Raw genomic sequence first — 65438 nt, 5'->3', positions numbered from 1 at the left:
AAACATTAAGACTGTGGTTGAATAGCCATCCTATGTATTCTCCTCAATCACTTTTTCTTAACCAACAACAACTGTGGTGTTTAGAGAAATGTACTGGGCGATTTATTTGTAATGCAGCGGATGTATGTCTGCTGTGGAAAGAATACTACTACTACTGCTACTGTTACTACTACTACTACTACTACTACTACTACTAATAATTTTCTGTGGATGGACTACTCTAAGTAAATCTAGAATGCGTTCCTCTGATGTTGTTTCATGCTGGCTTTATAAACTTAGACAACAGTGAAAATGATATATCTTCCTTACCATGGTTTGGATTAAAATAAGTGAAACTATACATGGTTGCTCGCGACCCTATCTTTCCTGTAAACTAAAATTAATTCACATGAATCCCAATTAGTAGGATTGTATGTAACTATTTGAATAAATAATACTATATATTCACAACTTGTTAGGTCTAGACATCACAGTATCACAGTACATTCAAACAGGTTGAATTAAAAAAAAAATAACATGATAAACACCATCCAACTCAGTAACATTTTAAATTGTTGACTTTATTTGATCGTTCTAAAGCTATCTTTGTAAGGTTCATTGTTCACATTTAGTTTTAACATATTGATGAAAGTTAAAAAAATATAAGCATGTTCAATGAACATGCATCGCAACAAGTAATCACACAAAAAATCACTGTAACTTATAAGATTGGTGATTGTCTGCTTGACGATCGGTTGTTTCTGTAGACGGCGCAATAGCAAATATTGCAACCGCACGTAAATGTGGGACAGCATTATTTCCTCCCTTTCGTAAAGGATGGTCCAGTGTATTCTATGTTAGGGAGATCATAAAAGGAGGTATTCAAGCTGCTGTCCTATCATGATGTGGAGAATTCAAACAGCCTATATCATGCAGAACATCAGGGCTATGAACTTTCCTAAGCAAAAAAAGGCTATTCGACCGTAACCATGGTGTTCCAAAACATTCTATGGGGAAGAATTCATCCTTTCCTACAATGAATTGGAGTAAACAAAGCAACATGTCTAGGTGTAGGCTATGATTTACTTTGAGTTTCAGATATAAAAAAAAGAGAATCTTAATTTGGCAGTTTAAAAAATATCGCAGTTAATTCACTATGAGTTCTAAATTTGAGGTATAAGCAAAGTCTCCCACTGCACTGCCAGTTCCAGTGACTTATAACCTGCCTAAAAATATCTCAACAGGGAATTGTGATTTATTGGTATGGAGCCATTTTTGTCATTTACCCAATACAAACAGATACAACTACAGGTTCCTGATGGCATCTTAGGCGCTTTCACACCGGAGTACTTTTCCCAGTATAGTTCCGATATAGTTCCAAAAATGTGCGTTCACACCAAAAAATTCCGGAACTAGAACTTAGTTCATGAGAACCTTTTCACCCCCTTTTCAGTCCCTGCCAGAGAGCAGGTACTCTCATGGGAGAAAAAGGTTCCGAATTTCTGATTGGCTGGGCGGATTGTAAACCACGCCCCGTAAAACTCCCCAAAAGTTTTGTGAAGCCGCATTTTTATTTTCCTCGCATTAGCATTATTAGCATTAGCCCAGCGCACATACAGAGAGAGACTAATTCATGGCAACACAAAAGAAAACATGGGAGCGGTGGAGATGAGGAGGTGTCGGCGTTTCTGGCGATTTACTCGGAAGGCTTCAGAAGCCAGTCCCCATCTCCGGGGACTTCCGCCCGAGGACTTCGGGTGGCAGTATATGCCGCGAAGTTGTTTGCGGCCTGCCAGTAAACCCGAAGAAGAAGAAGAAGAAGAAGAAGAAGAAGAAGAAGAAGAAGAAGAAGAAGAAGAAGTGATGTCAGCGGCTTCATTTGCCTAATCCTCCCTCAGGGACTTCTTCCGGTGTGAACGTGATCTGCTCTTTAGTTCATCAGATAAGTTCTGATGAACTAAGTACGGCAAAGTACTTGGTGTGAAAGCGCCTATTGAGTCCACAACAATTGAAAAAATATAAAGATATGGTCACCAAGTAAACTAGTTTAATTATTGCATATTTTCTAGCATTCAATGCTAGTGTCAGGAAATCAACATGTTCCTACTATACGTATATGAACTAAATTAATTTATATTCTTAAGCTTTTTATTGAAGTACAATCTAAAATAATCTGTATCTAATCTCTATAACACATATAGCGAGCAGATAAATATTTTCTTGATAAACCAGACTTCAAATACTGTCTGAATCCACAAATGTAATTTTTTATTAATTGAGCAAATGTGTTAAATAATGGGGGGCATTGGGGGGCATGGCATCAGTAGTGGATGAAGCATTGAGATATTTTTCTTGAGTATTAACTTGAGCAACACCACTTCAGCCGACGGCCAAGTAGAATGTACGCACTGCGCATACGTGAGTGGCAATAACTCTCCTTACCAGCAGGCGGCGGTAGTGTTTATTCGTCATTCAAAAAAGAGGCAACCAGAAGACAGACTGCGTGATATATACAAACTTCAGCTCTCTGAAGCAGAAAGAAACGATTTAAGCATTGTGGCTGGCAACCTTAAAGTACTGCTGCTACCACATTCCATGCATCAGTAATATACAACATAACACTGACAGGCAAATGATGTATCATGTACATCTGTATCTTCTGACTTTTATTGTAGGAGAGCTAATTGTATCCTCGTTCTAATGTTGTGTTATCTAATGGCTGTAGTATGAAGGTATGAAATAAAGTTTAGTATTTTGCAGTAGCGGAAAAAAAGATTTATTATCAAATGTAGAATTGCACAATGTAAACAATAGACTAAAATACAATAAGATAAAAATAGTAAGTAATAGGCCTACAATAAAAAAAAAAGCCACATCGTCCAGGGTCCTGTCAGTTAAATACTTGAAGAAGCTATTGTCCACCTAACGCAGGAAGTGTGGTAGCAAATTACGTGGCAACTGAGTTGGTCTTCGGTTTCTTCATTCCAGATCGCCATGATGTAAAATAAATTCTTGCGTCCAGGTGAGATGAAAATGAAAAATAAAAGCCGTCTGTGTGGGCCTTCTTCACTTCCGTTTCGCTCCCCGATTTGACATGTTGAATCCGAGTAGGGCGACAGGACACTCATCGACGGCCAGACATCTATCGACGGCCGAAATTGGCTTGGTGTGTCAGGGCCTTTAATCAGGGTTGCCAACTCTCACGCATCTGGTGTGTGACACACGCTTTCACTCTCAATCTCACGCTCCCCAAACTATTCTCACGCCAAAAGAAAGATGAACCGGCGATCGTTTTTGGTTGGTTATTTACAATGTTGAGTTGACAGCTGCTCAAGCTGTCGATCCACTCCGTCCCTGCCCCAACCACTCTTAACAACGTTAAAAGACAGAGCAGTGGGAGCCTGTTATGAACTCAGGATGTAGGACCCAATTGCACGACCCGGGAGACAGAGGTAAAGTATTGGTAAGATACTTTATTCTCCAAAAAACAGCAAGATGAACAAAAAATGGTCACTATCGAATATCTAGCTGAGATGACAAAAAATTAGAACAAAATTAAATCGCTCACGTAGTGAGGAACAAAACTTTTCAAGAGCACAAAGAGAGCATAGACCTGACCATGGCAAGAGACAAGACGAACTGACACTGAACACTGGGAGACAGGGGAATTTAAACACATGACAACAAGACACAGGTGAAAACAATCAGGGGCGGGGCTGGTGATGATGAGCACAGGAGACACACAAGGGGTACAGGTGAACACAATCAGACCATTAGACACACCAGGGAAACTAACGACAGGGAGGAAAACACAGGGAGAAGGACCAGACAATATACAAGGAGGAAAACATGACAGGGAGAACAGAACAGCAAAAACCCATTACCAGACACACCAAACTAAAACCGTGACATGACAAGAGTATATGAGAGTGAGAGTGTGTTAATTAATATATTTGGCAGTTTGGAGTAAGTCTGTAGATTTGTTTGGGTGTGTTTCATGTATAGGCCTCTCACGATAATTAATTTTGTTGGAAAAAAGTTCCTTGAAATTATTGCGATAAACGATAATATTGTCGGCACCGTTGTATGACCATTTTAGACCACTGACATAATGATAATATAAAATAATAATTCAAGTACATCCTTTCAAACTGCTAGTCACATCCTCGTGTGGATGGCAATTTATCGAGTTCATTTGTATTTATCGTACAATAAGTCAATGAATTGCTTATCGCAACAGGCACACAATAAAACAGTGGAAACAAACATGTGTTTGACTTTCATTAGTGAATGAAACGTTGTGCCCTTTATAGTCTTTGTCCAATATTGTGTATTTGTATATATTTAATATATATCCTATATATACTGTATGCTAAGGTCCCGCTGCTGACAAGATAGCAGTCATTTAGTGCGCACATGTGTAATTAAACCCATGATATCAAAATCTCACTCCAGCCAGGTACCCAAAGTTAGCAACCCTGCTTTAATACGACATTTGTAAAACCAAAGAGGAACAGCATTCACATGCAGGCTGTGGGAGTTCCTCTTTACTGATGCAAAGACATTGAACTTAGACTGAAGTACAATACATATAATAGTAGCTTGGTAACCCTGCAATCTACACTCTCAAAAATTGTTCACTAAACAACACTAAAGTTTTCACAATCCATAGTGAACCACAATGTAAATCCGTTACAGGATAATGTATTCCTAAAATGTAAGTAAATGTTGGTTATGTTAAAAAGTTTGTGATTTTAATGTTAATTTAAAGTGGACCTATAATGCTATATTTGAATAATATATTGTAGGACCATACCTATATAATACAGATGTAGCACTGAATTTCGGACTCCAGCTTACAGCTTCCTGCCTACGGCCTGCCAAAGACCAGTATAGAGGAATGTTAAGCCCTCCCACTATTTTCCAAGAGGGCGTTGCCAGATTTTCAATTTCAGGTTTTAACCAGAAGATGGCGCTTCATTCACAAATACAGAAAGACAAGTTTCATGGACTTTCAGTTGTGTTTTGAAGAGCATTTGAACACATCAATATTTTAGATCAACTAAAGCAGGGGTGCTCACACTTTTTCAGCATGAGAGCTACTTATAAAATGATCAAGTCAAAATGATCTACCTACTACAAAAAATGCAAAACATATATTTATTTATAAATATATTGAGGATTCTTTATATCGCATGAGCCAATATTGCACAACACAACACAATTAACTATGTACATTTTTTGTCATTACCCGAGTTTACTCTGATGACTTGCACTGAATTGAATCAGCCAGGGATGCATAGTCCGGACGGTAACTGCTGACAGCCAGCCTCAAGCACACTTCCAAATGTTCATCAGTCATGGTGGAACGGTACTTGGACTTGATGATCTTCATGTGGGAAAAGGCTGACTCACATAAATAAGTGGAGCCGAATAATGCTGTCAAGGAGGTAGCACATTTCCTCATGTTGGGGTACTTTACCTCTGTGAGTAAGTTCCAGAACTGTCCATGAGCTCTGGACTTCAGCTCAATGTCAGCTTGTAGTGTCAAAATCTCATCTTCCACTACAGAAGAGTTCAGGTGAAACAGTGTTGCAATTTTTGATGCGAGTGAATCAACCTCAGCATCTTCCCGAAAAGGATAGCACATGAATGGAGCGACTGGCTCGAGCAAAGAAAAGTCTTGAAAGCGTTTGTCAAACTCTGACAGACATTTGTCAATCTGCTCTGTGTAGCGTGCAGTGTCAAGTTGCACACAGGCCTTCCTTTGCATCTCCAGCTCTGACGCCAGGTTCTGGAAGTTTGCCAAATCATGGCGCTGCAGCTTTGAGGAGAGATGTTGCATCTTTCGTTTGAAAGCATTAACCGAGCTGATCATATTGATCACTGTTTTGTCTTTTCCTTGCAGCTGTAGATTAAGGTCATTCAACATGTTGGTCAGATCGGTTAAAAATGCCAAGTCTAACAGCCACTGACCGTCATTTAGTTGCGTGTATTCTGCATGTCCAGCTACACGGAAAAACTCCTTAATCTCCGGACAGAGCTCTCGAAATCTTTGCAGGAATTTCCCTCGACTAAGCCATCTCACGTCAGTGTGTAGCAACAACTCAGAGTGGTCGCAGTCAGCATTCTCCAGATGTGCACGGAATAGCCTTCTTTGAAGAGATCTGGCGCGAATAGAACAGGCGATCTTCGTTGCAACATCCATGATCTCTTTCATGTTGAGCATTTTAGCGCATAACGCTTGTTGGTGGATTATGCAATGGTAATTTAGGAAGTCCGGGAAAGCATCGTCCTGCCTGCACTTTGCAATAAATCCATTCAAGCGGCCAACCATTGCGGGTGCTCCATCCGTGGTGATAGACATCAATTTGTACACTGGGAGCTGAGTTTTCGCGATAAAGTTTTTAAACGACTGAAATATGTCCTCTCCTCGCGTCTGTTCTTTCATGGGCAGTACTGTTAATAGCTCTTCTTTTGTAGTGATATCACTAAACACCATACGAATGAAAATGCACATCTGGGCTGTGTCACTCACGTCCGTTGATTCGTCCAACTGCAGTGAGAAACACTCGCAATCTCCAATGTCCTTCCAAAGTTGCTGGGTTAAATCCTCTGCCATGGCTTCACAGCGCCGTGTAACTGTGCTTCTTGACAGCTGGAGAGCTTTGATCGAAGATAATATTTCTGCCTTATTTTTAAAGTCTCGGAACAATGAGTCAGCTGCTTCAACGAATGCCTCTTTTACCATCTCTCCGTCTTGGAAGGACTTCTTGTTATTGACGATGATGTGACTCACCCGGAACGATGCTTCGGTGGCGGCTTTCGCTTTTGAAGTTTGTTGCGTGAAAAATGACTGCTGTCCGGACAACTGGGATTTCAGTTCCTTCACTTTTCTCTTTCTCAGCTCGCTTTTCGGCGGGAAGTCGGTGTCGTATTTTCCATGAACAGTCCGAAAATGCCGCTCCACATTCCCCTTCTTTGGTATTGCTATGGTAGACTGGCAGATGAGGCAAACGCACTTGGAAAATGTCATCGTGAAAAAAAAGTCCTCCTCCCATTCCGTATGAAAGTTATACGTTTTTTTCTTCTTACTTGGTCCAGCTACCTCACTCATTTTTATACCCTTTCATAGGTTTGAGAGAAAAAACCAAAGGCTGAAAACTGGCCGTAACTCGCTGACAAGCTTGCTAGTTAGTTAGCACTTAGCGCAGTTGTTTGCTCATGCGCAGTGACCTAAGTGTCAGACAAAATTCAGATGTCATCTGACTGGCTGCCCTGTATATCAATCAAAAGACGGGATGGATGATAGGTTGACGTCAATTTTTTTAATGTCACGCGATCTACCAATAATACCTTTGGGATCGACTGGTAGATCGCGATCGACGTATTGAGCACCCCTGAACTAAAGTATATCTAATCTTGTAATTCAATAATATATCCATCCATCTTCTCCCGCTTATCCGTGGTCGGGTCGCGGAGGTAGCAATAATATATAGTCTTTATATATTAAATAATCATAATTATAATGTAAATGTTTACATTACACTTCTTTATTTGTTATGCTCATACTTTAACCTTTACAATCGTTTGCTTTAATATGCAGTATATTTTTGTGTTTGCTTCCTCCTGCTCCCTTTCGGTCACATACTGTATGATTTATTATTATTATTAATATGAAGATTTTATTAAGATAAGATAAGATGTTACTTTATTGATTGAACATTTTAGTTTAGAATGTGCTGTCCCACGGTAATTCAGAAGGATCACAGGTCACATTCCGACCATTATTTAAAACAATAGGTGCTTTCACACCGTCTACAGTTTGATTTGTATAGAGGGAGCTCTGTCAGTTTTCGAATTACCCATTTGCTTTCGGGGAGCCCTATTTTTCAGAGCACATCCTGCTACTAAATATGTCACACGCACGCTCTGTTGACTGGCGCAGCAGCGCGGATGCGATCAATTGCTATAAAAACACTCTTCTACTAATACAGACGGTGTCACTATGCCGGCGGATGTGGCCGTTGTTGAAGCCTCTTCAGGCTCCGCATCGGCAGGCCTCTCCCTCGGTGTGGAGCTGTCAAACTCGACCCTAACGCCGCTTACAGCCGGCCAACTAAAAGTTGTTTTCCGTTCACGTTGTCATTTTTAGACTCCTTCGCTTCTTTGCTTGTGAATCCAAAAGCTGTGACGCTTGTCTGTTTTCGTTTTGCCATATTTTTTTATTACACAGCCAGATTAAAAAAAATATCAATATGAACATTTCAAATACCGCGCCGGCATCACCGCCATAACCATAGCAACGTAAGTAAGAATGCAGCGCCGCCACGTACAGATGGCAACACCCAGACATATTCACAAATATAAAACAAATATTCAGAAACTGTAATGAACAATAACTATTATTTATTTCAAGAACTGTTATTTACAGAAACTCAACATTTCTAATCTGTGTGACACAAATATGCACGATTGTTTTGGGCTCCCCCTATTTATCTCAAAGTCAGCCATCAAGGGAGCTCCCTCCCTCTTCGGGGGAGCCAAGCTCCCCCTAGCTCCCCCCCATTTCGAACAGTGTCTGTGGCTGAATGGCCAGCGATTAGGTGCGGCGCATTTATCATAGGTGATCAGAGCTAACTGCCTGCCGTCAGATTTCATTTAAAAAACAGATCTGATTTTAAGACTATTTCTGCGCTCATAGAGAATGATAAGAATAAGAATAATGCGTATTGAACTGGTTTAATTAATTAGTGAGTTTATTTAACACTAGAACCGCCAATCGGGTCAATTTGTGTGATGTGTGTTGTGTGTGTGCAATGTAACTTTTTTTCAATAAAATATTAAAGTCTCCCAGTCCGTGACTTTTACTGAAAGTGTGTTATGTAGCACCCTATGTTGTTATAAATTGCATTCTAATAGCGGGATTTGACGGGTTTAGGTAGGCCTATACAAAAAACTCTGGCGGTTCTAGTGTTAAGGTAATTAGGTACAGTAGAAGCCCTTTTTTATCAGTAACGAATTTAGAAGTTGAACATAAAAGTCAACTAACTGAGGCTCACTTGCAATGACAGTGTTGTGTCTAACTGTAAGCTTGTCACTCAGAGTAACCTACCGTTAATTTAGCTGCTGGAGAAGAAAGATCAAGGGGGGAGGGGGGGAGAGAGCTGTGGTTGATGGGCCATTAGTTGTGTAAATACACAGCTGAGAGCTGCCGTTTCATTCAGACTGTTTAAAAAACTGTAACAACGGACTATTTTTCTTAGCGGATGCATGTCAATTTAAATCAATACATACAACTATTTTTTAAATCAATACATACAACTATTTTTTAAATCAATAAAAACATTTTCTAAATCCATAAAAGCATTTCAATTAATATTGGGAGTCATGTCGTTACTTTGTTGAGAATGTGGCCGTGTAATAAGCGGGATAATTTGCAGTGACTTTTTCCTTATGGGGAAAATAACACCCGTCATGTGTGTGTAGAGGTGTGTGTGGTTAAAACACTTTCATGAAGTGAAGGAATTTCCTTCTATAAAACAGCTGTGGGCAGCAGTGAGTGTCACGGACATGAATTCATAGATCAAGGCAGACTGGTGCACACTCTCCTGTCCTGCCAGGCGACACGCCCGTTCTAAGCCGTGTCCCTCACTCCTCACATCCCAAGCATCCCCACAAGTGTATTATGTTGTTACATCGTTTCAGATGTTGTTTCAGTTGTGCTCTGTCTATGTTCAGTGATGCAAACTTGTCACCTTTCGGCGAAATTCGCCGTTTTGAATCCAAAATAAGTCGTTTGTGTGATTCATGTAGATCTGCAATACAAATATTTTTGGGGTATGGGGGGGGCTGGGACCCGGAGTAATATGCGGCCGTGAGCTGTTATGTGCCATCATGACACGCATGGTGTTCTTTTTTTATATTTTATAATGAAGTACGAGCTGTGTGCTCGAGTCTTCCTGCCTGTCGGCTCTGCTCATGGATGTATAATAAGACTCTGCTGCTCCGAGATGATGGTCTAGCTTCAGCAGCTACATTACCTACGGGTGCGTTCGTTAATATTAACTGTGCGTCCGGAGTCACTGTGGCACAGACTGGACCGCTGGTGAACAGCTGTTAGAACGGGCTGTTCAGGTGTTCAGAGCAGAGCTCCCTGTCGGAGCGGCAGAGCGTGATGTGAACTGAAACGTTTTTCTGTGGCAATATTATTTAAGGAATCGTTGAGCTAGCTAGCTAGCATACATTGTCACTATCTGCTAACGTTAGCTTTAGCCTTCTATTTCTAATCGTTTTTTTCATAGGCTATAAACAGAGGTGGTATAAGTATATATATATTGTACTTGAATAAAAGTAGAAGTATTCAGATCTTGTACTTGAGTAAACGTAGAAGCACACAGATCTTGTACTAGAGTAAAAGTAGAAGTACTCAAATCTTGTACTTGAGTAAAAGTAGAAGCACACAGATCTTGTACTAGAGTAAAAGTAGAAGTACTCAGGTCTTATACTTGAGTAAAAGTAATAGTCCCAGATTGTAGGAATACTATGTTACAGTAAAAGTCCTGCATTCAAAATGTTCCTCAAGTAAAAGTAGAAAAGTATTATCATCAAAATATAGTGAAAGTAGCGACAGTAAAAGTAGTCATTGTGCAGATTGGTCCATTTCAGAATAATAGATATGATATGTTTTATAATGATTGATCATGAAAGTGTTCTCAAAGCTGGTAAAGGTGCAGCTAGTTTAAATGACTTTGTATACTGCAGGGTAGCTTGTGGATTTACTCCAGGTGTAACTAAAGTCTGATTTAACACTTGATTATATTTCACATCATTCATCCACATCTGTAAAGTAACTAAAGGTATTAAATACATGGAGTGGAGGAAAAGTACAGCATGTAACTCTGAACTGTAGTGGAGTAGAAGAACAAAGTAGCAAAACATTGAAATACTTAAATAAAGTACAAGTATCTCAAAATTGTGCCCAAGTATAGTACTTGTTGAGTTTATGAACTTAGTTACTTTACACCATCTGGCTATAAAGATAAAAAGACTTAAGCCTTGCACAGAGGCATGAAAATACATTTTCAAAATGCTCAACAGTGCTGCCAAAATTATAAACTGACTGCTCCACAATTTAAAATAAATGCTTTTATATATTTCTATTAGATGTGACTCTTTGGCGTTTCTGTTATTATTAACACTGCTGCTTTAGTTGTTCTGACTGCTAAAATCCTCTGTCATTCCGTGGGGTGGGGGAGCCGGGGGCTCGGATCCTTGTCACCTTTTTCATACCTGATGAGTTTGCATCCCTGTATGTTAAAAAGCCACAGTCACCTTAATTCATGTAATAAAAACATCTCAGGTCAGTAACACTCAAAGCTAAATGTGCAATACCATGTTCAGCTATGTTACTATTTATAATGTTATTGTTGTTACATCAGAAGATGTACATATTGAAATGATTTCTTAACTTACAGTAGGCTATTTTTTACAATGTGTGTTGGAAGGATTTATTCAATTACAATTAACTTTTTTAAGTTTAAGGCTTTTAGAGAAGGGTGAACTATAAGCCTGAATTACATAACATTTTATACCTAAAAACATAAAAGCCACAATAAATAAATCACAATTATTCTAGTTATTTTTACCTCCCGTATTGCTTTCAACCCACCAGCTTTTATGGTGTTGTTACGTCACTAACTGTAAGCTTGTCACATACAGTCTATGGTCACTCAGAGTAACCTCCTGTTAATTTAGCTGCTGGAGAAGAAAGATCAGGGGGGGGGGGGGAGAGAGCTGTGGTTGATGGGCCATTAGTTGTGTAAATAAACAGCTGAGAGCTGCCGTTTCATTCAGACTGTTTAAAAAACGGTAACAACGGACTATTTTTCTTAGCGGATGCATGTCAATTTAAATAAATACATACAAATATTTTTTAAATCAATAAAAACATTTTCTAAATCCATAAAAGCATTTCAATTAATATTGGGAGTCATGTCGTTACTTTGTTGAGAATGTGGCCATGTAATAAGCGGGATAATTTGCAGCGACTTGTTCCTTATGGGGAAAGTAACACCCTTCATCCAGATGAGGATCCCTCCGCTACACTTTGGGATCCTGATCGACCGACGAAGCTCCATTAAAATATACATATTTTTGGTGAATTACTGAGTTTAGGCACGTTAATAACGTTTTAATGAAGTTGAATACAGTATATTCATATGTGTCAGTGATTTCATGTCAATTCGGCGAACATAAACATAAATGATCGTGGTGAAGATGATGATTAAATTAGGATTACAAATCGAGAGCCGGGCTGCATTTCCTCCTGTTCGTTTTTTTCGAATAACAAAATTATTTTGTTAAATAACAACATGGTGATGTTTTGTAAATGATTACATGTCTCTTATTTAGCACAGTAGTATGATATCCGTGACATATGGATCTTAACAAAGTTCCGCTGTACATCCAGCATACTGTATCTCACTTTATTTCACATGAGCTCCAGTGTGGAACCTCACTGCACCCCCTGGTGGATCAATGATCCATTGCAGCTGGCTTCATAATAAATTACATTTATCTATCACGGGGGCAGTCTCAAGTCAAGCTGGAGGTTTTCCCTTGAGCGAGGGCAGATCACGTACCAATCACGGCCCTCGCGTTTCAAACTGTCTGAAATGAATCGCTACATCTGTAGGGCTGCAAGATATTGAAAAAAACTGACATCGCGATTTTTTTCCCCCCCTGCGGTATATATTGCGTTTTTTTTAACTATATTTAACCGGATAAAGGTATTGTCTCCACAGATTATTTAAGTATAGTATCTAAGCGATCCGATCTCGCGACAGGGGAAGCAAACACAGACATCACAACACGTACCTTTACGGAGCTTTTACGGGAGATCGTCTCACTGTAGCTGTCAATCTGATAAAAAGACGTGTTCAATGGCATTAAAACGAGTAAAAACGCGGCTGAATCGGTTAATCCATAGGATGATAATGTGTCTGTGTAATAATTTCTTTCATTTATAATCCATAATTCAATTTTTATGTAAAAATCGGAGAGGAAAAGTTAGCTGCTAATGGGAGCCACCAGAGTTATCGCAGCTTCCGGTCTTTGCTATGCGGCAGTCTAACACACACACACATTACCAAATAAGGACTATGTGGGAGTTCCCCTCGATTCCATTGGCTCTGACGGTTAGAAAGAGATGACGATGTGGAGTGACGCGTAGCCAAAACCGGAAGCTGCATACGCTCTGGTGGCTACCATTAGCAGCTAACTTGTGTGCTCCGATTTTTACATAAAAATTGAATTATAGATTATAAACAATTGCTTCAAAGCCACAGATACATTATTAACCTATGGATCAACCGATTCAGCCGCGTTTTTTCTCGTTTTAATGCCATTGAACACGTCTTTTGATCAGATTGACAGCTACGGTGAGACGATCTCCCGTAAAATCTCCGTAAAGGTACGTGTTGTGATGTCTGTGTTTGCTTCCCCTGTCGCGAGATCGGATCGCTTAGATACTATACTTAAATAATCTGTGGAGATCTCAGCTTTAATCGGATATATTGTATATGCAGTTTCGATAAGTAATAAGGGTATCTTTATTTTGAATTCTTTGCTAAAGTGCGTTAACATTTTTAAAAAAAAGAATAAAACCGCACGTCCCTGCGGTGTGAATATCGCGCATGCGCATATCGCGGTTATCGCCATGAGACGGTATATCGTTCAGCCCTACTATATAAGGCTTATTTATACTTTTTATTTTTCAAAATACCAAACAGATCATGTATTTTATCCATTCCTCATTTCGCTCAATTTAACACTGCCTTTCATGCTCGGATTCAGTGAGAACAGCACCATCTGGTGGCCTGAAATATGTACTACAGCGTCTCCAGTGCTTTCGAACGGCAATGTCCGTGGCTGTCTCCTCCTGATTGGTGCAGTTGGCCCAATAGCCGTAGCGCAACTTTGGTGACGACATAAAAGTGTTCAAATCTGGATCAGTCTGTATCAGATCCGTTGCAGCCCCTTTTTTAGAGATTTGGGTATGGATGAAAATAGAGAGGGTTGTGTTTTCTGACACTTGGTGAGTTCCCTGGAACACCGGGGACACATATTCATGTATAAAAGACGTACAAAAGTGCATTTTGCATGATAGGTCCCCTTTAAGCATTGTGGAGCAGGCTGCACAATGAATCAACATTTTATAGAAATTGAAATATGGCTAGCGCAATATTCAAATCGCAAGCGCATCATTTGGTAAATGATAAATGTGTCGTTCCGAATTAAGTGCTGTAGTGCTGGCAAGATATCCCTACCGACAAACTGTTTCTTACAGACTTCATAAAGAAATCCTTCTTTGTTACAGTCCTCAAAATCACACTATGATCATTTTAATATATATTCCGCTCTAATATCGCAAATCATATAGCAATCAGTCAAAAATAATCTCAATAGTTAATTTTTGCAAAACGTGCAACCCTGTTGTGGAGCACACTTTTTGTTTTGTGATATTAAAAAGGGACATACTACAGCCATTTTCAGATTCCTTTTTGGGGTTTCTAATAAATCATGTTTACACGCTTTAAAGGGGCCCTATTATGCCTTTTTGGGCTCCCCTTTCCTGTAGTGGGTTATATAGGTTTGTGTGAATGTAAATGGTCTGCAAAGGCTACAATCCCTGTGTTCCCTACAGAGGGAGTTTCTCTCCCACACACTCCCCCCCCATAATCCACAACATAGTGACATCACTACGTAACAGTCAAACACTTTTATAGGGCTAGAGCTCCAACACATTGTACGTAATAGGCTAAGGGGCGTGACATCTCTAAGCGGTTGACAAATCACAACAGAGCCGGCCAGCTAACCAATCAGAGCAGACTGGGCTCTGGTTTTAGACAGAGGGTGAGAAGAGGTGCTGCAGCACAGGCAGTATGAGGAAAATAAAGAGCTTTTTGAACATTAAAGCATGGAGATATGTCACAGTAGAAACACAAAATACAAATATGAACATGAAAATAAGCTTTAACACACAGTATTTGTATGATATTGTCTGTGTGGATATACCTTTATTCAAATATCAAAGGTAGTTCTCAAATAGTTAATTGAGATTTTCAAATGTGGGGTTGGTATATTTTAATGAGCATGCCTGTCACTTAGGAAGGAGAGCCACATTCGAATAGCTTGAATCATTATTTCAGAGCAAAGCAACCCATGAAAAACTGACCGGTTTGTTTTATTTCAGTTTGACGGTTGGTAGGCAATCCAGATCCCCAAATGCTAAATATTGCTACAGAAATCCTAAACCAAGCTGCTATAACTTCATGTCCAGGAGAGTCAAGGACTTAGGTAACTCCACACCCTGTTCCTCTCTGACTCAAACTTCTACATCCCACTATCTCTCTGGCTCAGTTTCAGAAATCTAACTAACAATGTATAGCCTGCGAGTTGTTCAGTAAACACTGAATGAATGAGGAGGGAGTTAAGTGACTAATTGCCAGCCTTCATCTTTTTTTCTGTTGATCCAGGAGTGCTTGTGTACACTCTTCAGGCCTGGGCTGAGAGAATGGTTGGTATGCCTGTGCTGTTGACATAACTCTCACCTTATGCAACCCATTGTCATGTCAAGAATGACGACAATTAACATCAATTGACTGTGAAGTAATACTTAGATCTTTCATTATATGCTCCAGCTTACATTATACATTTAACAACATGAATTCACAAAAAGCATCTTAAACCTTCAATAATCATTTTCCTATCTTTATAAAAGCCAAACTCTAATGACATCATTCCTCCTTTGTCCATTATATTTGCTGTTCAGGTAGATTATTAGCTAGTTATTATCTAAAATGTCCATTTATAAAATATGTAACTACATGACAAAGGAGTATGGTATTAAGGGTATTGGCAGGTTACTATGTTTCTGAATATCACAATTAAATGTAACAATTCACATTAAGAAAAGGATTCAGAAACGTCTTGTTATGAGAGGGCACAGGGACCAACTCATCTTAATTAACTAAAGAGATCAGTGCCAAGGAGATAAACATAAGGAGGACTCTATATCAGTAAGAGGAAATGCATAAAATAATCAGATACAAGGAGATGTCCATCCTTTGACCATCGAGGAGGAGTAGGAGGGTGGATGTTTAAAAGGAATGCAGTGAAGAGGAATAAAATGTGATTTAATAGGGATCTGCGTGTGGTTATGATTATAATAATAGGAAATGTCTCTCTTATATAACCATCTTAAACAATTAACAACACACAAAGAATACACTTAATTTTTAATTGGCATCAGTTTGACCAGATTTCAATTTGTTACACTTGTTTGTTGTGAAAACAAAGTTAAAGGGGCCGTATTATGCAAATGTTCAGGTAAATAATTTGGTATTTATATTTAACCTTTTTTTCTCATACTGCCTGTGCTGCAGCACCTCTTTTCACCCTGTGCCTGAAACCAAAGCACAGTCTGCTCTGATTTACCCTTTAGCCTATCACGTGCAATGTGATGAAAAGCTAGCCCAGCAACACCTTTTCTGTTATCAGCTGTTGTCTAACCTTCCAAACATTTAACATTATTTTATTATTTTTAAAGATAATTTGCCTGATTTTGAGCTTTGAGAAGAAAAAATAAACATGAATTGAAATAAAAACTGTGATCCTTATCACTGTGCTTTTATGACTCGTGATAGAAAGAGCGTTAGGACTAAAACCTGAAGGGGTTATCTGTAGGACAAGGCTGAGTTGGCGTTGCCCACTGGGCCGCCTCTATGTAAGCACACTTGGTCATGGTTGTTTTGTGAATTGTGGATTTTGAGATCAGACGATGACGACAGTGGCACATGGGCTGCACTCTGAATCGAGGCAGTTGCTTAACCCTGGTCTTTATTTCCCTAAAATTAAAGAATAATTTTGATAACAAAAGAACTCTCAGATACTGCATAGTTCGACATTTAGCATAGCCCAATGGCCCAACGGCAAAAAAGTGTACCCTGGATGCCCAGAGCGTTTCTTTGATAGTCCAAACTAATTCCTTTACCATCTCTGTGCAACTGGACACCATTAGGCTGGAGCCCCCATGTATTTATTGTACATGAGATACTTTAGAAAAAAAACTTTAACATCATAACAACAGCTAATATTATCAGAAGGAGGTTCTGTGCGAGGTTTAGATGCGTTCTAGACCTATTTGTGAAAATGTGTATTGGCAGAAAGAAAATGATCTGACATGTTGCTAACAAAAGGAAAATAGACTGTAGTCATTTTAGTGTTTGCACTGAGAGAACTTTGATAGAACAAAGAAGTAGAGTTTTTAATTTGTTCAATATCCTTTAATGATGTCCAATAATCTGCTAATGTCCAATTATTTAAGTGGTAGAATTATGTAAGGCTGTGCTACATTGTAAAAAATTGCCTTTGTTTATTGTTTTTATATAAGATTATTTTTAAGGCCTTGTATTGTATTGTATATCCCTTCCTCAAGGTAACATTATCCATCTACTTTCCCCAAAGAATGTGTGCCAACTGTGTTCCTAAACCTGAATTTCTGGTTAATCTCTACTGGTAAGTAACATGACTCCTGGCTACTTTTTATTAATAAAGACCAACAGAAGTTGATCATCCCTCCTGCGTTCTAGTAAATAGGTAACAGCAAAGATATACCAAAGCATCAAAGGCAGTAGCTTTTCAGGTGACCTTAGTGCTTTCATAACTTGTGGTTTCCGGTTACATAGATGAGAAGGGTCAATAAGTCAGTAAACATGTGGAGGCTGAGGATCTTTATCACTTCTACGATGATACAACACTTTTGTAAGAAGAACATGGGTAACACCTAACACCCAGAACAATTGGTCTCTAACACTCCTTGTCCTTTCATTATTTAGGGTCAGGTATCCCCAACGTGTGCAATCATAAAGTCGACTCTGGCTTGAGGTACACTTATTCATAGTTTCTTATGTGCTGCCCTTGTTTAATGTTTGGTTGGCTCAAAGCAAATTGTGCCAAAAATATTCTTTGTTGACTGGGTTGTAAAACCTGGATATAGCTGAAATGTTTTGCCTGAAACAAACAAAAATTCGAATTTTCACTATGCACCCTGGGCGTTGTATGTGTTTTTGTCTGATGGTGTGTCAACAGCAGTTAGTAAGAGGCATGTTGAAAGATAGGGTTAAAGTTCAGTAACAATGTGTAGAGTTCGATAACACTGAATACTTGAGTGGTACATCGATCAGTCACATATATTACACCAAGTATATCCAACAGTAGGGAATAACCAGTCCTTTATAAATGTTACACACAATAAAATCCTTAAAACCATGTCTCAATAAACAAGAGTTCTTCAATATATCATTAAGGTTTTAGATATGGAAATGGGAATTGTAGGATTCAAATCCTTTTTTATCGTCACACACATGTAGATACAGTGAAATGTAGTACCTGCATTTATCCCATTTGAGTATTAGGGGCATTGGACAGCTACTACTGTATGAAGTACCCAGGACCCTCGCTCAACAGGAGGTGACTGAATATATTTCCCTCCCCTCTCTCTGGTCGTTACAACGGGGAAATTAAATTATGGACAAACACTTGTATTTACAATTATTCAAAATAACCAGTGGAAACCAAACCAACTGAGATCAGTCCAGCCGTGCGCCATGCCTCTTTTAAACATCACTGTTGCCGTAGTTACATTCCCGGAGGATACATCAGTGTATCCTCAGTCTAGCTCCTCCAGAGAGCCCACTCAATGCTCGATCCTCGATCTGCATTGAGAGAAATTAGATATCTTTCAGGAAGGCGCACTGACATCGATTTTTGGATCACTACCGAGGAAGCGAAAAATTTGAGAACTGAGAAAGCCTGGAGTGCAGGCACTCATTCTGAAGCTTTCCAAATGCGTTTGGTAGAAACAACAAATGTATCTCTGGCTCATTCTTCTCCAAATCGCTCGGTTGTGGTTTCTCTGCGTTCTACAATTCCTGTGCTAACATTTTACATTGCCACATTTTTGTCCAATAACAAAGACTCCTGCAAGTGCATTTCCTGCCCTGCTCCTTTGACGACGCCAAACATAATTCCTTTTTTTTCTGCTTTAATTGATGCACTGTGAAACAGAGCCAGACAAAACAAACCCAAAAGTATCAAATTCTCTCTGATTTGGACTAGCCAAACGGATACTGACCAGGGTTTGAGTTATGTGGGAGCCGAGGAGGGGTCTGAGCTCCTGTGAAAGCAGTGAAATCCTACATCTGTGGGGGTCGCTAATACATTACTAACAACCATTATTTTAATCACAAATAATGCATGTTTCAATGTAATGAGTATTAATTACGTTTACGAGGTAAATAGGCTAAAAGAAAACATGTTTTCCAAAAGAACTATGCATCCTATTCTCTCTTGAATGACAATATGCCTGCACTTTACCTCCAAGGTGCGCAATAAAGTGTGTGTGTGTGTGTGTGTGTGTGTGTGTGTGTGTGTGTGTGTGTGTGTGTGTGTGTGTGTGTGTGTGTGTGTGTGTGTGTGTGTGTGTGTGTGTGTGTGTGTGTGTCTTACTAACACATCACTCTTCTCCCTCGAACTAAAAGAAACCTGAATTACCAGGACTCAAGATTCCATCCGCACGTGCCTTTCTCTGTGTGTGTGTGTGTGTGTGTGTGTGTGTGTGTGTGTGTGTGTGTGTGTGTGTGTGTGTGTGTGTGTGTGTGTGTGTGTGTGTGTGTGCGTGTGTGTGTGTGTGTGTGTGTGTGTGTGTGTGTGTGTGTGTGTGTGTGTGTGTGTGTGTGTGTGTGTGTGTGTGTGTGTGTGTGTGTGTGTGAACAGAGGTTCATTTTTAAATGTGTGTTTTGTGTTCCTCCCCTCTGGACTGTAGGTCAAATAGTCTCTTCTACAAATATTGTACACAAACAGCCCCACCCAGGCCTACCTGCTGCACAGAGCACTTTTATATCATTATGTAATGTTGAAGTGATAAACAGGTTCATAATGGGACAAGAAAAAAGGTGGGGCGGAGGAAACAAATGAAAAGCTGGAAGATATAGACGAAGCGATTGTACAGCGTCCTCAAATAGCCTACTTTATTTTCACCAGAAACTGTTGAAAGAGAGAGTTACAACACACCTTGATCTTGACGCAACTCGATCAAATTTCAAATTTTTGGTGAATATTAACACAAGATTTTCACTCATTACAGCTCTGACTTCACCTGTTATCTATATATATATTTATAAAAAACGGACAAGTAAAATCAGGCAATCTGATTGGTTCTTAGCCGTGATATGCTGAGCATATACCACGGGTAGAATTGTAGTTACTCTTCACAACAAGTCAGTATCCCTCCGCGTCTGAGAAAAACTGTATACAGTTGGGCTGGGACAAGAAATCAGCGGAGAAGTAACGGGGCAGAAACCCTCCTTTTTTCGCAGTGGTCCAGACATAGACATCTAACGGCAAAACATATTCAGTGTGCAGTTCCTTTGGCATTAGGGCAGGGATATCTAGATATTTTCCAAGGTTTGACATAATTAATTGTGCTACTTTTAAAGCAAGCAACAATGTTTTCAAATATGTAATCAAAAAGGTCCACAAAAACGCTATCGACCAATCAGATTGCTTGATTTGTCTTGTCCGTTTTATAAATATATTTACATTTCTTCCATGACGAAACAAACTTGCAAAGCATAAGATGGAAACATTTACAGTAAGATTAACTTCGACCTCCGGGGGGGTCTTACTATGGAGGAGTGGATTGAGGAGTGATTGAGAAGCAAAAATGCAGTCCCATTGTAACACATTCTCTTCTGCCCTTTCCATTATGTCCACAAACAGCAGGGTATTATTATCGATATTATCATACCTGTCAAGCCAATGAGATTATCCCATGGGGTCGCAACAGACAAATGAGAAGTGACACTACAATTGGGAAAATTACTCATTATTAAAAAAGTTACAACTTTAGGAGTGGTTGAGTGCAAACTATGAGAAAAGGGTAATGGCAGGTCTCAGTACCACTCCTGTGAGACAATTGCCCAAATCAATTACACATTTCAGGCATATGTTCACCTCCGTCCCTTCTGAATGTCCATCCAGTTCTTCCCTCGGTCTCAATCTCTTATCCAAGTGTTACCGTAGCGATGAGGGGAGCCACATGAGGCTTGCACCTGAGGGCTAATTGCCGTGTCTGCAGTTTCTATGGTAGCAAAGGTAAACAATGTATACCGGGTAATGTATCACCGTGGTGATAAACTCAGAGCAGCTTTTAAGAGTTGTAAAAGAGGTAGTTTAACAGCATGTTGGGGGAAAACTGAGGACATGGACGCTAGAATACAGAACAAGTGGTCGGAATCCTTCATGTGCTATTAATTACGTTGATATGATTGGTTTATAGTGAATGTCTGCATGAACAGATTCTTTCACAAACTCGAGATCATCTTGTGGTGAGATCACATCAGCCATGGGGCCAGATTGCTCTTAAAGTAGGGGGGAAATGGTCCCTTCCCCACTTTCTCTTATATCCAAACTTGTCCTAAACTCTGTCTTTCATTTAATCTAAACTGCTTTAAAGTCTTGTGACACCAAATCAGGCCATGGCATAGAGTTAAGTAAAAAGGCCAATGACCCAATCAGACTCCTTTCTCGGACCACGCCCATCTTTGAACTGGACCTTAATTTGAATCTCAACACATGTGTGAAGTTTTCTGTACGGTTACAGTGGTCCACATCAAGACAAACACTTGGAATATTACTCAAAAGGACTTCTGTGGTTCATCCTTCCCCAGGAGCAGATTTTTCTATGATGACACACAGACTCACAAGATGTAACAAATATCAGTGGTTCTGTCCCTGCTGGTAATACCCACAACATAGGGTTAGGCCGGGGTTATTACTCTAGGATGCAGCCAAAGACAAATTGTACCATTATTTGGCATTTAGCAGGTGTTAATATGGATTTGAATGGTAATATTCAACCAAGTCCCCCCCTAACCCCCTCAATCTCCCCCTCCTCTGCTGGCATTCTAATGAAAGACAATCACATCATTGAGCAGAAAAAGATCCATGCATATGAAGGTCTGCATTCCAGGACTCCAGCAAGCAGACCCGCTCACCCTCCAACATTCCATCCACAAAACCTGTCAACATCCACCAGCACGACCTTGACAATCAACATGAGACTCCAAGTAATTACATTATTATTACTCCCTCTTATTCTCCTGTATTCACTATGTCTGTTCTATTTTTCATCTGTGCTTGGTTTCATTTTCACATGCTATTGGCATTTCCTCTCAGAGTTTTTCTCAACTATTCTATTCAATTTGACTCACTTCCTGTCTCATTTTCGACATATGCTGACGGTGTGCTGAGCTTTTCTATAGAGTCTCCGTTGTTCATTCATTTAAATTCTCATTTGCGATTCCACTTATTAAATGATAAGCATACTATCCCCCCAAATGCATGACTACAGAGATACATTCTCCTGTACGCAAAAATACGACGTCTACCCTGTTCAATTTGTTGACATTTCAAATCCACATAAATAAATGGTAAAAACATTTAACAAAATGTTCCATGGGCTACTTAGTGTAGAATGTCCACATCCTGGTCAGAGGTATACAGGCCTTGCTGGTTCAATTCCTTTAAGACAAAGGGACAGGAGAACAGCAAGCAAAGGTGCACCTATGACTGACACACAGATTAAGGGGATAAGCAATTTGGTATTTGCTCAACCTGCACTGAGAAATTCACACAATTTAACATAGGGCTGCTCAATTAATCGTATTTTAATCGCAATTACGATGTTGGCTTGCAACGAAATAAAACGATTCTTTTTTTTATTTATTATTATTTTAAAAAACTTTTTTTATTGGTTTTTCAGTTGAATTATACTTAAAGTTCAAAGGTAGTAAACTATTAAAAACATATTGTTCACATTTAGTTTTTCAATAAATGGATGTTTTCAAAGTAAATGGATAATCGTTTTTAATAATCGTGATATCAATTATTCACCCAAATAATCGAGATTATGATTTTTGCCATAATCGAGCAGCCCTAATTTAACATACCACTTCCCTGGCTGCTACAGATATTTATACTTTGGGTCCATCTTGCCAAAACACCTTAAATAGCTCAGATACGGTACTGAGTTTTAGAGACAACAAAAATAGGGATATATTTTGAGCCAGAATTGCCTTTTCTGTTCTTCTTCTTCTAGTGTTTGGGTTTATGCTTCTTCACTTGTACTCTTCGCAGCCGGTGTGGATGTAAAGACAACTAAATACAGTTTATGGAGGCGGGCCCCCGTTCATCCCATAAAAGTAGCTCAGTGGAGTAAAAAGAGCAAATGGCAAACTTGGGTTGTCCTTTATTATTATCCACATTTTACAACCTTAAGGACCTACTGAGTTCAATCAGTGGTATTCAAGTATTTGTACTGGGTAGTTGATTAACCTGAAGAAAAATGTATCCGCTGATTTACAGAGGTCTCTTTCCTAATGTAAGTCAATGGGAAAAGGTCTTTCTGGGCCCAATGATACGGATGTTGTAGTACCACCGTTTGGTCACCACAAAGATGTGCTTCAACGCCTACTCACCTCAATGGGGCTTGGCAGCCGTTGTCTGTACTCAAATATTGTTAGAAGCATCGCTCTGTAACACCAACGTGTAATCATGGGTGGACTTAGTGATTATGTAGTCCTAACAGAGGGACACAGATTCTGAATGGGAGCAATCGGTATCTAATACAAACCAGTTTAAATTTTTGACATATAAACAGCACCTCTGTTTGATTGTAAACCTAGCTGGCTAAGGCAGGCAGACAGGCAGACAAACACACACACACACACGCACACACACACACACACACACACACACACACACACACACACACACACACACACACACACACACACACACACACACACACACACACACACACACACACACACACACACACACACACACACACACACACACAGGGTCATCATTACAGAATACACTTAAAGGTGGGGTAGGTAAGTTTGAGAAACCGGCTTGAGATACACTTTTTGTTATATTCCATGGAATGCTCTTAACATCCTGATAGCAATGAATATCTGAAGTGCTTTGACAAAAAATCCATTAAAAAATGTCATCTGTGGAAGCCGTGTCGCTGTAAAAAGCACGACCAATCATTTTAGCCGGCCCGGCTAAAATAACTGGATGGCCTACCTGTCTGTCAGCCTTCCATCTGTGCACAAACTTATCTCGTGCCCTCATTGGTCATGTGCTCCTTCGTGTGTGTTGGATGAGGGGCTCTGTAAGGAAGTAGCAAATTTCTTCCGGCTGTGTATTTTCAAATTCTAGCGCACTCGAGCTGGTTCCTCCAAAATTACCTACCCCACCTTTAACATCTGCTGCCTCAAAAAGCACACATCAGAAGACTAAGGAAATGATTTGTTGAGTGAATTAACACTGATGTATAGTGCAGTGAATCTCAAGGTAACACAGAATAAGACAGAACAGCCCATTATAACATTGGCATATAATTCTGCAATAAATGTAACTAAAGAGGAAAAAATAGTGTGAAACTCCCTCTGGAGGAAGCTTTGGGATTTGGAACACATTACAGGAAAGGTAAAAATAATAGGGCCCCTTTAAAACACACTAATGATGACATTATTTATTGATGTGTTTGTTTTATCGACAGAAATCATTGGCAACTATTTGGATAATATAACAATATGCCGACACATAGACATTTCAAGACACATGCTTGGGTTAACAATTAACACATTCAACAATTTTATTTTTTATAGAATCACAATTCATCAATGATTGCCAGTGTCACGATGATATCTCAAAACAAACCTTTCCACGGAAGGCAAATCTGCATTATTTCAACAACATTTAACGTAACCTCGAAGGACTTTTCGTTTTCAAAGCAATCCAAGCACAATTAAAACCTCTTTAAAGTCACACTAGGTTACCGAAAGTTGATACATTAGGTTTTTGCACTACTATTTACGCTGCTTGGTGGAAATACCATTTACTGCCAGGCCATAAGGCATCATTAAAGAACTTGTGGTGCAGGTTTATCATTTGCAGTTCAACCAAGGTCTCTAAGTGACTTTAAAAAGGAGACAAAGTAAGAACCATTTGTTTTGTAGCCATACATGGAGGACAAATTAAGTAAGGGTTATATTTTATTCACAACTGGAATGTCCTTGTGACTCTTGAGACTTCAATTGTCACATTTCAGCAGTCATGTGACTTTAGAATTTTAATGTCATTTCTTTCAACATATTTTCCCCTCGAGGCTCAAACCTTGAGTTAGACTTCTGCAAAACACTAACCATGCTGAATCATGCCGCCTAAACAAGTCGTAGTTATAATTGAAAATAAATGAAAATGTGTGATGACCTTTGCATTTTGTGGAGGATATTGTGATGCTAGCAGTTAACAAAGGAAAACCACTAACGACTGAAACTTTGAACAGCCAGTGTGAATGTGTGAAAATGTGTCTGGCTGTTGTAAGGGTCTAACTACATATATAACTTTCACACCTGCCAACATGTCAGACACCACATGTGCAGAATGCTATCTAAGTACAATATCTGAAAGACAAAAAAAGTCTGAAAGTCCATATTTTGTATGACTTATATCAGTGACTGAAGCCCTATAGATGTGAAAGAAGAACAGAAAAATGCAATTGTGTAAACTTTGAATACTGATATACACCCACACACAATGCATGAGAGGGTAAGCCATGGAAATGTGAAATATGTCGGCATGAGATTTATGCAAACTTGCTGTTGTCTCCCTCCTCACACACAGGGAAACACACAGAGACAGAGAGAGCTCAATTAGATGGGGATTCACCTTACAACAAATGATGGGAAGCTTCTGTTTTCAAATCTGCACTCTTTTTTGAGCTCTCAATCCTTGGGATAAAACAGTCTCGCTCTCTCTCTCTCACTCTCACACACACACACACACACACACACACACACACACACACACACACACACACACACACACACACACACACACACACACACACACACACACACACACACACACACACACACATCCTACATGCTAATCCCACTGGTATCACCTGAACGCCCCTCCCTGCTATGCTCCTTTCCTCCAGATTTACACAGGCACGGAGCCAGACCCCTCCCTGTGTGTCTCTTTCCGCTCCGGGAGGAGGAGGAGGGGGAGGGGAGCTGGGAGTTATTTTTTCCCCAGTAAAGTCAAGTGAGAGACCATTATACACCTGTTACTAACAGAGCCTCTCAACTTCAAAAAACATCCAATGCAGCCAATTTAAATGACTTGTTCGCAGCACGTCATGGCTGTCAACATAATGGCTCCCCAGGCAAGGTTTATAGGCTAGGGGACATTTTCCTCTGGTTTCGCTATTTAAGGGGCATTAATAGAGCCGCTTACATTTTAAAACAGGTGCAACTGCTTTTCAAATTATGAGTGTAGGGCAGTATGCTAAAGGAACTAAGTAAATGTACTCAAGTACTGCACTTACAATTTTGACTTGTACTTTACTTGATTGGATACATTTTTTGCTCATTTGTTCTTCTACCCGATTAAAATTCAGAGGTAAATGGTGTACTTTTATTCCACTACATGTATTTCATATATGTAGTTACTTTACAGATCTTGATTATTAATGTGAAATATAAACAAAACTTAAAAAGGACTTTAGTTACACATGGAGTAAAATGCACAAGCTACCCTGCAGTATACAACGTCATTAAAACTAGCAGCACCTTTACCAGCTTTGAGAACACTCTAATCATGCATCAATAATTATAATCAAATCATATAATATATTGGAACCAGTACTGGAATGGGCCAATCTGCACTTTTACATTTGGTACTCGAAGTATATTTTTCATGCTAATACTTTTCTTCTTTTACTTGAGTGACATTTTGAATGCAGGACTTTACGTGTAACAGAGTATTCCTACACTCTGGTAGTTCTACTCTTACAAGATACTTCTTCCACCTCTGGTGCGGGGCTACAGCCTTGACTTGACGCCATATTCGTGGTAGAAAGACCTTGATGTTTTTACAAAATGTGTCATTTTGTAAAAACATTAAGCCACCTGTCAGTTTCTTACACACCCTGACGACCCTCCTGTTAACAGGTATTTTCTCTATGTCATATGTCTCTGGTCAGACCCTACCTGTGCCTCCTCGGTGCCACTGTCCCTGTCCAGCTCCCCGATATAGTACTGCTCCATCCATCGCCGTGCGTTCTCCGAGTGCCGGTGTGGGGGTCCTTCCATCTCCTCGCTTACGTCCTTCCCTGACCTCCGGAGTATCAGCGCCTCCCCGCCCGGGTGCATCCGCAAGAAAGAGGTCACGTCGTAGACCCTGGTCCCCAGACGCACCCAGCAGGAGTCCTTGGAGCAGTGGCGGGCCACCTCCCTCTCCGTGAAGAACCGTGGGGACGTGGAGGGAGACATATTGATAACAAATAAAATGCAGAAAAGTGAATACAGGGAGGAGAGCAGAAATACCTCCTCGGGGGACCGTGAACCTGACTGCTGACTGAGAGTTCAACTTCACCGCTGACATCCAGGGGCAGTAAACTCTTAACTATTCTCCATAGGACAGCAGCGAGAGGCGGGGACTCTGAGGCGTTCAAATAAATACTCGGTAAACAGCCTAGATTTAGTAATAATCGCAGCAGCCTACAGGTTTCAAAACTTGAAACGCCTCCCTGGGGGTGGTTTTTGTTGCTTATACAAGCTTTAGACAACGGTTTGTTGTCTCCTAGCACCAGTTCTATGTAAGACTACCACAATTACCGATTCTTACAAGTTCCCTGAAGGCATCCAGACGCACCTGTTGCTCTGAAAACACTCTTCGCGCGACAATAAAGATAACTTCTCAAGGCTGATGTGTAAAGCAAACATAAAACTATTTTATTTTTTAATCACATTTTATTTTAAATACTTTAACGTAGGTTATTTCAAATAAAGATCATTATGGACCTCAAATAAACAGTGACATAACATGTCATATAATCCGTCATCACTTCCTAATCGATAACATGGTCCATGACCATAATGAGTTTACCTAGCTACTATGAGGCATTAAATGTCTAAAATATAAGCCCAGATACATCTAAATAACGACTGCACCTAACGTAAATCTGTCACTGTGTTCTCTACTGCAGTTTCTCAATATAGAGACAGAATTATATTTCACCAAATCTAAAAAAACGGGTTCATGTATCATCTCCAAAAAAGGTCAATTAAAATAAAGATTGTCGATAAAATGTTAATGTTTTTTGTCTCCTTTTATTTATTCCTTAAACAGAGGGGGTTTGTTTACAGAGGATGTGTCTTTGTTTACACATCTGTGCCGTGCGTTATCTTCCGAACAGATGAGCTCTGGTGCCTTCACGTAGTGTCGGAAAAAATCCATAAAGAAAAATATTTTTCTAATTTACTAACATGTGTTGTCTAAGGGGCAGAGCGTGAATGCAGCTGGGTCATTCCTAGCATTCGGTGCCATTTAGGTCCCCACCACATTATATCATATATTTTGTATTTAAAAGGTCTAATCCTTATTTTTTAAAAGCTTGGTTTTAAATGTTTATACCCTCTACCATAAAACAACAATGTTATTTAGCCAGGATATTAAAAATTCTAATTAATGACTCTGATTTTAGCACAAGTAGGCTAAATTGCTGTGTCCCCAATCATGTTTGCTCAACTTCTGTAACAGATATACATAAGGAAATCAAACAAATGTATGACCCTTTTGCTAATATTCCTCACCAAATTGAAATTGTTGTTATTAATTAATTTGTATTGAAAATAAAGTGTGTGTCCCCTGTTTGAATGTCCCCCCTGTTACTCTGATTTGAATCCCTCTGGACACGCCCCTTTACTGTATGACTCAAGAAGAAGATGGATACATTTTGAGTGGGAAATAATCTTCAAGAAGCAGAGTGATTGCGTTCTTCCTGCAACGTTTTTCTAATGTTTTAAAGAACTTAACTATTGCGGTAAAGCATAAAATGTCCACCCTGTTATGCTCATTTTTTAGTGGAACTGATCATTTGTTTTACATTTAGAAAATATGGTGAATATATATCTATCAAATATATGTTTCTGTTGTCACCAAGTGCTAGCTTGATTATCATCACACATGTAGCAATAGCCAAGTTTAGCATAAAATGTCCACCCTGTTACCGTCCACCCTGTTACTATTTTTCACAGTAACAGGGTGCACACACAGTAACTGCGGATGGTAAAAAAAAAATATGTAAGCATAATATCCTGAGCTTGACCAAAATATTTTACTTATACTTTAACAAGCCATCATTCAGATTAAATTAAAAAAAAACATGGAAAATTATGTTTTTTATTTTTGAATACCCTAGCTGAAATGGCACCGAATGCTAGGAATGACCCAGCTAAGGTATAAGGCTTTTTGTTTTAATTTTTAGTACAATTTACTTAAATAAGCTATTTAATAGAACTGACGTTTGCTATAAACCCACTGTTGAAAGGTCTGCAAACAAAATTCAATGGTTGCCGATGAAAAACCCATTCTTCTGTGTAACATGTGACATTTAGGACCTAATTCGAGAATTTCGGGAAAGTTACTGATAGTCATAAATGCAGCGTGGGAACATGCAGTACTAATGTCAACACTTTAAGTAGCTACAATACTTAATTATGCATATTTGAATTCAGCATTCACGACGATTCACATTAATAATAAAGACCATATAGCTTAACTACGCTCACAATAATGAATACTTAACCCCTGAGGTAGAGCGGTCTGGAAAACAGCAGGGGGCGCAATACAGCTTACATAGTAAATGGGTGAGGGTGAGGTGTTGACATGAAGACAGCAGTCTTCAGATAGTTGGTGAAACATCACCTGAAAAAATTACATAATCTCATTCCTTAGGTTTTAGGAAGGATAGGGAACAGCATTTTAGTATAACACACATCATGTTATATCAGAATTAAAAAAAATCATCTCTTGTTATATTGTTATGCTGACCCATTTTTCTCTTTGCATGTCAAGGCAGAAATAACATTAAAACAAGCTCCTTGACTTTTTGTTGGAATCTCAGATGCTAGTACAAAATAATTCACCTTCCCTTACAGAATTAACCCTCCTGTTGTGTTCGGGTTGAATTGAATTTTGGATGATTTAGTCAACTTTGTAGACCATGGTCTAAAGAAATAAAACATACTTGTGATAAAACACACACACTAGATGTGTCCCCTCCCCCCCCTTATGTGTCCATCCCCCCCATGTGAATCACACCTGGCACACACAAACAAACACACACACACAGAACAATTTGACACATTTCGCGCTCTTATGTGCCCATCCCCCCGACATGGATCACACCTGGCACACGCAATACATGTTCAGTGTCTGTTCTTTGTATATTTACTGCAGTTTTTTTATGTATACCAGTAGTCTGATACAATATTTACAGTTTGAAATAAGCTTGTATTGTTACCAGTAGGCTTTCTTTGATTTATTAACACACATTTTCTTGATATTTGGCAATATTTCAAAAATAAATGTTAAACTTGAAGTTTACAAGATGAATAAAGAAAATAATCCTTTGCATAATGTGTTTAAACAACATGTCTACAGTGACCCTTATTAATCTGGGATGAGGGACCACAAGTAAACACTGCTTTGTACCAAAGAGGCTCTATTATGTTTTTAGGGTTTTCCCTTTCCTGTAGTTTGTTTTATAGGTTTTTGTGCCTGTACATTTCATAGGTTTGTGTGCATGTAAATGTTCTGCAAATCCTAATGTTCCCTCCAGACGGAGTTTCTCTCCCACACACCAGAATAAATCGTATAATTAAAATTGTGCATGCCTGCATATCGTTTGGTATCTTTGGCAACTTAAATGTTCAGTTTATTTGCTGAGACAATGAGTTTGAATGACGGTTAAAAGAGACGCGTTGACTTTTCAACCCTTCTCCTGTTTCGTTTCTATACAAACTAGAAAACACATCATAGTGTGTCACATATTTATTGTCTCTTCCCATCATCGATGTGTAATAATGTACTGATTGAAATGGACACGCACCAATACTTCACATTGTTCAGACACATCAACTTACACTGTGTGACGCCTGTCTACTACCTATTGTTGTCCACCTGGTTTCCCCCTTCATCACTCTTTTTTCTTCTCTCCTCGCCCATTCTATCAGCTCTCCCTTCTCTGTTGACATCAGTCTGTCCTTTAAGTCTTCTTTGAATTATCATGCTCCACTATTTTCTCTCTTTATTCCCAGATTTACAGCTGCTTCTAAATATACCCTGGATAACAAAAGACTCCTCAATAATAGACTGCGTATCAGTGTCTTTGTAACCTGAAGCAACAAGCTTGTGGATGTGGGATCTTACCGTGGTAATGTCAGAAGTAGGCGGGGTTATTTTGTCCTCTGAAGATGATTGGCCTATAATCTGGCCTGGTCATGTCAGCATCTATAAGAAGGCAACTATTCTCATTCTGCATGCAATTTCTTTACCAGAGAGCATCAACCCTCGACCATGGCTACCGTCGTTCCTGTAAGTACCAATATGGCTTGTTGTGTGTGTGTGTGTGTGTGTGTGTGTGTGTGTGTGTGTGTGTGTGTGTGTGTGTGTACATGTGTTTCTACCTTGTGAGGACATTTTAGCTAGTTTTTGGGCGCAGAACTAGATTTAAGGGCTACAATAAGGTTAAGGAAAGTGCAAGGGTTGTTGTTTAGCATTTGTTGTGATGGATTAAGGTTGGAGTAAGGAGTAAGGGAATGCATTATTTCAGTAAGTGTCCTCACAAGTAGAGATCCGGTGTGATTACTGCTTGTGTTCCTCACGCTTTAAAAAGTGAACTCTGTTATTGAGTTTTGTATCTTGTGCACGAAAAATATCTATAAGTTGGACATGTGAAAGGGAGGGGGAAGACGCACACTAAGGGAAAGAGAATAGAAAAGAAAATAAGAAATATTAATAATAAAAATAAATGATAATGATAATATATTAAATAAAAAAAACATTAAATGCACAAAAACTAGCATGATAAAACATTATCATTATAATTGTGACCTGAGGTGATAGTTATCAGAATCAGAATACTTTATTTATCCCGAGGGGAAATTAGATTATGTGACAGTTTCCAAAAAGAAAAATACACATTTATTTATGAGAAGTTGAATTAAAAATGTGTAATATAAGTCCATGTAGCTGCTGGAACATGGCATCTTAAATCCAAAAATTTACTTTTTTGTTTAAAAATGTATATCTAGGAATTTTGTCAAATAAAATAGCAATACTGTTATTGCAGGAATTGGATATGATACATGTTTGCTTTACATGTCAATGTTTAGATACTGTAGCAGGTCAACATGTGTGTGTGTGTCTGTTTGCGTGCGTGTGTGTGTGTGTGTGTGTGTGTGTGTGTGTGTGTGTGTGTGTGTGTGTGTGTGTGTGTGTGTGTGTGTGTGTGTGTGTGTGTGTGTGTGTGTGTGTGTGTGTGTGTGTGTGTGTGTGTGTGTGTGTGTGTCAGAGTGTAACATTTGAAGTGTGAATGACAGCGGCACACGGCTGAGACTGTGGCTGTTCACATAGCCTCATTCTGCCTGAGCTACAGTATCCAGCTTCCCATTCTGTTATGCTCCGGTAGATTATCATGTTGGGAGGCCAACAATAGCAATTGGTAATTAGATATTGATCGGTATTTCCCATGATGCATCAGTGGTCAAATGATTTCCTAAGTGTGCAAAGTTAAAAACAGAACTTTGCATTTCGTACATTAGGGGTAAAAGCACATTAATCACTTTACACATTTAGGGTTTATCACTCATTTTGTTCACTTAGGCAATAACAAATACATTCAGTTCGTCTAGTGTGCTATAGGCTAATCCATATTTCAATGTACTGACATTGAATTGTTCAATTATTTGTCTTCTAGTTGTTATTTAATCTTAGATTCAAACGCAAATCGTCAGGTAAATAACACAAGTACCTTCATTTCATTTCAATCTTTATTTTCGAACAGATTAAAAAATAACAAAATAACAAATAACAAATGTGAAAAACAGAATACCGTATTGTTAAAATACAGTATTTATCCAAATTAAAATGTAAATTATGAGTCCTCCACAGACATTTCTCTATTACTAAACTACCATAAAGATAACTAATTATTACATGAATCACTTTATGGACACATTGAATGCATAAATGAATGCTACTTTTAGGTTGTTAGTTTCTTTAAGGCCACACGATAAAATGAATTCAGCATCCTGATTTTATGATTTGGGAAGTTAAAATTTGTATTCAAATATCATAAATGTAAATCTTTACTCAGAATATATAGATTTATATCAAAATGAATACAGTTCAAATGGCATAACCCTATTTTTGTTTCCAAATTAGTCTTTGGAATAAAATTGAAAAGCTTACAGAAACAACATCCACTCGTATGTATGTCAATCCTCTCACCTTTCCCCCACTTCTCAATTTCTTCCAGTTTGCCTCCTGCTATGGCAGTTTGCAGCCTCTACAGCTGTTTGGAAAAGGACCAAGTGCTAACTACATGTCTCTCTTTGTGTACCGGGGCCCTCGCTGTGCACCGCGGCCCCGCCTGGTTGGCCACGCTCCAAAAATGACCCTAAGACAGATCTGTCGCATGCTGAAGGTGATGAAGCAGGTCAGAAACAGAGAGGCTGCTGCTGCTGCTGCCAGGTGAGGAACAACTCAGGTAAAGTCATTAGTTTACATCCTTTGGTTATGCTTCATAAAGATGATAACATATTTCACTGGATAAGTCAACAGTTTGATCTGCTGGTTCTGACATAGGCAAAGTCAGGGTGTCACCAAATGCATTAGGGTTCATCCTCTAGGGACCATGAATATGTCTAACAAATTAATACATTAAAAAAAGTTGTCGAGGTATTTAACTCTGGACCAAACCCCCAAGAAATGAGCTTGGTGGTTATTCAAATATGTGTAATGGCCAAACAGTTCTACTATACTTCAGTGTTAGTTTGTAATAACTTCTGGGCCCGAAAATATTTTTTCCATTGACTTACAGAAACGTCTGTAAATCAGCGCATAATTCAACTTCACAATACAAAAACTTGAATATCCCTTGTTTAAATCATTGTGTCCTAAAATTGGTTAAATATGTTAAATGCTGGGTCTAGAGTTTTTTTCCCCTACATTCATTTGATTGAGGCGAGACTGGTTGTGATGGAGCAAATTGAAGTCTGGACTTAAGGAAAATGCAATTATGGAAGATCGCTAAAAAGCCAGGGCGAACCAGGCTATTTTCTTTCACGGGAGTCGGGCCATTTGGCTTCATGCGCCAAATGAACAACTTTTATAGAAATGAACGTAGACTCACACTAACACTGTATCCAGTTTTCTTTAAACATAGCCTATGTTCTGGACCAAGGTCTAGAACAATGTTGTGGACCAAACAATGAATCAAATTACCAATCATATGCTAACACGGGTAAAAATATATAATATGAAAAGAATGGATGATGTTTGGTTGACTCAAGTCATATTAATCAGCACAAAAATAAAATATAAGTCGGAAAAAGGTGATTTATTGTAGGACACTAATATTTAGGGGAAATTTTTTTTTTAAATCTGTTACTTGGTAGTTTTCTGCCGGTAAATAGCACAAAAAAAAAGTAATAGTAAAAGTAAAACATATCAAATTAAAGTTATTTTACCAATGTTTTTCTCATTTGAGAAACTATCGCTATTTTTAAAAGTATTGATTCTTCAGGGGTAATGACACGCTATAGAGTTTTGTATCCATCTATGAATCCATCAAGCTGATAGCTGTTTTTCAATTATTGATGCATTGATGGAGAATAATAACAACCCTGTGTGTGCTGGATATGGCCGCCCTACAACACTGGTTCTATTGAGCCACAGGAGTCTGCTGTTAATAATTCAATATTCTCGTGTGACCGCCGGAACAAACACACAATCACACTTCCTGCTCACATTTATTTTCTTCTGTCTCTGGTTTCTCTCTCACAGGAAGCAAGTGTCTGCAGCTCCGGCCCCTGCGTTGCCCGGCACCAAATCGGAGAAGAAATGCATCCCAAACGGTCTCAGACACAAACGCAGTATAAAACGTGTCGGCTTACATTATGAGACATGGCAGGCCGCTAACTATCCACCAAGTTTCAACTCTCAGAGCAACATGGGAGATCATCCGCCCTCCAATGGAAAAGTTCTTCCAGATTATTCTGATTTGGACAGAAGGCCATGTGCCTGAGGATGTTGGAGGACGGAGTTCGGTTGAATTGCGGCCCGTCAAATAACGATGACATATTCTGAGGTTACCTACTGTAACCCCAGCTTCTATGAGTAAATGGCGCAGCCCTCTAAGGCTATCGCTATTGGGTAATCCCCCTGCGCCCCCGCGCAGCACTGAAACACTTGTAGTCCACGCCCACCCGCAAGGTGGGCCCCGCCCTCGGGCCTCCTGCCGGTATAAATAGGAAGGAGGCCCAGCAATCTGCTCCCATACAAAATAACTTTTCTTCAGCTATTCATAGAGCCAGTGGGGCCCAGCGCTTAGAGGGCTGCGCCATTTACTTATAGAAGCTGGATTTACAGTAGGTAACTACAGTTCTATTTTGTATATGGCTTCGCCCTCTAAGGCTATCGCTATTGGGTTAAGGGCGAAGCATGATGTAGTCTGCGCCCCACTGGGTCCGCCCGGCACTAGAAGCACAGACACACTTGCTAAATAACACCCCATGCCTGTTGTGCCATGCGTAATGGCGCATCACTGTCCCTGGAACATAGCAAAACATGCCTATCTTCCCTGACGGGATGAAGGCTGGGAACAATACATACCGGCCGCTGTGAGAAAGTGGAGACGAAGGTCCCACCTTGCCCAGCGATCATAGAAGGGGAACAGCAGCTCTCTGCGTGTCAGACAGGAGAGCGCCCAGCTGGATCCCTGATGTCACTCACTCTGACAAGACACACCGCACCAAAAATGTGTCAGAGGAAAAAAAAGGAAACATCCCTCTCATAAGAGGGAAAAAGGGCCGCTCTCCGCGTGCCGAGAGGCAGGAGAGAAGCCCACAGCTGACGTCCCTGACGTCACTCACTCTGACAAGACACTCCATATGGGGTGTGTCAGAGAGGAATGGGAGACATCCCTTAAATACAATTGAATAAATGAACAGGGGGAAGACCAAGATGCAGCAGTGCAAATATCTTCCACTGACAATCCTCTGTGCAAAGCCGTGGAGGAGGAAATTCCTCTGGTGGAGTGCGCATTGATGTTCTCCGGGGGCTCCACCCCAGAGGAGACATATGCCTGTGACACAGCTTCACACAGCCAGTGGGACAGCCGTTGTGCAGACAGAGGCTGCCCGATCGAGCGCTCTCTATAGTGCACAAACAGGCGCTGAGAATGGCGCAAGGCAGCCGTGCGCGCCACTAGCAGGACAGCGTGCGCACAGGACAGAGGAGATGAGACGCGGCCTCTTCCTCCGACCTGTGAGGAGTGGGAAAGAAGCCATCCAAGGTGATCACTCATGACTCTAACGAGCTTGTGATGACCTTTGGCATAAAAGCCGGGTTAGGGCGTAAAACGGCTGAACTGCCATCTCCTTGGATCCGGAGGCATGACGGAGCCACAGAGAGAGCCGACAAATCACTCACCCTTTTCGCTGATAGAGCCAAAAGTAACACTACTTTGGCTGATAACAGTTTAAGGGGAACCTGGTCTAAAGGTTCAAATGGGGCTTTGCTTTAGTGCGCGTAACACCAAAGCCAAATCCCACTGAGACACCAGTGCGCGTGACACAGGTCTGAGTCTCCGTACTCCTCGCATAACACGGCTGCTGCGCTCTGCGAGCCCCTCAGTTCAATTCGCCGGGAATATACATTACTCTGATGAGAGCAACATGTGTGCGCGCCCAGAACAGCAGCCGCCTGGCTGCGTTCAGAAGCTACGCAGATTGTACTCTTCCCTGGCGATTGAGGTAGGCTGCTTCCATAGCCGTGGCCTGTTGTCTGTGCAAATCAACACATTGATTGTACAGCAACGGGGCGACTCCACCGTGTTTTTCCGAGATTTAGAAAAATAGCGGAGTAAAAACCGCGCAAGACACTGTTCCTGGGATGACAGGAGTGTTTCTTGTATCCCATGGAACTGCTGGGGGGAGAGGCTTCTCTGTGATGTGCCGTAATGGTCATCATGGTAACGAGCCACGCCATCACTGCCGCTGCCCGTGAGGCAAAAGGACTGCGAGGGAGTTTCCACACGTTGAATTTCACTCCATCTCTTATCATGAGGCGCGTACACGCCCAGGGGATGAGAGGTGTGTGCATGCTGTCCACACGAGGCGTTATAACGGTGCTCGTGGGTTATTATGACCGTGTGTAGGAGGCATATCTGGGACAGAGGAATACCGCGAGCTCTGCAGTTTATAAACCAATAGGTTAAAAACAGAAGGCTTCTGCAGCGAATGAACCACCTCTGGAGTGTCCCTGTTGGAAGAGACCCAAGGGGATCATCATGTGACCAGCTGACGCCAACGCCGAGCAGCTGCATCACGGAGAGGGCTGTGTGGGTTGTGACACACCGGAGGAGAGCTGTCAGTTCCTCCACTCGCTGCCGCGAGAGTCGCGCTCTCATGCTGGCTGAGTTTAATTCCACTCCCAGATAACGATTGTCTGAGAGAGAAGAGGACAGCTCTTCTTCCAATTTATTATGAAACCCTGGCTTTGACAGATGCGATACGAGATGTACCGTCTGTAAAGCGACTTCATCTCTGGAGCGAGCCAGCAAATAGCAGGTCGTCCAGAGAAAACCACACTCTCATCCCTCCTCTGTGTAGTGGCTCCAGCCTTCTCTACACAAAAATGCGAGGAGCCAGGAAATATCCGAACGGCAGACTATTGTCTGGTCTGATATTCCCTGAAATGAGAAAACGCAGGAATTTCCTGTGTTTCGGGATGATGGGTACGTGGAAGTATGCATCCTTCAGGTGGAAGTGAACCAGTCGTCCTGGTGAAAACATTCCAGCACCTGTTTGATCGTCAGCATGTGGAATACTGACAGATCGAGGATGTCTCATTCCCCCAGTCTTTTTCGGGATTAGAAAAATAACGGGAGTGAAAACCCCTGATTTTCCTCCCTTTGAGGAACCCTGGAAATATCCTCTTTCAACAGGAGTTCCAGCAGCTCGGAATGGAGCGCAAGACTGTATGGGATAACAGGAGTGTTTCCTGTATCCCATTGAACTGTGGGGGGCGAGAGGCGAACGGCAGGGTGTACCCTCTGCTTGATCAGCCTGCTCATCCATCTGTCCATCAGACACACGCGCTGTCACTCTGAGAAACACTCTGAGAGCGGGCGCACATGCTCGAGATGTGTTTTGCCACGCCAGAGCCCCTGCCGCCGCTGCCCGTGAAGCAACCCAAGGTGTGCTTGGACCGAAAGGGCTGCGTGGGGGCCTCCACACGCTGCGTCTCACTCCGACTCTCATCATGAGGCGCGTACATGCTCAGGGGGTGGATGGAGGTGTGTGCAGTGCTGCCCACATGAGGCGTTATAACGGCGCTCATGGGTTTATTATGACCGCGTGTATGAGGCGTATCTCGGACAGAGGAATGCTGCGAGCTCTGTAGTTTATTAACCAACAGCTTAAAACCAGGCTTCTGCAGCGAGCCCCGCTGTCTACTAATCAACAGATTAGTGGCAGCCGGCTTAATTAGCGCGCTCTGACATTTATTAACCGACAGGTTAAAATCAGGCTTTAGCAACGAGCCCTGCTGGCTATTAACCGACAGGTTATAGGCAGCTGGTTTACACAGGGCGTGAGGCAACCCAAGGTGGGCTTGGACCGAAAGGGCTGCGCGGGGGCCTCCACACGCTGCGTCTCACTCCGACTCTCATCATGAGGCGCGTACATGCTCAGGGGATGGATGGAGGTGTGTGCAGTGCTGCCCACATGAGGCGTTATATAACGGCGCTCATGGGTTTATTATGAATGTGTGTAGGAGGCATATCTCGGACAGAGGAATGCTGCGAGCTCTGCAGGTTATTAACCGAGGTTAAAACCGGCAGGCTTCTGCAGCGAGTCCTGCTGTCTAATTAATCAACAGATTAGTGGCAGTTGGCTTAATTAGCGAGCTCTGCAGTTTATTAACCAATAGGTTAAAACCAGCAGGCTCCTGCAGCGAGCCCTGGCGCCGTGGCGCTGCGGGCGCTGCCGCTGGGGGCACTCAGCCTGGAATACTGCTCTTTCCCCCGTTCTGGCTTCTCTGTGATGTGCTTTGCTGGTCGTCATGGTGACGAGATATCTGAACTAACATCTCTGTTAACCACCTTTGCTTTCTCACTGTCTCCATCCCCACCAACTCATAAAGCTGGCAATGTCCTTGATCTCATATTCTCAAGGAACTGCTCTACTTCTAACCTCTCTGTAAACCCGCTCCACACATCCGATCACTTCTTCATTTCATTCTCTCTACCCCTTTCCAAACATAACAACCTAATCTCTTCTAACTCTGCTCCTGTCCGCCGTAACCTCCGTTCCCTCTCCCCCTCTACCTTTGCCTCATCGGTGCTCTCAGCCCTCCCTTCCTCTGACTCGTTCCAACTCCTGCCTCCAAACACTGCTGCAAAAACTCTCCTCTCGACTCTCTCATCCTCTCTGGACTTTCTCTGTCCTCTCACATCGCGGCCGGCTCGTCAGTCCCCTCCTGCTCCCTGGCTAAATGATGCACTGCGTGCTAATAGAACCATCCTTCGGGCAGCAGAGCGGAAATGGTGGAAATCCAAACACCATGACGACCTCCTAACCTATCAGGCTCTCCTCTCCTCTTTCTCTGCTTCCATCTCTCAGGCAAAAAGCACTTTCTTTCAAGATAAGATCCAATCTTCCTATTCCAATCCCAAAAAACTATTTTCTATCTTCTCCACCCTCTTGGACCCCCCCAAAGCACCTCCCCCCTCCTCCCTTCTGTCAAGCGACTTTGTTAACCACTTTGAAAAAAAGGTTGATGATATTCGCTCTTCTTTTTCTGACTCACCTTTACTCACCGCTGGGTCACCAGACCCTCCCTTCACCCACACACTGACCTCCTTCTCCCCAATCTCTCCAAGTGAGGTTCTTACCCTCGTTGCCTCTGCCCGTCCTACCACCTGTTCTCTGGACCCTATCCCCTCAAACCTCCTTCAGACTATCGCTCCTGATATTCTACCATTTCTCACCCATTTCATCAACACTTCTCTAACTTCTGGTCACTTTCCAAACAGTCTCAAGGAGGCAAGAGTAAACCCTCTCCTTAAGAAACCCACTCTCAATCCGTCTGATGTTATTAACTACAGGCCCGTCTCTCTCCTCCCGTTCCTGTCTAAAACACTTGAACGCGCTGTCTTTAAACAACTCTCCTGTTATCTCCATCAGAACAACCTTCTGGATCCGCACCAGTCTGGTTTCAAGGCAGGTCACTCAACAGAAACTGCTCTCCTTGCTGTCTCTGACAAACTGCACACTGCTAAAGCAGCCTCCCTCTCCTCTGTCATCATCCTTCTGGACCTGTCTGCTGCATTCGACACGGTGAACCATCGGATCCTCCTTCGCACTGTCCAAGAACTTGGAGTTTCAGGCACTGCACTTTCCCTCCTCACCTCATACCTCAACGACCGCACCTACAGGGTTACTTGGAGAGGGTCCGAGTCCGACCCTTGTCAATTAACTACAGGGGTCCCTCAGGGCTCGGTTCTTGGTCCCCTCCTCTTCTCCCTGTACACAAACTCGCTCGGGTCTGTCATTAGCCCGCATGGTTTTTCATACCACTGCTACGCTGACGACACCCAACTAATTCTGTCCTTTCCCCGCTCAGAGACCCAGGTCGTCGCACGCATCTCTGCTTGCCTAGCAGACATCTCTCGGTGGATGTCTGCTCATCACCTCAAGCTCAACCTTGACAAGACTGAACTGCTCTTCCTTCCGGGAAAAGATTGTCCCACTCTTGACCTAACAATCAACATCGGCACCTCTGTTGTTTCCCCGACTCAGACTGCAAGGAATCTGGGTGTGGTCCTAGATAACAAACTGTCCTTCACTGCAAACATCGCTGCTACAACCCGCTGCTGCAGATACACGCTTTACAACATCAGGAGGATACGTCCCCAGCTGACCCAGACATCAGCGCAGATTCTGGTCCAGGCTCTCGTCATCTCACGCCTAGACTACTGCAACTCCCTCCTGGCTGGTCTACCTGCATGTGCCATCCGACCTCTGCAGCTCATCCAGAATGCAGCGGCTCGTCTGGTCTTCAACCTTCCCAAATTCTCCCACACCACGCCGCTCCTCCGCTCCCTTCACTGGCTTCCGGTAACTGCTAGAATCCACTTCAAGACACTGGTACTTGCGTACCATGCTGTGAATGGATCTGGCCCTTCCTACATCCAGGACATGGTTAAACCGTACACCCCAGCACGTGCACTCCGCTCTGCATCAGCCAAACAGCTTGCTGCACCCGCACTGCGAGGGGGACCCAAGTTCCCGTCAGCAAAAACACGTGGGTTTGCTATCCTGGCTCCAAAATGGTGGAATGAGCTCCCCATTGTAATCAGGACAGCAGATAGCTTACACATCTTCCGACGCAAACTGAAAACTCATCTCTTCAGACTCCACTTCGAGCGATAGAATTACTAACAAAGCACTTATATACTAATAAAGGGCTGGCTTTCTAAATGCCAGTTGAGTAGCACTTGAAATGTTTGGCTCTATGAAACCTGATGTACTTATATGATTCTGTTTTCTTAAAGGTTGTATCTTCCTGGTCGAATGCACTTATTGTAAGTCGCTTTGGATAAAAGCGTCAGCTAAATGCAATGTAATGTAATGTAATGAGCCACGCCATTGCCCTCGCCGCCACTGCCCGTGAGGCGAAAGGGCTGCAAGGAAGCCTCCACACGCTGCGTTTCACTCCGGCTGTCATCATGAGGCGTGTACACGCTCAGGGGATGAGTGGAGGTGTGTGCAGTGCTGTCCACATGAGGCGTTATAACGGCGCTCATGGGTTATTATGACCGTGTGTAGGAGGCGTATCTCGGACGGAGGAATGCCGCAAGCTCTGCAGGTTTATTAACCGATAGGTTAAAACCAGCAGGCTTCTGCAGGGAGCCCTGCTGTCTACTTAAGCAACAGATTAGTGGCAGATGGCTTAATTACCGGCTCTGCTTCCTCTGAGGCTCTCGCGGAGCAGACCAGGAGTGGGGGAGCCTCACTCCCCTTTGACTCGCCGCCGGGAGATCCTATCTCTGGGGTGGCGGGGGAGCGGAGACGTGGAGACGGAGCCCCTGCAGCCGCCGAAGGGCGAGTCTGACGCCGAGGCGGTTGCTGTGGGCGTCTCTCCGCTTGCGGCCTCCTGTGGCCGGCGTGGACGCCGCGGCTGCTGCGGGCGTTGGTGCCGCTGTGGGCGCTCAGCAGGCTGGAGCTAGCTGACATGCTGGCGAATGCCGTCCGCCTGTTCCGCAGCCATCTTCATGGACTCCACCATGGCGTGGAACTGGGGTCCGAACAGCCCGTACGGGCTGATTGGAGCGTCCAGTAGCACTTTTCTGGGCGTCTCTGTAACAGATGCCTGCTGCAGGTGGCGCTGGATCTGTGTCACCCACGCGGAAATCCTCGCCTGGGAGACAGCGACGGACGCGCACAGAGTGAGCGCCGTGCTGGCCGCCTTGCTGATTTCCTCTGCCTCGGTGGTGGACCGCTCTACCAGTGTCACCACCGAGTTGGAGAGCAGCGCGATGATATTCACCACCGCCAGAAAGGCACACTGGTTCACCCGGTCGGCCTGGCAGGCGACATACTCTCTGGGGGAGCTCAACGTAGGGCGCCGTCCTGTGGCGATGGAAAAGGGGACCGCATGCTCGGCCACCAAACCAGCCCCCTGCTCCGACTCTGTCTCCCCCGTCCGGGGGAGAGGAGGGAGGGGAGAACAGCACGGTGAACCATGGAGGGAGACGGGGTAGGAGTCGTCCGACTCCTGCCCGGCACTCGGCTCCAGGGACATCCTGCCGTCCACGTGCTGGACGGGCCAATCGTCCTCGTCGGCCGCAGCAGCTAGAGCGTCCGCTCTTCCTGTCGGCTGATGGGAGACGGGCACAATGTGAGCAAGCGACCTGCTGGCTGAGAGCTGCGTCCGCGTGTTCTGGCCCCAGGCAGGATTCGCACATTGCGTGCTGGTCATAGCTCATGATATATCCTGAGGCACATGAGGGACAATTTCGGACGCAGTTGTTGCTCATGATGTTTAATGGTTCTGTGCTTCAGTAACTGCCGAGGTTTGCTGAAGAAAAGAGGGAGCAGATTGCCTTCCTATTTATACCGGAAGGAGGCCCGAGGGCGGGGCCCACCTTGCGGGTGGGCGCGGACTACAAGTGTTTCAGTGCTGCGCGGGTGCGCAGGGGGATTACCCAATAGCGATAGCCTTAGAGGGCGAAGCCATATACGAAATAGAACTCTGTCCCCGACAAAAAAACTTAAAAACCATTTGGGCTGTTTGGTGTTTTTTTTTCTTCCTGTAGAGGAATTGAGGAGTGAAATTATATCGGGAGGCCTGCCCCTTTTATCCTTCTCTCCACAGGGCTTGTTCAATGCACCTTGTTGTATTGTTGAAATATGTATCCATTTGATAAATGAATTTACTTTTGAATGAAAGAAAAATGCAGAAAAAATGCACACATAATGAAGCGCTGGCAAGCTATTAACATTTAGCAAATGAACTCAAATGAATGTCTACATTTGTGAAAAGGCAGCTGTTTCCAGGTTTTTTTCCATGTAGTGTTGTTTTAAAAAAAAAGTTAGTTTCCTAATTGTGCAATAAAGTTTTAATAAATCTAAGATTGAAAATGATGACTGCAGTATCAAATCTTTTTTTCTGACCAAACTAGCCAATTTCCTTTGAAGGAATTGGCGCACCCCATATAAAAACCAAGTTGTTTCTATTTATACATTCGCAATGATACAGAACACAATGCAATAAAGGGGGCTTACACATAAGGACAGACAAACCAATTATGCTTCATTTTAAACATGGGCAGTTTAGACTCAACATCTAACCTGCATGTATTTGGACTGAGGCAGTAACTCAGAGAAAACCAATGCTAACAAATGGAGTATATACACCCTCCACATAGTCAGTCAGGTCAGTGGCTAAATGCTAACCCCTGCATAAACGTTGCCCGAGGACACTGTAACATGTTAACTGAAGGGGCCTTCAAATCTTTGATTGGTGGACTCTAACTCCTGAGCCACAGCCCCTTTACTTCTTGGACATATTTGTATTCAATGTGATCTAAATAATGAACACAGCATAGAGAAGCCTAGATGTACTTCTTGTCCATTAAAGTGGCTTGTCATGGTGTAGTAGTAAAAGTGAGCCAGCATACATGAAAGACTTTTATGAAGCCCTATGATTACTTCAGTGTAAGCTGGAGGCAAAACAAAGGAGAGGCTGGGGCACACACAAATCACTTCTGAGGAGTAGATTAAATTACACATCCAAATGTTATCTTGTTGTCAAAATAAACGGAGTGTGGCTAAAAAGCTTTTCGCTTATCACCTGTTACAAATCTGGCTGCTGTTGCTACCCTGACACCTTTAACATGTTTTGATGTCCCACAAAACTGTGTGTGGGTATGTGTTTAACTGAACTTGAGAAAGGAGTCAGGTTGTAGAACAGGAAGCCAAGCTCTAGTTTCTATTCAGAGAGAAAACTGACACTTCACACACACTCACACAAAACCACCACAACAACAGATGTGTGGTGAACTTCTATATAAATTGTAAGTTATCACGAGCTACCCCAGCTACAGGTCCCAGATCAAATAAACAGGCAATTACAGGATAAAAGTGAAATGACCATTTTAAAGCAACCTATACAATTCAATCAAGTTCTACTAAGATTTATTTAGTTTAGTTTGAAAATACTATCATAGATATATAGGCAGAACTATTTTAAATAATTCTATCTAATATACAAATCATTTAAATTATGCAATTTTATCCAAGGTACCAGTCAGTTTTGTTAGGTCGTCTGTAATGGCATGTTTTCCATTTGAACCTGCATCAGGTTTGTAGATAGAATCGGAAGGATGAAACTCTCTTTAATGGTCACACATGCAGAGCATACAACTGTAAGAGTCGGGAGGAGCTGATAATTTATTCCGGCAAATTACTCAGACCTACTAATTGACCTAACATAATTTATTGAGTCTATGTAAGTTTACTGCTTGGCTCAGATCCACCAATGTCAGCAAGATCTCACCTCTACTAACTCCTGAAGAACCAGGTTCGATAGAGAGGCGAAGTCCCTCCCTTTCCGGGGGAGCTCATGGGACCCCGGAAGCGGAAAATTATACATTGAATTCAATGGAGAGAGAACACGTATCTTTTGATCCCGTTTGAATTGTGCCACGAATGACACATATGATGTTTGTCAATTTAAAAGAAAAATTTTGCAAGTCAAAAAAATTAAAATGTGTCGTAAAACTGTGAAGTAACACATTTTTTTGTGTTAAGCCGCTCAGTGAACTACATGTCTCTGGTCCCGCACAATACGCGTCACCAACACAAAGATGACCGTCACATTGGCACATTTCACCTCATTCTTTCAGAATGAGAATAAAAGTATAAAACGAGGTGAAAATTACTACAAGTCTGGGCACGTTGAGAGCTGTACATACACGAAAGGGGAGTTAGTCGGTTCTGTAAGAGCCAGCATGCAGGACCGGCTTTACAAGGTTTCGGTGAGTAATATGAGTGCAATGTTTAACGTTAATGTCAGTCAATAAGGAGGAGAATGAAAAAGAAGATGATGAACCACAGACCCGGCATATAATGACTGCAGTGTGCAGGGCTGTGTTAATTTATGTTACTGTTATCAATAGCATTAGTTGACTGAGAAAACCGTCAAGAAAAAAAGTTTAGCGATGTTACGAGTCGACTAGCATAATATGAACCACGGCTGTGATTGACAACCTGGACAGCCAGTCAGAAGCTAGAATGCCAACATAGAGAGCCAATCAGAACCTAGAACGGGTGTACTGTATACGGGTGTGTATGCTGTGGATAACATTAGTGTTCACAAGAACAAGGTACACTCCCGTGTTTTGTTTTAGTTGCTCTTCAGATTGAAGCGGCCAGTTTTATATCGACTATATGTGTGATCTCCTTTCTACATCTCGTTGTGTCATTTGAGTTTATTTGCTGTGTGTAGATTCAAGGATTTTGGTTATCTTGTCAATTTGTTTGGTTATCTAGGCACAGCTGTTTGTGACTCCCTCTGGTACACTGGTATGTGTTTTCCTAATGTAGAGAGCATTGATTAATTCATAAACTACACACTGAGTCTAGGTCCTGACCAAATCCTTTTTTGTTGATCAAATGTTTTTCAAAAATGTAATACACATTTAAAAAAATACAATGTACAATCACAACCAATAAAACACAAATTACAAAAAAATCAGAAAAAACAAACAACAACAATCAGACAAGAGGACAAAACTATGGAAAAATAAACCCTCCCACCCCCAGATCTGGACCATCCTTGTATTGCTCATTCAATCTATTATAGCATGTTAACAAACATGGTACTTACTTTATTTGTACAGATCTACATGGGAGAGGATGGCGCGATGCAGAGCGCTGTCTGTGGTTGTGCACGGGGGATGTACAAATGCAGCCACGCTGCAGCATTGGCAATATTTGCCATGTGGCAGATCAGCTCCACAGAAGTTGAGTGCCAGTGGAGGAAGCCTGGCACTTCAAAAGTAGTCCAGCCGGTGTCTCAACTCTACCAACAGCAAGAGGAGACATACAACCCACTGGCCAGAGACATCGCCACTGAGGAAGTAGACTGGTTCAGGTCTGCACTGAGGGGCGCAGCGTGGCATGGCATGGCTTTTGTCACCTGAGCCAGAGCTGCAGCCTCAACATCAGGCCATTTTCAACGTGCCGGAGCTGGTGAAGGAGCATGGGGGTCGGGGGCTTGAGGCAATTCTTGCCTCAATGCGACTGAGCAGAGACCAGCAAGCTGCCATCCAGACAGCCACCGTAGGACAGCAGACAAATCCTCAGTGGCAGTTACACAGGCAGGGCAGGTTGACAGCCAGCAATTTTGGTGCTGTGCTGAGGTCGGGACTTTCATCCACTCCATGCGCGTCCCTCATGAAGAGGGTGCTTGGAGGGTACAATTTAGACGGGAGTCATGGCTGTCAACTGGGGAGTTGTAAACGAGGTGTGTTTGGCCAGTGTGTTTGGCCTTTTAAGTGTGACACAAATGTAGTGATAAATGCTTCACCTGACCACTGTTCCTAAATAAAAAAAGTTTTCTGCATCGTCAGTCATTTTTTCCAAATAATTACCAATATTTCACAAATTCTTCATGTCAACTTAAGAGCACAGCTGTATGTTGAGTGTCAGCTTTGCTTGGTTCATCTTACTGGGGGGCAGCTACATGGATGTCGGTGCAGTCCACAATCATTTTGCAGTTGAAGGCAGAATTAATTTATTATTGACTCAGAATGAAGCACAACTTCATGTCATACAATACATTGACTTTATTTGTAATTGTGTAAAAAGTTATGAGCATTTATTAGCAAGCAGGACCTGCAGGAACAGAGAACGGTGATGGATGGAGCTGGGAAGAGAGAAGAATAAAGAAAACAGATCAACTTTATTATCGGATATTAAAAATTCAATTTCAAAACAAGTTGCCGCTCCTACAGTTTTATAGTATGTAAAGATGATTTCACATGACCTATGCAAAATATCACTCAATACATGTGTCTCTCTGGGGGGTGCATTGTGCCTTTGATGTATATAAATAATATACCATAACCAAATACTATTACGTACAGTGGAAATCAGGTTGCCAGAGCAGGTCAGTCCAGTGTGCATGTTCCTCAGGGTCTCAGCAGTTACAGGTGAGGTAAAGAAAATAAGAGAAAAAGGTCAGTAACAACACTTTAAAGTAACAACACTGAATAATTATCTCTTTTAATAATTTTCTCTCAGTAATCACTCAACTACTGTCTTTCCAACAAACAGATTGACTCACCCTCACTGTCATCACAATGACACATGTCCAGAAGAATGTCATGCAAAGCTCCCTGCCTGCCTGCCTTCCTTCGACTCTCCCTGAACTGCTTCCTTAGCACCCGGTGGAGGGCGCAGTAGGCTACTCTTCAAATGTTTCAAGAAATACTTACCATGATGACTACTCTTACTGTTTAACATTTTGGTGTACTTCATGTAATAAAATAATAACTTCATGGTAAGGCTACTAAAAATGACAAGGCTAAGTAATGTAATGCTAACTAACATGCTCGCTACTCGTCGCTACTAGCTAGGTAGCTAACTTGACTATGTTCCATGCACAACATGTATGATATTACCTGATATGTCTGATCCAGCGACTCCTGGTCCTTTCATCAGACGGGAAGCGATAGAACGAGCAAGTGGTATGATCACTTTTGTGATTACAACATGGTACAAAGCACACGGGCATCTTGTAAAAGTGAATGTATTGGAGCAATCTCTTATATTTATTGGAGGGAATAAATCAGTTATGAAATCTTCTTCTTCGCTTTAATTACGAGTCGCAACCACTTGGAGCATTATCGCCTGTGACATCACATGCGCGACCCAGAATGGGATTTGGGATTTGTAGTCTTTGTAGTCGCGTATTTTTCATAGTCTTATATTTCAACAGTTTTATGACAAAATGTGACTTTTTTGACATGGAAATGATTGTTTAAGATTGACAAACATCATATGTGTAGTTCGTGGCACAATTCAAACGGGATCAAAAGATACGTTTTCTCTCTCCATTAAATTCAATGTATAATTTTTCGCTTCCGGGGTCCCATGGACCGGAAGTAGATGGGCGTGACTTCGCCTCTCTATCGCGAAGCGGTTCAGGAGAATGGCGGCAAACATTAACCACACTGGAGAGGGTCTTCTCTACCGCCGGAGATATCGGCCCAATCCCAAACCACTCCCTCGACGGAGTGAACTCCGTCTGTAGCCAAACTCGCAGCTCAACGAGGCTCCCTCCTGTCAGATGGAGGGAGTAAATACAGCAGCAAGCTTTGGGACGGCCTCCCCTCTCTCCGGCAGAAACAGAAAATGCCGTAACTGTATGTAACAACGGTTTCAAATCAACATCTCTTAGACAAAAAGTTTAAATTAATAACTCAAATAAAACTCCTAACATCTTTCATTGTGTTTCAAAGCTTTTAGTTTTAAACCTGATGTTTATAAGCTTCTTAGTTTTTCCAACGGTCTGTAAATATACACAACTTTATAATAAAATGCACACATTTACCTTTTTCTAGACTAAACACAGGTATGATCCTAAGTTAAAACATATGAGGTTATCATGAGGTTGCTAACATCGCAGTTTATCAGTGCATGTTTGCTGGAACTACTTGTTAACAGCTTGACAGCAGCGGACATACACAGCGCGACTCCGGTCAGGTAGAGACCGGTCTCAAGTCAGCACCGCTGCAGACTCGCTGTTTGAGGGCTTGATAGCCCACACCGCTCCACACTCGTAGGCGGACCCTCCGCGTGAACGCGCAAACGGAGGTGTAGGGTGTATGGGGCGGTTTGGGAATGGGCCATCGTCACTGCTCAGAGAAGTGCACCTCTCCCAGACCACATTGATCAGATTATATTCCTGAACAAAAATCTGAAGAGAATGTAGATGCAGTTATGTAGAGAGGAGCCTTTCTGTTTAGTGTTTTTGGCTTAAATGTTACTCCTTTGGACTTGAATTATTGGCAGATACATTTTACATTAAATGTTGTTCTTAGTGACTTGAAATATTGGCTACCTCATATTCTGTGTTAAGCTAAAAATGCTGTAAAAGAATCTGTTCAGAACAGGCCACCTGCTGCACCTTTTAATTCTCCATTGTCCATTGTGATACTGCACTTTATGTACTTACGTTTCAAAGGCTTGTAAACTACAGTTGGCACTGTTTCAATAAATGAAACAAATTTTCTCACCACATCTTTTGAGTCATTTTGTCCAACATTTGCAAGCTGTAGACTCTCTGTCTAGTCAGAGCCATATATTGTATAATTGATGCTTTCAGTTTTCAGTTGAATTAATTCAATCCAAGTCAATGGAACACTCAAAAGATGTCACCAAAATCACACTGTCCCTTTAAAATCTTTCAGAAAATGATGTAAGTGTATCGAAATATATCGAATCGTATCGAATCGTATCGTTGGCTGAATATCGTGATATATATCGTATCGTGAGCTCAATATCGTGTATCGTATCGTATCATGAGATTAGTGTATCGTTACAGCCCTACTCCATACCCATATTTGTGGAAACTGTGCATGGCCTCTGATGTACAGGACTGGACATGACCAGACATGCTATGGCATAAGACACACCTTCCCATGTTTGTGTAAAAAGGTCTTGACCCCTGCTCTGCAGGACTTGCAAAATATTATTCTCGGCTATGACATAACCACCTTTTGGGGGCCTCAATGTATTTACACACTCAATTTAACAAACAACTTGTGTTTTGTTTATACTGTAAATATAGAAAATCATAAAATATGAAGCATTTTCATTGTGGGTTATACAAGAATATAATTGACTATATTTGATTATAACTAACTTTCGTTTTAATTATTCAACGAAGATCTCAACACAACACACACAGTGAAATGTGTTCTCTGCATTTAACCCATCCTAGTAATTGTCCGGTGCCTTGCTCAAGGGCACAAGGGCAGGGCCCAGGAGGTGAACTGGGACCTCTCCAAGTAGGAGTCCACACTCCATATTTAGGTCTGGTCGGGGATTTGAACCGGCAACCCACAGTCCAAGCCCCTACTGTCTGTCATAAGTCATGAATGTACTTTTCATCCAATTTTAAGCCACGTTATGATACACCTTTTTTGGTCGTTTTAAACTCTATATTTCACCTAGATCAGGGGTCTGCAACCTTTTTGACCAAAAGAGCCATTTTGCTCCTTTTTCCCCAAACATTTTTTGTCTGGAGCCGCAAAACATATTTCATAGCTTGATAGCTAAGTTGTATTTATTGTTATATCAGACAAAAACTAAAGTTTTTTTGCATTTATTAGGCTATTTATTACATTATATAAAACTGTTAACCTCTAATAAGAAACAAAGAACTCCTATAAGGAGAATTACAAATAATACACAGGCCTACTTTAAAATAAATTAAACACAGCACTTGGGGAGTCCTCTGCACATTTGAAGGAAAAAAAATATTATTAAAATGGGCCCACTTTGAAATAAATAAAACATATAGCTGCACCCTAAAACGAGTTAAAGGTAGGGTAGGTAAGAATGGAGAAACCAGCTCGTGTGCGCTAGACTTTGAAGATACACAACCGGAAAAAATAGGCCTCTTCCTTCAGACTTTCTTACAGATTCCCTCCTCCAACACACACGAACGCGCATCATCAATGAGGCCACGAGATAAGTTTGTGCAATGTGCACAGATGGAAGGCTTACAGGCAGGTAAGCCATCCAGTTATTTTAACCGGGTCGGCTAAAATGATTGGTCGTGCTTTTTACAGCGCTACGGCTTCCAGAGATACATTTTTGTATGTATTTATTGTCAAAGCATTTAATATATTCATTGCTATCGGGACGTTAAGAGCATTCCATGGAATATAACAAAAAGTGGTTTCTGAAATAAATTACATACCCCATTGAATTATGACTGAAGATTGTCAGCTGTCTTCCTCTCCCTTGTTGTTCCTCGATACGTAAAGGCTGCAGCACCGTTGACAACTTCTCTCTACATATCAAACATACCGGTAAACCAGCATCGTTTGCTGTGAAAGCATATAACTCTGTCCACACAGAATTAAATCCTGTGTTCCTCCGGTACTTTTCTTTGATTTATCCATAGTTCGCTCATCGAGCCGGGGGTCCCCGCGCGAGCGCCTCCAAGAAAAGGCGCTCGCGCGGGACCGTGACGCAGGATGTGACGCATATTTTAGTTGACCTAATTAAAACCGTTTTGTTTTTTATTTATGTGTCACAGTATCACCTCAAAATACAAGATAAGAAACATTTCCAACCGTGCAACAAAATATAAATAGTCCTACAACTACTTTTATTTTATTTCCTTCTTATTTTTGTCTAAGCTCAAGGGAGCCAGAGCAGAGGGCTTAAAGGGCTGCATGCGGCCCGTGGGCCGCGGGTTGCCGACCCCTGACCTAGATGAAGGGTTTTAGTCATTGTGTGTCTGTATATTAAGTTATAAAATAAACAAGCCAAACAAACATTGATTAAAGCCCAACAGTGTCAAAGAAATGCTGATTAGTAACCTGAAATAGCTTCCTTATGTTTTTAACGGCTTTATTCAGCAGGTTTGCATGTTTAGGAGACAAGGCATTATTTTTCCACAAAATAGAGTGCCACAGTGGCGTCCTAAAACCCGGAAGTAAACTCCTTCTGGTTCCTTCGACAAAAACGCAATGCAACTTCTCCATAGGATTTTTGGAAAATAGCTCGAAATAAGGTCTGTGGTTGACACACATTTAAGAGACGGATCACGTTTTGTTCAGCCGGATAATATCCACATGTCTACCCTACTTGCAAAATGCTAACGTGATACTATAAACGAACTACAGCCTGCTTCAACGTCACGCCAACTTAAGATCCATCTTCAAAAATACAGATTCAAAATTGTATAAGTTGAAGCGTTTGTTTGGTCAGTTTGCAGGAGGCAGGTACTTGCTTTCAAGGAGAACACGGGGGAAAACAAACTTAGCGGGAGTGTTTGCCCTCCCGTAGACAGTTCACCAGCTCAGTCACTTCATAACACCAAAGATGGGTCGCGGTAAATGCTCTAAAGTGAGGCTTCACTACACAAAAAAAGAAAAAGACATGGCACAGTGTAATGCCTGTTAATAGCTTGCCACAGGCATAGCTCTGTTAAAATAAAGCACGGCTATTGTGCAATACATTTGTATTGCATGTATATTTTTTATTTGTAAAAGTGTCAGTTAAAGCTTAAAAGAATAAAGATATTTTTGGTATCTAAACGTTTGACCTCTTTCTTTTACAATTTTGGAATCGAAACAGGGAATCGATAAGAACCGGAATCGATAAGCAGAACCGGAATCGGAATCGATAAATTTCAAACGATACCCATCCCTATGCACAATGCATATTGGTCAGCCGTCTAGATGTCAAGTGTCCTATTTGGGTTGCCGTACGGAGTTGTCCAATATGGCGGACCATCTCGCACGTATGCGCAATGCATATCGGGTAGTGACAACAGTGACGCATCCTAAAACCCGGAAGTAAGTTAGTATTTTTAGTATTTTTAGTTAGCCTTTTCTTATCAAGCTCCACTTTTGTGGAATCAGCTTCCAGTTTGTGTTCGGACGGCAGACACCCTATCCGTTTTTAAGAGTGCGCTTAAGACCTTCCTTTTTGATAAAGCTTATAGTTAGGGCTGATTAGATTCAGCCCCTAGTTTTGCTGATATAGGCTTAGTTTGTCGGGGGACATCTTACTTCTTCCTTCTCTCTGTCTATACCTGTGTACTCTCATGTTCCGATTAACCCAGCTTCCCCAAATTTCTTTCTTTTTGGTGTCTATATACGCCGGGATCCGGAGTCATGGATGATCCTGCGGTCCTGTGTCATGGATTGCGAGTCCTGGATCTTGAGTCGTGGCTGCGGTCCTGGATCATAAGTCCTGGATGGATATCCTCGTGGATTCATCTTCTTATTATACACACATGCATTTCAAAACATTTGGACTACCTATGTTGCAAATGTATTATCTTTTCAATTTACACACGGCATCTATTGCACGTCTGTCCGTCCTGGGAGAGGGATCCCTCCTCTGTTGCTCTCCCTGAGGTTTCTCCCATTTTTCCCTTTAAACTGTGGGGTTTTCTCTGGAAGTTTTTCCTTGTACGATGTGAGGGTCTAAGGACAGAGGGTGTCGTATTGTCATACTGATATTCTGTACAAACTGTGAAGTCCACTGAGACAAATGTAACATTTGTGATATTGGGCTATATAAATAAACATTGATTGATTGATTGATTGATATTTTACCACTTTCGGTTCCTTCGCCAAAAACCAATGCAATTTCTCCATTGGATTTTGAAAAATAGCTGGAAATAAGGTCTGTGGTTGACACAAATTGAAGAGACAGATCACGTTTTGTTCTACGACATTAAATACATCAGCAGTGACCTCACTGGTGAGTTTACGTGTCTGAAAAACGATGGTTGTTAACATGTGGCTGAATAGGTCTACAGAACATATTTTTTTACCTGCTGGGCCCAGAGTAAAATGCTAAAAAACTAGAAACTAGAAACTAGTGGGGGACAGGCAACACCAGTGTGATTTTGGTGAGTGTATGACTATCCTGGACAAAGATATAGGGGGGGTTCCAAATCCGGCAGCTACAACACCTGGTCTGTCGGATTTGGAACCCCCTCTTTAGTTTATCAACTGCTGGACCCAGAGTAAAATGCTTTGGTAAGCATAATCTAGAGGGGATAAGGCAACACCAGTGTGATTTTGGTGATACTATGACTATCCTGGACAAAGATATAGGGGGGGTTCCAAATCCGGCAGCTACAACACCTGGTCTGCCGGATTTGGAACCCCCATCTTTAGTTTTTCACCTGCTGGGCCCAGAGTAAAATGCTTTGGTGAGCATAAACTAGAGGGGAACAGCCAACACCAGTGTGATTTTGGTGAAGTTGTGACTGTCCTGGACAAAGTTGTAGGGGGGGTGCCATATCTGGCAGGAGAAATACCTGCTCTGCTGAACATGTTATGTAGAGAACAGTGCAGATCTTCCCTATTGAAACCAGGAAAAACCTAGTCTAAAATAAGGAAGATTAATAGTGTGATATAGTGTTGGAGATTTGGAGGATGTTTAAAACCAACCTCGTCTCCGCGTGTCGTTTGATAAGCTGGGTAAATTCGTAAAAAGGAAGGGATTAAGAAACACCAGAATACAAGTGAAACAATAATCTTGCTTTAATGATACAAGGTAACAATACAAATACAAAGGAATCACGAAGCACTCTGCAGAGTACTCCGGGCTCAGGTTCTACCACGTGTGAGTCAGGTCTCAGGAACGGCCAGTCAAAAACAAGAGCACGAACCAAAGGAAAACACAGGCTTTCATACTAAAACACAGGAGGAGGTGTGTGCGTGCTTTCCCCCAGAGGTCATCTTATTGGGAGAGACCAACACATGGCCGGTCGCACCCAATCAGTGCGACACAGCAGAAGAAACCCGGAAACAAAAAGTCTCTTTCAGTTTGACGAAGACCAGACACCTTTTGGTGTCTGGTACGAACCTGCTCTAAACAACAAGTTTCCTTATCTTATTTCACATCTTGCAGCCAGCACACACACATCCCCTTTATGGCCCTTTGTCCCTGAGTCCATCTTCCCGCCTCAGACTGCCACACACAAGTTAAAAGTATGTTTTAAGATATAGTTGTTATAGTTGGCTAAATATACGTAATACATGTTAATTACTTTCATATCAATAATAACGAGGAACACATTACCTATGCTCTTAAGCAGTATTAGAGATGCTTTTCAAATAGTCAAACTTCACACAGGCCTAATATAGAGAACACACTCATTTGTCCTATAGCCCCTCTCGCCATTTGAGGTATTGTTCACATCTTTACTTCAAATAAAAGGTTTCACATTGTATATTTCCAGCTTCCTTTACACATACTGTTATTATTAATACAAAGTAATTAACCACACACATCTATTGAAAACAAGTAGATTTCCCTGATAATTGACATGCTGACATGAACTGACAATGCTCTCTCGTCCCTATCATAAAAGCTGCTTCCATTTCATATAGAGTAATAAAACATGTTTAAGCTAATTTCTCCACAATGTTTGTAGCCATTTAGTACCCACACATGAAAGAATAAGAACAGAGGTATAGTTGAACAGTAATCATGTAGCACATATATTTACTGCAATGAAAACACACATATTTGCCCCAAGCATGTGTAACGCACCCTCTTCTTTTATGAGGGAAACATTCCAGAGTTTTGGAGCTATCCCCAAATTAGGATGTCCCCTGCTTGCATCCCTCTCTAAACACAAAGACTTCACCTCAATATATTGGGGAGGGAAAATATACTTTGTCCCTTCAAATTTAACACACATTCTATATAAGGTGACATTAAAATGAATATACCAGATTTAACTTTCCTGCCATAACACGTACTTTAATACTTCAAATAATTCAAATAATCCTTCAATAGGCACAGATATAAGATCAATAATACACTTTATTTTAGGGCACCTTTCAAAGCATTCAATGTCACCTTAAAATACAATAAAAAATTAAATATGAGTGGCATTACAATACAAACATGTGTTGAGTAAGAAACCACAGAGGAAAATTACATTCAAAGGAGCAATTAAAGCGAGTGAAGCCAGTTTGAACACATTATCTTATAGGCTTGCTTGAAAATAACACAGTGTCTGGCATATGTTATATCATTACTGTCATATCATTGCTATACTATTCGTGGTTATCAGACACTTAAACAACAGAGAAGGTTTTAAGAAATAGGACTTTACTGACAAATGACATATTATCCTTTCATTGTCTGTTCTGTAGGAAGGAGGAACATAGCTTAGTGTGGGACCACACTTAAAAACTGAAGTTGGTTCCAATACGAAGATTGTGACTATCTGAAAAGTGTCCTTAAAACGAGCCTCCTCGCAATTGTATGCACATTATTTATTCAGCCGTTTGCTGTTTAATCTGACGGGAAATATATCATTCAAAAGAGAGAAAAAAGCTTATTAAACTAGACGAACGCTCAATACAGGCGATGACGTCACGTTTGCGCGTCCCGGCGAACAGGGCTTCAATCTACGGCAGGGCTTCAATCTACGGCATAACACCGGCCGTCAGAGTACCAAGCCGGCCTTCAATGGCCCGCTGACTACCGGACGTTCTGTGATTCTCCAGAACACACAGATGGCCAGTCCGTCCTTACCCTGTATTCCACCGGGTCACGGCGCCGCGGCGCAGACCGACCCGGTGGAATACAGGGTCTACTGCGTTTATGAACCGTTAAGCAGAACCAAAATTGTGTATTTTGTATGGGTACCCGGTACCCGGCATTTTCTTATCGGTTCTCATCTGGAACCGAGTTTCGGTTCCCAATCATAATTGTGCATGCGCGAGTTTTAAACTTAAACGGATGCATGATTTGCATTGCATCTGACAGAATGAAGACTTTTGTATTTTACAACAATTTGAGAGAATACTTGTCTAAAGGTGATTACTGATCTAATAACAGAGATTTGTTCTTGAATCAACTTTTTTATGGAAAATCTTTTATGTAATTTTATTTCATTTTAAATAAAATGAAGGACATTCACAGTTAATGTAATTAGATTTACATTATTAATGACATACATTTTTGCATGCATTCACATTAAATATGTATTCAGTATGATTAAGTTAAAGAGCATCTTGCAGGTTTTTTTTTTTCTACATTTATGCTTAAACTTGCTTGAAAATTTCAATTAAAAAAGTGAATGTAGGATTTTATATGTTTTACGAGACAGAAGGGCAGGAATTCAGAGGGAAAGGAGCAATTTTGAGCTCTGCTCTTAAAAACGGCTTTTTTTTAAGGTCATACGTCAAACGCGTCATATTACATCACGCAGGGGACACATCTCCGCTCTCTGACCGCGGGAATAGTTAGTAGTTGCGTTGAGTTGAGCGGTTGTGTTTTAGTGAGCTCGTATTTTTCAGTAGTTTTATATTGTATTTTACCATTTGTAATCATGGTGCAGTATTGTGTTTATGCAGGTTGCACAAATACCAGCCTGTCAGGACATCGAGTCCACAGTAAAAAGGACCGGAGATAGCGTTCGTTCCTGGGTGCGTTGTGCATCCACCTCCCTGCAGCACATACTCTCCACAGCTTTATAAGGAAACCGTATTACTTCTCTCTCCCCCCCCCTTCGCTGCTCTCTCTCTCTCCCCTCCGGTACACGGCACCGTAAGACGTAGTGTGGAGTTGCATTAGGTAACGCTGTGGTGGCTGTACTGCTCCAGCCATCTCCTTTGTGTTATTAATATTCATGTTCAACTTCTTCTGTGTCTTCTGTGTCGAAACTAGCATTGGGATCCATGTTTATTAATGCGTTACACCGGCCGCTCTCCCCCTTGTTTCCCCCATGTTACGTCACACGCGGGAGGTCACGTGCCGAGGCCTTTTTATGCGGAAGTGAACATTTCTTACAAAAACGACGCCAGATGTCACTGTAGTGTATATTTCTGTATATTTTTTTGAAAATCTAGTGTATTCATCATTTTCCTACACATTTATTCACAGGTGTCTTTAACCTGGAAGTTGCTCTTTAAATCCATTTCTCACTTATTCTGACAATGTACCTGTTAGACCCCAAGCCTGTTTTTCGAAAATGAGATTTCTAGAACAAATGACCATAACTACACTTCTAAAAGGGGAAAATTAATAATCTTTTTTCTCAGAGTAATGATAAACCTGTGAGTTGGATGTAGAAAATCAGAATCAATATAGATGTTTTTTATTTTAAAGAAAATTCAGATTGAACATAGTAAAAAACTGTAAATTATAGTGTCCGTCCAAAAAATATGTTGTACTTATGGTGGAAACTACCCTTGGATGATGGGTTAGACTAAAAGCTTTAAGAATCCAAAGTACAACATATAATAAGTATCCTGTATCAAGATTGATGCAAGACAAGTGAAATTTGACCTTTTTTGAGAGATTTAGCAAAACAAACCCACTTCTGAAGGTCATTTGGGTGGGTTTTCCATATCTCTGGCCCCCCTTAGTCGATTTTGACAAATGAAATCTCTTTATAACCGCTAGAGCCAATGGAATTGAAGGGGAGTTTTCACATAGACATCAACGTTAACACACAAAGGTTGGGGCTTTGCGCATGTAGTTTTGTATGAGAGTGAAGCTATCTCTCGCTCCGACATCTGGAAACGGAAAAGCAGGGTTTATTGCTTATGGATTATCAGAAATAATTTCAAAGGGACACAGACACATTGGATTAAGCTCTGGATTAACTTCAGCAGCGTTTTTATCGTTTTAATGCCATTGAAGATCAGTTTTGACCAGACAACGACAGATGTAAGCGATGTAAGAGTTTTTAGCTACCTAGCGCTACATGTTTTGATATCTGTTTTTGTTTATAAAGTCATGAGTTCTTATCATAGAGTGATAATGTACCAAACAATTCTGTGTCATCTCACGATGCGAATCAATGGGTTGGATGTGCAGAAAGGATACATAATAAGGGGTTTGATGAGTGATTTTCTCTGCAGTAATCTGTTAGCATCTTTCGCTCGTTGCTAATTCAGAGGCTTTCGGTTAGCATTGTGGGTTTAAAAAAAAAAAAGATCATTTAGCTGAGTTTCTTCCCGTTACATGGACATAAAACATTCATAGTTTATTACATCTTAAGAAGCCCTCAGAAACTTTTGCTTGCAGATGTTGTGATTTCGGCCCCTTCGGCGAGTCCGTGGGGTTTAAGAGTTAACCCCAAATAAAAGAACCCAATAAAAGAGTTGTTAAATAATAGTGAAGTCACGTTCTAATAACTATAACTCATCTCTCTCGGTTTTGAGATTTTTTTTGTGCTTTGCTAAACGCCACTGTGTCAAGTGTCCTATTTGGGTTGCCCAAACGGCTGCCCAATTTGCATCGTGCATGCGCGAGTCATAAACGTCTCAAATATCTATACAAAAATCTTTTGTTATTTTATTTTATTTGAAATAAAATGAAGGACATTCACAGTTAATGTAATTAGATATAAATTATGAATGCCATACATATTGCATACATTCACAGTCAATATTTCTTCAGTATGATAGCTGTCAAACTGAAGTTAAATCCATTTCTCACTTATTCTGACAATGTACTTAAAACAATAAAAGGATCCAATAAAAGGAGTTGTTAAATAATAGTGAAGTCACGTTGTAATAACAATAACTCATCTCTCTCGTTCAGATTAATGTTGTCTGTTTTTTTTAGTGTTCTTTTTCTGCTTTGCCAAACGCTACTGTGTCAAGTGTCCTATTAGAGTTGCCGTATGTAGTTGTCAAATATGGCGGACAATCTCGCACATGCGCAGTGCAGATCGGGCAGGGGTGCAGATCGGGTAGTGACAGTAGCCTCATCCCAATACCCCTCCTCGACTCCTCTCTTCCCCTCCTCCGGGACTTGAACAGGAAATCGATCAAGACACGCCATTTTGAAGGACGTCCCAATAGCTGAAATGCACACGGAGGAGTCGAGGAGGGGTGAGGGAGGAGGGGTGCGGGAGGAGTCAAAAGGGAGGATACACGCGAGCAGACTACGCGGAAGTGTTTTCACTACTCGCGTATAAAAGCCCCGCCCCCACCTTCACAGCTGGTCCATTTCAACAGAGAAAAACCGACAACTGGAAGATGAGCGGAAAAGCGTCACATAAATGTATAAGTGCTCACAGCTCCGTGAGGATTATTATGTGCAATTCATTTCTAAAAGGCTTTCACATTACTATAATTATATTTTTATTTAAATGTAGGCTACATTTTACACCAAAACGGAACACAAAAGCAGGACCAACCATCATACATTGAATTCCTTGACTAACAAGAGAAAGATTCATTCAATTAAATAAATATTTAACCAGAAATGGGCCGGTTCTAAAGGGTTATTCAGTTAAGCTCGATGAGAGGGGATACAGCTGTGCACATGTCATCATTAACAGACGTCGTTTAAGAGTGACGTTTGAGTGAACGAGGACATCCCAATTAATACCTGACGACTCCTCTGTCCTCGCGTCACCTCCTCGTGTCTCTCGCTCGCATCTTACGGAGGTAGAGCTAAGATGCAAGGAAGGGACGCGAGTGAGGGAAAGGAGGAGTCGAGGAGGGGTATCGGGATGAGGCTAGTGACAACTGTGGCACTCTATAGAGAGGCGAAGTCCCTACCTTTCCGGTGGACCTCATGGGACCTTATTTCGGAGAAATTATGTATTGAAGTCATTGGGGAGAGAAAACGTATCTTTCGATCCCGTTTGAATTGTGCCATGAATTACACATATGATGTTTGTCAATCTTAAAAATCTATTTCCATGTCAAAAAAAATCACAGTTTGTCATAAAACTGTTGAAATATAAGACTACGAAAAATACCCAACTAGAAAGACTACAAATCTCAGAGTCGCGTAAGGGATGTCATAACTGATGTCATAATTGTTTTCTTCCACTAAATATAAGAGATAGCTAAGATAAGATAACTTTAACAAGTTGCCTGTGTGCTTTGTACCAAGCTGTAATCATATCAGCAATTGGTCTTGCTCGTTCTTTCGCTTCCCGTCTGATGAAAGGACCAGAAGCATCTGGATCAAGTTAGCTACCTAGCTAGTAGCAAGCACGTTAGTTAGCATTACAGCCTTAGTCTTGTCATTTGTATTAAGCCTTAACATGCTTTACATTAAGTAACCCAAAATGTTAAACAGTAAGAGTAGTAGTCATATTTCGTGAACCCTTTGAAGAGTACTTTCACACCGGTGTTTATTTATTTATTTTACCTTTATTTAACCAGGATAGGTCTCATTGAGATTAAAAATCTATTTTTCAAGAGAGTCTGTGGAGTCTATTTTTATATAACATTACAAGACTGATTCTTATTATTACATTATATGCTTATTGTGCTCATGAGATTGCTATGACTATATAATAAATAGACACAATCAGTAGAAAGTTTAGCTTGCAATATTGAAAGTAGCAAGGTCGAGTGCAGAGACTGAGAGAACACAAAGAGGTAGTCAGAACAGCACATCGCACCGGCCTTCACTTTGTATGGGAGCCGCGCTCCCCCGCAAAGCTAGGAAGCAACATTATGGTTTCCCACTATATCTGAAGAAACGTTAGAGAAAACAAATTAGTATGATGGTGCCAGAGTAGGGAGGGACTTTCACAGGCCGGTCGAATGCTGATTGGAGGATCGTGTTGCCAAGAGACTCTATCTGAGTCTGCGCACCAACCAAAGAGAACCAAGTCTAAACCATGGTATCTCTTCAGCTAGTCTTGACCAATCATAAATGTACGGGCAACGCCCTGTGTAATAAAATGTATTGTCACACGAGGTTCCAGGCTCTTGACGGATTTGGTGGTTACAGATTACAGCTTTGCTGCCTGTGATTCCCAAAGACGTGATGAGTCCTTGGTCAAGTGATATATATATTTTGCTCTCTTTACAATAAATAGTTAAACTTAGAAGTTGTCTGTCTTTTCTGGAATTCTGAACCCAACAAGTCCTGGCCCAAGAATGGTAACAGCAGAGTTTCAGACAGTTTTACAGTTACAGACAATTAAAAAACACACAATCACAACACAGTCATACACCAAGTTTACCAAAGCATTTACAGACACCGCGGCTTGATTCAAGGTCAGTTAAAGTTGCTTTGAGTGTGTTTAATGAGACCAGCTCTCTGAGTTTCAGCTCAGTTTGAAACAGGTTCCAAGCTTGAGGGGCAGCGTAACTGAATGCCCTTTTCCCAAGTTCAGTACGGACCTTTGGTACAGGTGTGATCATTCTATAATACACCTTTAAGTCCGGATGCCCCCGGGGAAGACATGCTAACGCTACATTAGCATCGGCGATCTTTTCTACTTCATGCTATCTGCACAAATGATTAACATTGAACATTAAAAAGATCAGGCAGTTCAGGGAGAATCGAAGGAAGGCAGGCAGGCAGGCAGCTTTGCATGACATTCTTCTGGACTTGTTTCATTCTGGCGATAGTGTAGTTGTGCGAGACCAGAGATGTAGTTCATTGAGCGGTTTCACACAAAAAAAGTCTTACTTCACAGTTTTACTTGCAAAATTATCTTTTAAATTGACAAACATCATATGTGTAATTTGTGGCACAATTCAAACGGGATCGAAGGATAACTTTTCTCTCGCCATTGACTTCAATACATAATTTTTCCGAAATAGCTTTGATTTTTGCTGTATTAACCATTTCCTGAACATTTGGTGTGTGTGCCTTACCTCTGCTACCGGCATCGCTTCATACAACAGATCTGAGCTGTCTAACTATGACAACTCTCCTTGAACATGCGCGCTATGTGAGAATCTGCCTTGGTACAAAGTACCAGTGAAAACTTGGTTCGGAGTTTCATTGATTTGGGCATTCTCTCAAAAAGTAAGTGGAATGGATTTGATAGTGAAGCACTGACACAGCGCTCTACAAAGTGCGGCGAGTGGATAGACCGATTCACGGACTTTCCACATGGTAAAAGTGGGGGGGTCTAAACTAATCATTTGAAAAAGTGGGGGGGACTTGTCCCACCCTCATATAATGACTGCAACACCCATGGGCGCTACAGTGGAATGTAAGATAAGATAAGATAGAGCTTTATTGTCTAAGAAACATACAGGTACAGCACTTTCCCTATTGCACATACATAATCAAATTGCACTTTCCCTATTGCATTCATATAAAATGAAATATTGCACTTTTCCCTATTGTATTTATACATAAATCAAATATTGCACCTTCCCTACTGTATTCATACACAAATCAATATTGCACTTTCCCAATTGCACATATGCATAGTGTCCGTCAAATTGCACATATCCCTATTGTGTCCATACCTATTTACACATAATGCACTTCCCCTATTTAACCTTCTCGATTGCACAAACTACACTGTAAACATTGCACCTCCCAACAACTCCTAACACAGCATAATCACAATTGTTTCTGACTGTTCAGCAGCTTGATTGACAGTGGAACAAAGGATAACTTATACCTGTTCAATTTAGAGTTTGGTAATCTATACCTTCTGCCCTCGGTATCGAGGGCAGAAGGGCAGCAACTCAAACTCTCTATACAGGATGTGTTTGGGGTCGCATGTGATTTTACGGCCTTGCTTTCTCACCATCCCCTCAAATATCTCCTGAAGAGAGGATGGTGGAAGCATGCCAATTATTTTTCCACCCCTTTTTATCAAGCTCTGGAGTTGGGATTTAGATTTAACTGACAAGTTACCAAACCATGTTGTGATGCCATAACGAATAATAGACTCAATTTCTGCCCTGTAGAACATTAACATGATACATTTATCCACTCCATGAGCCCTGAGCCTACGCAGAAAATGCAGGCGCTGGCTTATCTTTGAGCATACCTGATCCACCTGATGGGCCCAGCCTAACTGAGCATCAAAATAAATCCCCAAATATTTAAAACGTGTAACCTGCTCAACTCCCTCCCTGTTGATAAGGACTGGGCTGTGATCACCTACTGACTTGGGGTCAAAGATCATTTCCTTTTTTTTTTAACATTTAACAACAGGTTGTGCGCCTCACACCACTTCCCGACCTCTTCAATCTCAAGTTTATAAATAGAAATGTCTGACTCTCTAGTCAGTAGACTAAGTATGGCTGTGTCATCAGAAAACTTTATAATGTGGTTGTGTGTGTGCTGACTCCTACACTCATTTGTGTAGAGTGTGAAGAGAAGAGGAGAGCTAACGCAGCCTTGCGGTGCCCCTGTGCTTATGACCTGTGTGTCAGAGAGGGTCGAGTTTACTTTTCACCTGCTGCTTTCAGTTAGGAAGGAGTGATACCATCTGATTAAGTAAGGGTTCACATCCATCTGTTTGAGCTTTTTTAACATAATTTGGGGAAGAATAGTATTAAAATGAACATTAATCGAGCATAAGCTAAAGGATTTTCCAGGTGTTTTAGAATAAAGTGAGTTGTAGAGGTCAGAGCATCATCTGTACCTCTACCATCGCTGTAAGCAAACTGGTAGGGGTCCAAGAGGTGTTGCACCTCAGTTCGCAAGTTCCCTACAATAATCCGTTCTAGTGACTTCATAACTATTGAGGTCAAAGCCACTGGTCTGAAGTTGTTGTTGTCATGTGGGCATGGTTTTGTTGCAACTGGTATGATGACAGCTTTCTTCCATATTTGAGGGAGGATTCCCGAGTCAGCAGAGAGCTGGAATAATGGACTCCAGGCAGAGGTGAGCTCATCTGCAAACGTTTTCAGCAGGAGTGCCGAAATACCGTCTGGCCCACTGGCCTTCTTAATATGCAGTTGTTTGAAAACCCTGGCCACAGCACTATCATCAATTATTATTATTCTATTGTGTATTGGGTCACAGGTTAAAGAGGTTGACAAGTTATTACATGCATGGGCGTCGCAGCCATTATAGGAGGGTGGGACAAGTCCCCCCCACTTTTTCAAATGATTAGTTTAGACCCCCCCACTTTTACCATGTGGAAAGTCCGTGAATCGGTCTATCCACTCGCCGCACTTTGTAGAGCGCTGTGTCAGT

General features: G+C 41.4%; 2 protein-coding genes and 1 long non-coding RNA gene across 4 annotated transcripts; all 3 read right to left on the bottom strand.

Annotated features, from left to right (window-relative positions):
• Positions 1-5236: 5236 nt before the first annotated feature.
• Positions 5237-7015, bottom strand: LOC307038790 (general transcription factor II-I repeat domain-containing protein 2-like; the record flags this gene model as incomplete). Its single annotated transcript, XM_079680467.1, has 1 exon — positions 5237-7015. One exon carries the CDS (start codon positions 7013-7015, stop codon positions 5237-5239), a length of 1779 nt encoding a protein of 592 aa, XP_079536593.1.
• An 11236-nt stretch (positions 7016-18251) lies between these two features.
• On the bottom strand, positions 18252-30185 carry LOC307041820 (fatty acid 2-hydroxylase-like). Of its 2 annotated transcripts, none has more exons than XM_079685362.1 (2): positions 27177-30185; positions 18252-18758 (listed from the first exon to the last, which is right to left on the bottom strand). In XM_079685362.1, the coding sequence occupies exons 1-2, from the start codon at positions 27456-27458 to the stop codon at positions 18702-18704; spliced, it is 339 nt and encodes a 112-aa protein (XP_079541488.1). In that variant the 5' UTR covers positions 27459-30185; the 3' UTR covers positions 18252-18701. The 2 variants fall into 2 exon arrangements, with proteins under 2 accessions (XP_079541488.1, XP_079541489.1); XM_079685363.1 differs by lacking the exon at positions 18252-18758 and adding an exon at positions 22868-23637 and having other exon boundaries at positions 27177-30184.
• A 17409-nt stretch (positions 30186-47594) lies between these two features.
• Positions 47595-54449, bottom strand: LOC307039707. The gene is made up of 2 exons (XR_013808320.1): positions 47913-54449; positions 47595-47694 (listed from the first exon to the last, which is right to left on the bottom strand). It is a non-coding gene; the product is annotated as an uncharacterized lncRNA (long non-coding RNA).
• Between the last annotated feature and the right edge of the window lie 10989 nt (positions 54450-65438).

This window comes from Notothenia rossii, assembly GCF_949606895.1.
Source record: "Notothenia rossii genome assembly, chromosome: 5".
NCBI lineage: Eukaryota > Metazoa > Chordata > Actinopteri > Perciformes > Nototheniidae > Notothenia > Notothenia rossii.
Note: the sequence above shows the minus strand (reverse complement) of the source record. Positions and strands in the feature narration are given on the sequence as shown.

Excerpts from the sequence above, each read along its gene's own strand:
- LOC307041820 (XM_079685362.1), bottom strand. The coding sequence starts at position 27,458 with ATGTCTCCCTCCACGTCCCCACGGTTCTTCACGGAGAGGGAGGTGGCC. Across the intron at positions 18,759-27,176 it reads GTGGCACCGAGGAGGCACAG|ATCGAGGATCGAGCATTGAG; the intron begins GTAGGGTCTGAC and ends CTCTCAATGCAG.